General features: G+C 49.9%; 2 protein-coding genes across 3 annotated transcripts in view; one reads left to right on the top strand and one right to left on the bottom strand.

Moving 5' to 3' along the window:
- Positions 1-12,032, top strand: part of tsr2 (TSR2 ribosome maturation factor) — a 16,188-nt gene extending 4,156 nt beyond the window's left edge. The window contains exons 2-5 of the mRNA XM_073028606.1: positions 2,757-2,847; positions 3,899-3,990; positions 5,685-5,876; positions 11,209-12,032. Coding sequence (XP_072884707.1) covers positions 2,757-2,847; positions 3,899-3,990; positions 5,685-5,876; positions 11,209-11,331 — 498 coding nt within the window. The 3' untranslated portion in view covers positions 11,332-12,032. The remainder of the gene's footprint in view (positions 1-2,756; positions 2,848-3,898; positions 3,991-5,684; positions 5,877-11,208) is intronic.
- A 1,358-nt stretch (positions 12,033-13,390) lies between these two features.
- LOC140715597 (uncharacterized) lies at positions 13,391-69,870 on the bottom strand. Of its 2 annotated transcripts, none has more exons than XM_073027963.1 (7): positions 69,366-69,870; positions 32,269-32,385; positions 26,414-26,450; positions 25,650-25,717; positions 22,246-22,298; positions 17,439-17,784; positions 13,391-14,389 (listed from the first exon to the last, which is right to left on the bottom strand). In XM_073027963.1, the coding sequence occupies exons 1-6, from the start codon at positions 69,403-69,405 to the stop codon at positions 17,476-17,478; spliced, it is 624 nt and encodes a 207-aa protein (XP_072884064.1). In that variant the 5' UTR covers positions 69,406-69,870; the 3' UTR covers positions 13,391-14,389; positions 17,439-17,475. The 2 variants fall into 2 exon arrangements, with proteins under 2 accessions (XP_072884064.1, XP_072884065.1); XM_073027964.1 differs by lacking the exon at positions 13,391-14,389 and adding an exon at positions 14,409-14,740.
- Positions 69,871-71,677: the final 1,807 nt, after the last annotated feature.

The following is a 71,677-nucleotide window of genomic DNA, read 5'->3' as shown; positions in this document are numbered from 1 at the left end:
TGTCGCAGGAAAGCAGCATCAGTTGTCAGGGACACTGACCACCCAGGTCGTGCTCTCTTTTCACTGCTGCCATCAGCATGGAGGTGCAGGAGCCTCAGGACTCACACCACCAGGTTCAAGAATGGTTATTACCCCTCAACCATCGAGCTCTTGAAAGCCTGAGGGTTGGGGGTTGAAAGGGTATAACTTCACTGAACATTGAAATGTTCCCAAAATCAATGGACTCACTTTCAAGGACTCTTCATCTCATGTTCTCGATATTTATCATTGTTATTATTTCTTTCTGTTTGTATTTGCACACTGGTTGAACACCCAAGTTAGTGAGTTATTTCATTGATTCTTTTATGTTTACAATCTTAGGGATTTATTGAGCATGCCCACAAGAAAGTGAATCTCAGGGTTGTGTATGGTGACATGTATATACTTTGATAATAAGTTTACTTTGAACTTTGTACAGACACTCCTGTCCCCAGCGTCACTTTATGGACATACATTCAATGTATGTATGTAAGCCAGAGTAACAATTATTTCATTCTGCTTTACACTTGTCTGCTGGAAGTGACATTAAACGATGTTGAATAATAGTACTGTTGTAGAGGAAGTGCAGGCAGACAATAATGTGTAAGGACAAGGTAAATTTAGAGGTCACGGGTCCATCTTGTTGTACAAGAGATCTGTTCAATAGACCTGTAACAATGGGAGAGAAGCCGTATGCCACCCAGAAGGATCGTTCCGTACGTGGGTACATCAAGGTAATATGCTAGAAAAACAAGTTTACAGCTAGGAACTGGAAGAGTTGGCTAGTAGGTTTGCAGTAACATGAAGGTTGGTGGTGGAGCTCTGGATAGTGGAGATGGTTGTCGCAGGTTACAATGGGACAGGATGAGGAGCCAGGCTGAGCGGTGGCAGATGGGAGTTCAACCGGGAAAAATGTGAAGCCATTCACTTTGGAGGTCGAATCCGGAGGCAGAGTGCAGAGTTAGTGGCAGGAACAGAGGGATCTTGGTATTTATGTCCATAGATCCGTCAAAGTTGATGGGGTTGTTAAGAAGGTGTGTTGACCTTTATTAGTCAGGAGATTGAGTTCAAGAGCTCTGTAAAACTGAGCATTAGTGTGGTTAAACCAGTGTTGTGTTCTGGTCGACTCAGAGGGACTTGGAAGGATGTGGAAGCTTTAGAAAGGGTGCAGAGGAGATTTACCTGGATTAGGAAACGTGTCTTATGAGGTGAGGTTGAGTGACCTAGGGCTTCTGTCTTTGGAATGAGGGAGGATGAGAGGTGACTTGATAGAGGTGTACAAGAGGATGATAAGAGGAACAAATCGAGTGGGGACAGCTGAAGACTTTTTCCCCAGGGTGAGAATGGCTAATATGAGGGGTCATAATTTTAAGGTGATTGGAGAAAGGTATAGGGGGATATCAGGTAGGTTTTTTACACAGGGATGGGTGTGTGCACGCTCTGCAGGATGGAGGGGTATATATTAGACACAAGGGATATGTAGAATGGAAGTGTTAGATTAATCTTAAGCAGGTTAAAAGGTTGGCACAATATTGTGGGCTGAAGGGCTTGTACTGTGCTGTAGTGTTCGATGTTCTCAAAGATCCAATTTAATGGCAAAGAAATATATACAATATATCCTGAAATGCTTTTTCTTCACTTTAAAACAATTTTAAACAGAATGCAGAATGTAGTGGAATTGCATTACGTGTACCAAGATAGAATGAAGAGTGCTCTGTGACCCATTGGTGAATCTCAGATATCGATGAGTCAGGAAGGAGAGAGAGAGCTGTGGAACAATGGTGCCATGACAACAGCCTATCTGTCCGTCAGCCAAACACAAGAGCTGGTCACTGATTTTAAGAAGCAGGGTGGTGTACACCACTCCTGTGGTGCCAAGGCAAAGAGCTTCATGCTGTTTACAGAGTTGGCACAGAGACAGGCCCCTCAGTTTGTCTAAACTGTGATGAGCCTAGTCCCATTGACCTCCACACCCCTCCCATCCATGTACTTATCCAAACTTCTCTTAAATGTCGAAATCAAGCCCGCAACCACCACTTCCACTGGCAGTTCGTTTCACACTTGCACCCCCCCCCCCCCCACCACCTCTGTTCTAAAAGGACGTACTACTATTCTGAGGCTGCGCCCTTTTGTCCTAGACTCCCCCACTATAGGAAACATCCTCTATCCATATCCCCTCTGTCTAGGCCTTTCAGTATCCAACAAGTTTCAATGGGATCATCCCCTCCCCCCCCATTGTTCTAAACTCCAGCAAGTACAGGCCCAGAGTCATCAAATGTTCCTCATACATTAACCCTTCATTCCAGGGATCCCTGTCGTGTATCCTTCCTTAATGGTCTTGGTCCATAGCATAAGAAAGGTTGGGAATCCCTGCTCTGGACCTTCTCCAATGCTAATCCCATCTTTTCTTAGATAAAGGGCCCAAAACTGAACATAATACTCCCAAGTGTGGTCTGACTAATGCCTTATAAAGCCTCAGCATTACATCCCAGATTTTATGTTCTAGTCCTCTCAAGCCCAGTCCATCCCAAACACCATCCTCCCTTCTGTGAACTCTGTCCATGCTTCTTACTACCACAGGAAAACAACACACAATCCAGGACCCCTCCCACCCCGTCATTCTCCCTTCCCATCGGGTGGAGCATGCAGAAGCTTGCAAACACGTACCACCAGGTTCAAGAGCAGCTTCTATCCCGTTGCTATAGAACTGAGAGTTTTGTTTTGTTGCCAATCTGCAGGTGGCCTTGGAGAATGGATTCGGGGGAGCTCACAGCCAACAGAAAGCTGCCTGGATGGTGACTGCAGTCGAGCAGTATTTCCATGACAACGGTGAGAGATGTCCACAGTTCCTCGAGAATTTAGAATTCCAGTGGGGCGAAGAATGTGTTTGAGAGGGTCCTAAGGAGGTTCATATGAAAGATCCTAGGAATGAAAAGGTTAACCTATGAGGAGGATGGCTCTGGACCTGTACTCACTAGAATTTAGAAGAATGAGGAGGGATCTCATTGAAATCTATTGAATATTGAAAGGCCCAGATAGAGTGGATTTGGAGAGGATGTTTTTTCTACTGAGAGAGTCTAGGACCAGAGGGCACAGCCTCAGAATAGAAGGATGTTCCTCCTTCTGATTGTCTGTTGAATGTTTAAATTCAAACTTTCTACTTCTCTGGAACTTGTTTCTTTAAGATTAAAGATCTCCTAGCAGCCGCCCATTTTAATTCCACTCCCCATCCCAACATGTCGGTCCATGGCCTCCTCTACTTCCACGATGGGGCCAAACTCAGGTTGGAGGAGCAACACCTCGTATTCTGTCTGGGTGGCCTCCAACCTGATGGCATGTATATCTATTTTTCTAACTTCCAGTAATCCCTCTCCCCCCCGCCCCTCTCTTTTTCCATTACCCATTTTAGCTCCCCTCTCACCCTTTCCCTTCTCCTGGTGTGCCCATTATCTCTGTTTGGTTCCCCTCCTCCTTTCCTTTCTCCCGTGCTCCACTCTCCTGTCCCACCAGATTCCTCTTTACTTCTTACACCTATCACATCCCAGCCTCTTCACCTCACCTGGGCATCGCCTATCACCTGCAGACTTGTACTCTTCCCCACCACCAGGGAATTCTGTCCCCTGCCTCTCCAGTCCTGAAAAAATCAACTGTTTATTCCCCTCCGTAGACACTGCCTGACCTGCTGAACTCCTCCGGAATTTCCAGCATCCAAAGAATCTCTCCTCTATTCAATCTTTAAAAACTGGAAGCTTTCAGGACAGACTTCTTTGGGTAGGTTAGGAGCTAAAATGATGTTAGTTGTCTGCTTTTGAATCAAAGTGTGCTCTCTTCTGTTTTAATTCTCTGTGCTTACTGCTCATCCGTGCTGCCTGCTGCTCAGCTGACCTGGAGAGCGAGGAGGTAGAGGAGCTGCTGGCGGACATTCTGGATAACGAGTTTAACACGGTGGTAGAGGACGGCAGCCTGTCCGAGGTGAGAGGCGCGGGTCGCAGGTGGGAGGGTTACGGGATTCTTTGGCAGGGCTCATCACGGGTTTACACCTCTGGGCCTCTGGTGTCCTCGCCTCGTTCCGACAGGGTCCCCCTGTGTCTGGCCAATGGAATCAGTCCGGTCCAGTCTGTCCCATCACCTATCGAGCACCTACCCCTCTTGCCCCATCTCTGCAGCACTAATCCTTCCCCATCTCTGTGACCCTGGCCCCTCCCTCTCCCACTTCATATTCCAGCTTTTGCCTCCTTCCTTTCCGGTCCTGATGAAGGGTCTCAGCCTGAAGCGTCCTCTCCACAGATGCTGCCTGACCTGCTGAGTTCCTTCAGCATTTTCTGTGTGTTGCTCTGGATTTCCAGCATGTGAGGAATCTCGTGTTCGCTCTTCTGAACTCCCTGTGTCTGAAACCATCCATCTCCTCCCCCAACTACCTCCGCCATCTCTACAGCCTTGTCTACCCCTCCCGATCCCTATGAACCCTTCCCATCTTTCACTGCTGCCCATCCCAGATCTGTTTTACGTCTGTGACTCTCTCCTCTTCTCAAGATGGGGGGAGGCGAGGGAGGGGTTGATGAGGCTGGGTGAGTGCAGGGGCTGGGGGAAGCAGTGAAGGGGATGTAGGAGAGGGATGGGGGTGGTGAAGGGATGGGGATGGCTGCAGGGGCCAGAGGTGGTTGCCGAGTTGGGGGGGGGGGGGTGGTGTCAAAGCCGAAGGGGGCTACAAAAATGAGAAAAATGAGGTGTAGGAGACAATGAGGTTTATGGAGACAAAGGAGGAAGGGATCAAGGGAGGGGTATGGGGGCTGGAAAAGGTCAAAAGGCAGGGATGGAGGGGTTACAGAGATAGGAAGGGGTGTAGGGGAAGGAGGGTCTCATGGAGGCGGGGAGGGGCGTAGGGGACAGAGGGTGTCACAGTGACGGGGAGGAGTGTAGGGGAGGGAGGGGGCTGAGGATGGGGTATGGGGGTGATGTTGATGTTGTGGTTGGGGAGGGGTGGGTGGTCACAGGTGGGTGTGTTGGGTGGAGAGGTTTCAGACCTGAGGGGGGGTGTTACAGATGGAGGGGGTAGGGGGGTTTATACCCACTGGGGGGGTGTTGCAGATGGAGGGGGTGGGGGGTTACTCCCACTGGGGATGTTACAGATGGAGGGGGGTAGGGGGGTTTTACACCCACTGGGGGTGTTACAGATGGGGGGAAGGGGGGGTTTTCACCCACTGGGGGGTGTTACAGATGGTGGGGGTAGGGGGGTTTACACCCACTGGGGGTGTTACAGATGGGGGGGAAGGGGGGTTTACACCCACTGGGGGGTGTTGCAGATGGAGGGGGTGGGGGGTTACTCCCACTGGGGGTGTTACAGATGGAGGGGGGTAGGGGGTTTACACCCACTGGGGGGTGTTACAGATGGAGGGGTTGGGGGGGTGTACACCCACTGGGGGTGTTACAGATGGGGGGAAGGGGGGTTTACACCCACTGGGGGTGTTACAGATGGAGGGGTTGGGGGGGTGTACACCCACTGGGGGTGTTACAGATGGGGGGGAAGGGGGTTTACACCCACTGGGGGGTGTTACAGATGGAGGGGTTGGGGGGGTGTACACCCACTGGGGGTGTTACAGATGGGGGGGAAGGGGGTTTACACCCACTGCTGCACTGGTGTGACTGTTTGCTGCTGTCACCATCAGGTGGCTCACCAGATCTGGAGCACCTTCACCCTGTGCCAGAGGGGTCAGGAGTCGGAGGTGAGGGCTCGCATCCAGCAGCTGGTGGAGAGGAGGGACCGTGTGCGGGTGGAAGTGGTACCGGCCAGAGGGTCCGGAGAGGAAGCCGCTGAAGACGACAGTGATGAGGATGAGGAGGAGGAAGATGGAGCGGAGGTAAGACCCTTTCTGTGTAATGCTGAGGCGTGAGTTGCCCCTGCACACCCAGTGTGGCACCGAAGATCAGCTTCATTTGTCACGTACACTGAAACGTGCTGAGTCAACGACCGACACAGCCAGCACGTATCCCCACTATTCCAGCCCCACCCTCCCCGTTATACTCCTTTGGACTGTGGGAGGAATCCAGAGCACCCGGAGGAAATTCACCCAGTCACGGGGAGAACCTACACACTCCTTCCGGACAGCGGCAGGAGTTGAACCCCGAACGTCTGATCACTTCCAGTATAAAGCGTGGTGCTAACCACTGCGCTACCCTGAGTATGGGTTACAACGTTTGATTTTTTTAAATATATGGTTTCTTTTGGGTCTCGTTGTTTTGTGGCTGCCTGTTGGGAAATGAATCTCAAGGTTGTATAATCTTTGATGATAAACGTACTTTGAACTAAAGAGAGCTTGGACAAACTTGTTTTTTTCTTCCCAGAGCATCTGTCCTAATAAAGTTCTGATAGATATTTTAAAATTTTAGGGGGTGTAGATAGTTAACATTTGGAATCTTTTAAGCTGAGAGGGGGGAGGTGTAAAGGTGACATTAGCAGCTGATTTTTTGATAACGCAGAGAGTGGTAGGTGCGTATAGTCGATTACTGGGGCTGTCAGTGGAATGAGGCAGCTTGATATAAATATGAAAGGAGTGGAGAGATATGGATGTTATAGACAATAGGTGCAGAAGTAGACCATTCGGCCCTTCGAGCCTGCACCGCCATTTTGAGATCATGGCTGATCAACTACTATCAATACCCGGTTCCTGCCTTGTCCCCATATCCCTTGATTCCCCTATCCATAAGATACCTATCCAGCTCCTTCTTGAAAGCATCCAGAGAATTGGCCTCCACTACCTTCCGAGGCAGTGCATTCCAGACCCCCACAACTCTCTGGGAGAAGAAGTTTTTCCTTAACTCTGTCCTAAATGACCTACCCCTTATCCTCAAACCATGCCCTCTGGTACTGGACTCTCCCAGCATCTGGAACATATTTCCTGCCTCTATCTTGTCCAATCCCTTAGTAATCTTATATGTTTCAATCAGATCCCCTCTCAATCTCCTTAATTCCAGCGTGTAAAAGCCCAGTCTCTCTAACCTCTCTGCGTAAGACAGTCCAGACATCCCAGGAATTAACCTTGTGAATCTATGCTGCACTTCCTCTACAGCCAGGATGTCCTTCCTTAACCCTGGAGACCAAAACTGTACACAATACTCCAGGTGTGGTCTCACCAGGGCCCTGTACAAATGCAAGAGGATTTCCTTGCTCTTGTACTCAATTCCCTTTGTAATAAAGGCCAACATTCCATTAGCCTTCTTCACTGCCTGCTGCACTTGCTCATTCACCTTCAGTGACTGATGAACAAGGACTCCTAGATCTCTTTGTATTTCTCCCTTACCTAACTCTACACCGTTCAGATAATAATCTGCCTTCCTGTTCTTACTCCCAAAGTGGATAACCTCACACTTATTCACATTAAACGTCATCTGCCAAGTATCTGCCCACTCACCCAGCCTGTCCAAGTCACCCTGAATTCTCCTAACATCCTCATCACAAGTCACACTGCCACCCAGCTGAGTATCATCAGCAAATTTGCTGATGTTATTTTCAATGCCTTCATCCAAATTGTTGACGTAAATCGTAAACAGCTGTGGTCCCAATACCGAGCCCTGTGGCACCCCACTAGTCACCACCTGCCATTCCGAGGAACACCCATTCACCGCTACCCTTTGCTTTCTATCTGCCAACCAGTTTTCTATCCATGTCAATGTCTTCTCCCCGATGCCCTGAGCTTTGATTTTACCCACCAATCTCCTATGTGGGACCTTATCAAATGCCTTCTGAAAATCGAGGTACACTACATCCACTGGATCTCCCCCATCTAACTTCCAGGTTACATCCTCGAAAAACTCCAACAGATTAGTCAAGCATGACTTACCCTTGGTAAATCCATGCTGGCTCGGCCCAATCCTATCACTGCTATCTAGATATGCCACTATTTCATCCTTAATAATGGACTCTAGCATCTTCCCCACCACCGATGTCAGGCTGACAGGTCGGTAGTTCTCTGTTTTCTCCCTCCCTCCTTTCTTAAAAAGTGGGATAACATTAGCCATTCTCCAATCCTCAGGAACTGATCCTGAATCTAAGGAACATTGGAAAACGATTACCAATGCATCTGTAATCTCCAGGGCCACCTCCTTTAGTACCCTAGGATGCAGACCATCTGGACCTGGGGATTTGTCAGCCTTCAGTCCCATCAGTCTTCTCAACACCGTTTCCTTCCTAATGTCAATCTGTTTCATTTCCTCTGTTACCCTATGTCCTTGGCCCATCCATACATCTGGGAGATTGCTTGTGTCTTCCTTAGTGAAAACAGATCTAAAGTACTCATTAAATTCTTCTGCCATTTCTCTTGTTTCCCATAACAATTTCACCTAATTCATTCTTCAAGGGCCCAACATTGTTCTTAACTATCTTCTTTCTCTTCACATACCTAAAAAAGCTTTTGCTATCTTCCTTTATATTCCTGGCTAGCTTGCGTTCGTACCTCATTTTTTCTCCCCGTATTGTCTTTTTAGTTAACTTCTGTTGTTCCTTAAAAACTTCCCAATCATCTGTCCTCCCACTCACCTTAGCTCTGTCATACTTCCTTTTTTTTTAATGCTATGCAATCCCTGACTTCCTTTGTCAACCACTGTGGCCCCTTCCCCCCCTTGAATCCTTCCTTCTCTGGGGGATGAACTGATTTTGCACCTTGTGCATTATTCCCAAGAATACCTGCCATTGCTGTTCCACTGTCTTTTCTGCTAGGCTATCCGTCCAGTCAACTTTGGCCAGCTCCTCCCTCATGGCTCCATAGTTTCCCCTGTTCAGCTGCAACACTGACACTTCCGAGCTGCCCTTATCCTTCTCAAATTGCAGATAAAAACTTATCATATTATGATCACTACCTCCTAATGGCTCCCTTACTGCAAGATCGCTTATCAAATCCTGTTGATAACACTAAATCCAGAATAGTCTTGTCCCTGGTCGGCTCTCGTACAAGCTGTTACAAGAATGCATCCCGTAGGCACTCTACAATCTCCCTATCCTGTGGTCCAGCACCAACCTGATTCTCCCAGTTCACCTGCATGTTGAAATCCCCCATAACTACTGCGACATTACCTTTGCCACATGCCAATGTTAACTCCCTATTCAACTTGCACCCAATATCCATGCTACTGTTTGGTGGCCTATAGACAACACCCATTTGGGTCCTTTTGCCCTTACTGTTCCTCAATTCTATCCACACAGACTCTACTTCTCTTGACCCTATGTCTCCCCTTGCAAAGGACTGAATCTCATTCCTCACCAACAGGGCCACCCCACCCCCTCTGCCCACATTTCTGTCCCTACAATAGCACGTATACCCTTGAACATTCATTTCCCAGGTCTGATCTCCCTGCAGCCATGTCTCCGTTATCCCAACAACATCATAGTTACCCATTCGCACCTGGGCTTCAAGCTCATCCGCCTTATTTCTGACACTTGGTGCATTCAGATATAGAATTTTTAGCCCATTTCTCCTCTCTCTGTTTAAATCGCTGCCTATTGTGCTTAACCCAGCTCCCCAAACTCCCATCGGGCTATACGCCCCTAGAATTTTGTTGTCCTTCCTAAATTTACTTAATCTTTCAACACATTTAACTCCATGTTCCGTCAGACCATCCCTCTGTACATGTGTCCTCCTTATCACTTGTTCCGCCTCACCTTTCTCTACTACACACTTAATATTCCAGAACCGTGTAGTCCCCACCTGTCCTTTATTCTTCCTCTCGCTATCCTCTCTCACATTCTGGATCCCCGCCCCCTGCAAATTTAGTTTAAACCCCCCCAAGAAGCACTAGCAAACTTCCCTGCAAGAATGTTAGTACCGCTCCAGTTCAGGTGTAAACCGTCCCTTCGGAATAGATCCCACCTTCCCTGGAACAAAGCCCAATTATCTACAAACCTGAAGCCCTCCCTCCTGCACCATCCTCTTGTATTGTGTACAGTTTTGGTCTCCAGGGTTAAGGAAGGACATCCTGGCTATAGAGGAAGTGCAGTGTAGGTTCACGAGGTTAATTCCTGGGATGTCTGGACTGTCTTACGCAGAGAGGTTAGAGAGACTGGGCTTGTACACGCTGGAATTAAGGAGATTGAGAGGGGATCTGATTGAAACATATAAGATTATTAAGGGATTGGACAAGATAGAGGCAGGAAATATGTCCCAGATGCTGGGAGAGTCCAATACCAGAGGGCATGGTTTGAGAATAAGGGGTAGGTCATTTAGGACAGAGTTAAGGAAAAACTTCTTCTCCCAGAGAGTTGTGGAGGTCTGGAATGGACTGCCTTGGAAGGTAGTGGAGGCCAATTCTCTGGATGCTTTCAAGAAGTTGCTAGATAGGTATCTTATGGATAGGGGAATCAAGGGATATGGGGACAAGGCAGGAACCGGGTATTGATAGTAGTTGATCAGCCATGATCTCAAAATGGCGGTGCAGGCTTGAAGGGCCAAATGGTCTACTTCTGCACCTATTGTCTATATGATGCCCCCCGTACCAAATAAAGTGGGCACTGAGTGTATGTTCATGGTCTTCTGCTGTGGCCCATCTGCCTCAAGGTTCAATGTGATATGTACAGAGAGATGCCCCTCTGCACACCACTGTTGTAACATGTTACTAGCCTTCCTGTCAGCTTGAACCAGTCTGGCCATTCTCCTCTGACCTCTGTCCTTAAGGTGTTTTCACCCACGGAACTGCTGCTCACTGGATGTTTTTTTGTTTCTCTCACCATTCTCTGTAAACGTTGGAAACTGGTGTGTGTGAAAATCCCAGGAGATCAGCGTTTTCTGAGATACTCAAACCACCCCATCTGACACCAACAATCATTCCCGGTCAAAGTCACTTAGATCACATTTCTACCCCCTTTCTAATGTTTGGTCTGAACAAGAACTGAACCTCTTGACCACGTCTGCATGCTTTGAGTTGCTGGCACGTGATTGGCTATTTAGATATTTGCGTTAACAAGCTGGTGTACAGGTGTATCAAATAAAGTAGCCGCTCAGTGTACATTACTGAAAGATCAGGAGAACTGACGGTGATGGAGAATGGGTAGAGAGGAGATCAACCACGACCTCGCCGAGCAACGGGTCAGACTCGAGGGGCCGAGGTTGAGACAGGCCGCACTATATAACCATATAACAATTACAGCACTGAAACAGGCCATCTCGGCCCTCCACTAATCCCTCTTCCTCTCCTTGTTGCCAGGCCATGGACTGCGACAGCCAGGCAGCTCCTGAGCCGAGATCCCTCTGCCCAGCGGCAGCTGAGGGGCCGAGCAGAGAAGAAGATCCTGATGGCTGGACTGTGGTGCGGCGGAAAAGGAAGTAGGTGGTGAGTGGAATTTGCTCCCCATGTGCCTCTGTGACTTGGAAAGACTTACCCTCACACCCCTGCCCCCTGCAGTGGGAGTTCCCTGTGATCAACCTGGAAAAGATGGGAGCCAGAGACTCTCACTCGACAGCCTCACAACAGAAGCACTTGCACAGTCGCAGAGCCTGTCACTTCTTCCTGTGTTTAAACACTTCCTCGTTGCAGTAATCAGTCAGTCCGTACCTTGTGGACTGAAGCTCCAGTTCCCAATCCACCACCTTTAACATACTTGGAAACAAATTGCATTTTCCGACTGGCCGTGGTGTCTCAACGGGAGTTCTTCACCAGTGTCGAGCGAGACGCAGCTCCTGAAACGGGCGGAGAGCGAGAGATGGGCAGAACAGATGACGTTCAACCCCTGGACATCAGCACCGACATCCGCCTGTTCCCTGTCCAGTTCTGTCAGCAAAGCAGAGCAGCTGAAGCCAAGCCAACTTTTTATCCCTGATGAACTTGACTGCCACACTTCTGTGTGTCATCCCTGGGAGGCCCAGGTCGAACTTGTAAATAAGAAAGCAAGTTATCAAGAACAATACTAGGGTGATTTGTGTTCCAGTGGGGAATGAGACTCTTCTTTGCAATTAAGTTCTCTGCTGAATAAATTTTGGAATTCATTTTATTGTTAATAAAATAACTTTGGCAATGGTATTGTGAAACAACTAGATTCCAGTAAAATCTTTCTCAAGTTCAAGATCAATTGTATTCAACCATATGCATGTGTAGAGCTAAACAAAACAGTGTTCTTCTGGGGTCAGGGTGCAAAATGAAGTTACACACAGTACACTTACCACATACAGTCTCAAAATAATATTAGCACTGGGCCCTGAGTGTCATGGCCTGAAGGCTGTTGGTGCAACGGATGTCGTCCTGGAGCCATGTTCCTGCAAGAATAAGCACGCAGCAGTTCCTCATCTCCCACGGCTGAAGGCAATCCAGGGAGTGAGTGCACGAGACCAAGGCCACGCAGCTCCCTCTCCGACAGTCTTCCCAATGAGCCGATGAACCAGACTTGCAGAAATTTGTAGTGTCAACGCCCACCAGGTTCTTGCGATCACAAGAGAAGCTGTGTGAGAAATGTTTGCCAGTCCCTATGGATTCCAGAGAGAACACAGAGGCCTCTGCTCTCCTCCACGCCGCCTCTGGTGTCCCCGCTCCCGGGCGGCTGCAACAGATGACACCGTGGCAACAACTGAGGCGGAGCAGCTCCCCGCCGTAGGTCTCGCCAGTGAACCGGACTTGGAGAGTATCCTTGTGATCACAATGAAAACGGCCAAACAATCATTAGTGTCAATTGTTGGACCGCGCAACACCTCGGCACAACGATGGTACACACTGACTCCAGGCGGCAACACGGTACACAGCTCCACCGCTATCGAGCAGCTCGATACCGGGATGGACCTGCAGTATTTGACCCGGAGGGGGCCGCTGCAACCGCGTGCACCGCCATCTTACTGCTAAACGCAGTGAAATGTGTCAACTGCAGCAAATCAAAACAGCGAGGATTGTGCTGGGTCACGCTTCCGGCACCAATATAGCACGCTCGCAGCTCACTCACCCTAGCCTGTGCGTCTTTGGGATGTGGGAGGAAACCCTCGCGGTCACGGGGAGAACGAACAGACTCCTTACAGGCAACAGCAGGAGTTGGAGCCCGATTGGTGATCACTGGCGCTGTAAAGTGACACGCGAGCCTCTAGGCGAAGACTTGCATGGTCACAGAGCAGAAGGTGTAAACTCCACACACACACACACACACACACACACACACACACACACACACACACGCTCACGCTCACGCACATGCTCACGCACACGCACTCACACACACACACTCACACACACACACTCACACTCACACACTCACACACACACACACACACTCACTCACACACTCACTCACACTCACTCACACACTCACTCACTCACACTCACTCACACACACTCACTCACACACACACACTCACACTCACACACACACACGGGTCGTGCGCAGGAGAACGACAGCTTAAAGATTGGTTAATACTTTATTAAAAAATTCTGGGATATAATACACACAAACAATTTATAAGAAATGCCATTCTCCCGGTACAACAGCGGGGAATCTGGCTGATATGAAGTTGTGTAAGGTATTTACATTCTTGCTGATTTGTGGCATTTGGCCTCGGTCACTGCTGAGGCTGCTGCCTGTCTGGGGAGGGTGGAGGGCAAGTTGCAGGATTCGGGCCTGGCGATGGTCAACGTACAGCGACGTCTCTCCAAATGTGGGTGCCTAGTGACTGAGGAGAGCCGGCAGCTGGTGGTGTCTTTCTGTGCCTTCTCTCCTTCGGCTTCCTGCTGGGAGGGTCGGGAGGGAGCGCAGCACCACAGCGGGGCAGTGAGGGAGTGTTACACCTTGGGAGGGGGTAGTGAGGGGACATCGCACCCTGGGAGGGAGCGCCACATTGTCGGACGGGTGCTGAGGCTATCCACGGGTTTAGAAGGTGGAGGGTGCTGCCTGGGCTGACTGCCTGCCCTTTTTTCGAGGATACGTCCGTGCCCGGCTGTCCTTGGAGAGGGAGCACGCGGTCATGGTGGGCACATTGGGGATTTTCAATGAGCAGTGGTCTCCCCGCAGTCTAGACTGTTTTACAGACGGTAGTGACCATATAGTAATTTAAGTGTAACTACTGTCTTGTAAATATTGATTATCTTGTGTGTCTGTATGTTGTAAATAAACTTTTATAGTTTTGATACAAAAAAGGGGTGGTAAGGGAGCACCACTCTACTGGTGGGATGCTGTGGGGAAGTTTTGGTGGGAGTCCTAGGACATCCTAATATTTTGGAAGGTGGACACTGAGGCCCCATCTCCCCTCTGAGGTGTGATGTGCAAGATAATTCGGCAGGAAGGCAAATGGGTAAACTCAGTGATCTTAAGGACCATTACTTATTCCTGAACCAACATCAGTAAACGAGATTATCCATCAGACTGCGGGGAAATTATACCGAAAATGCTGGAAACACCGGGCTGGTTGGGAAGCACCTGTGGAGAGAGGATCGAGTTAATGGTTTGTGACAGCTACAGTGCTATCAGATTGCAGGCAGAGGATAAAACGTGTGCATGAAAACATGAACACACAAAATTAGCCATTTAGCCCTTCGAAACTATTCTGTTTTAACAAGGCTGGGCTGATCTGATTGGAGGCTTTCCTCTGCTTTTCTGTCTCCCTCAGAGTAATCTTCCAAACCGTCACTTCAAAGTCAATTTATTCTTAAGGTACATACACGTCACCAACTACTACACTGGAATTTATTTTCTCGTGGGCATTCATAGGAGAGCAAAGAAATCCAATAAGAATCGGTGAAAAGCTACACACAATGACAAGCAACCAATCTGCAAAAAAAAAACCAAATCCCAATTACAAATAATAAAATACTAAGACCAAAAATATATTTAATCTACACCTAGTGGCCGCTTCATTCAGTACCTCCTGCACCTGATAAAGTGTAAATGAGTGTACATTCCTGGTCTTCTGCTGTAGCCCAACCACTTCAAGGTTCAACGTGTTGTGTGTTCAGAGATGCTCTTCTGCTCATCACTGTTGTAACGTGTGGTTATTTGAGTCACTGTCACTTTCCTGTCAGCTCTGGCCATCCGCTGATCGCCCACTGGATTTTGTTTTTGTTTTTCACACCATTTTCTGTAAACCCTCGAGATTGTTGTGCGTGAAAATCCCAGGATATCAGTTCCTGAGATACTCAAACCACCCCATCTGGCACCAACAATCATTCCACATTCAAAGTCATTTGGATCACATTTCTTATCCATTCTGATGTTTGGTCTGATCAATAACTGAACCTCTTGACTGTGCGTGCTTTTCAGCATTGAGTTACTGCCACATGATTGGCTGATTAGATATTTGTATTAATGAGCAGGTGTACCTAATAAAGTGGCCACTGAATGTATGTCACCATGAGATACATTTACTTGCGGGCATTTGCAGTAGAACAAAGAAATAAAATAGAATCAGTGAAGATCTACAAAGACTGACAAACAGCCAAAATGTGTGAAAAAAGACAAACTGCAAATACAAAAAATAATAATACATAAATTATACAGAGAACATGAAAATATTCAAATTTTTGAACATTATAACATTTAGAATGACGGCATCCACTGACCTTGGAGGAAGACAGGTCCAAAGATGCACAAACTTGTGAGTGAAAAAGTTATTTCCTGTCTCAAATTCCCCCCTATTTTCCAACGGAAGCCCCTCGTTCTCCCCCAAGTGTGAACAGGAGTTCTAAGATCAATTCCTCCTCCTGGGCAGGAGGTGGCAGCAGAGACTAACAGCTCCAGGCACATGGACCCGTGAGGCCACGGCCAGCCCGCACAGAGTCTCTACTGAATACAACACAATCTGGTACTCCCTGTGTATGCAGACACCAGGGAACGCTATGTCTACAGACTCAAGCCGGGGACCCTCTGTAAACGCTGACACACTGCCAGACAACCCATGTAGAAACTGACATACTCTGTAAATACTGAACCCCTTACAGCGACACCCATAAACACTGACAAACTCCCCGAGACTCCTTGTAAACTACTGACACATTCTCCCGGTAAATAATGACTCATTCCCAAGACCCCTGTAAATACTGACACACTCCATTATGTGCCATATCTTATGATGAAGGCAATACCGGTCTTTCCATGACCATGATTGTTCATGGCAAACTTTTCTACAGAAGTGGTTTGCCATTGCCTTCTTCGGGGCAGAGTCTTCACAAGACGGGTGACCCCAGCCATTAGCTCTTCAGAGATCGTCTGCCTGGTATGCAATCACAGAACCAGGACCCCATATAAATACAGACACAATCCTCTATAAATACTGAGACACTCCAGGAGCCCCTTATAGTTACTGACTCATCACCAGGGAACCCTGTAAATAGTTACGCACTCTACAGACACCACCACAAACCATGTAAATACAGACACACTCCTGGTCAACACTTGTAAATACTGACACACACCCCAGAAACCCCTGTAAATACTGACACTCCCCAGGATTCCCTGTAAATATTGACACACACCCCAGAAACCCCTGTAAATACTGACACTCCCCAGGATTCCCTGTAAATACTGACACACACCACAGGAATCCCTGTGAATACTGACACGCCCCGGGACCCCCTGTAAATACTGACACACTCCCCGGGACCCCCTGTAAATACAGACACTCCCCGGGACCCCCTGTAAATACTGATACACTCCCCGGGACCTCCTGTAAATACTGATACACTCCCCGGGACCCCCTGTAAATACTGACACACTCCCCGGGACCCCCTGTAAATACAGACATACTCCCCGGGACCCCCCGTAAATACCGACACTCTCCCTGGGACCCCCTGTAAATTCCAACACTCTCCCTGGGACCCCCTGTAAATACTGACACTCTCCCCGGGACCCCCTGTAAATACTGACACACTCCCCGGGACCCCCTGTAAATACTGACATTCTCCCCGGGACCCCCTGTAAATACTGACACACTCCCCAGGACCCCTGTAAATACTGACACACTCCCCGGGACCCCCTGTAAATACTGACACACTCCCCGGGACCCCCCGTAAATACTGACACACTCCCCGGGATTCCCTGTAAATACAGACACTCCCCGGGACCCCCTGTAAATACTGATACACTCCCCGGGACCCCCTGTAAATACCGACACACTCCCCAGGACCCCCTGTAAATACCGACACACTCCCCGGGACCCCTGTAAATACCGACACACTTCCCGGGACCCCCTGTAAATACTGACACGCTCCCCGGGACCCCCTGTAAATACCGACACTCTCCCCGGGACCCCCTGTAAATACTGACACTCTCCCCGGGACCCCCTGTAAGTACTGACACGCTCCCCGGGACCCCCTGTAAATACTGACACGCTCCCCGGGACCCCCTGTAAATACCGACACTCTCCCCGGGACCCCCTGTAAATACCGACAGCCTCCCCAGGACCCCATGTAAATACCGACACACTCCCCGGGACACAAGAGCTTGCCTCAGATGCCATGCGCTGGTAACTCACCCAAGTGCAGGTCTCTAGTGCCTGCTGCTGACTGTTGCTACTGGGCTTTGAGGGTCTCCTTGTTGGCGTAGTCCTGCCCACAGATTTTCCCCTCCCGCCTCCCCAGGCGCACGGAGGCGTACAGGTCCGATGATCCCAGGTCGAGGAGCTCACTGTTCGAGGTGGGTGACAAGCTGCTGCTCTGGGTGCTATCCTTCCGCGACTCCGAGATGCCGTCTCCCGCCTGATGCTCCTCATGTCCGTGCGTTAATATGTTCAAGATGTCGGTGTATTGTGTCTTGGTCAGCTTACGGCCCTGCTGGTCTCGTGACGCGGGGAGCTCGAGCTTAGCATAGCAGATCTGTCTCTGAGCAAGAGAGGCAAGACAGTACGTTACACACTCAACCCTCTCCACACTGTCCCATCACACACTCCCGGGGTCAGACACAGAGTGAAGCTCCCTCCACACTGTCCCATCACACACTCCCGGGGTCAGACACAGAGTGAAGCTCCCTCCACACCGTCCCATCACACACTCCCGGGGTCAGACACAGAGTGAAACTCCCTCCACACCGTCCCATCACACACTCCCGGGGTCAGACACAGAGTGAATCTCCCTCCACACCGTCCCATCACACACTCCCGGGGTCAGACACAGAGTGAAGCTCCCTCCACACCGTCCCATCACACACTCCCGGGGTCTGACACAGAGTGAAGCTCCCTCCACACCGTCCCATCACACACTCCCGGGGTCTGACACAGAGTGAAGCTCCCTCCTCACCGTCCCATCACACACTCCCGGGGTCAGACACAGAGTGAAGCTCCCTCCACACCGTCCCATCACACACTCCCGGGGTCAGACACAGAGTGAAGCTCCCTCCACACCGTCCCATCACACACTCCCAGGGTCAGACAGAGTGAAGCTCCCTCCACACCGTCCCATCACACACTCCCGGGGTCAGACACAGAGTGAAGCTCCCTCCACACCGTCCCATCACACACTCCCAGGGTCAGACACAGAGTGAATCTCCCTCCACACTGTCCCATCACACTCTCCCGGGGTCAGACACAGAGTGAAGCTCCCTCCACACCGTCCCATCACACACTCCCGGGGTCAGACACAGAGTGAAACTCCCTCCACACTGTCACATCACACACTCCCAGGGTCAGACAGAGTGAATCTCCCTCCACACCGTCCCATCACACACTCCCGGGGTCAGACACAGAGTGAAGCTCCCTCCACACCGTCCCATCACACACTCCCGGGGTCAGACACAGAGTGAATCTCCCTCCACACCGTCCCATCACACACTCCCAGGGTCAGACAGAGTGAATCTCCCTCCACACCGTCCCATCACACACTCCCAGGGTCAGACACAGAGTGAATCTCCCTCCACACCGTCCCATCACACACTCCCAGGGTCAGACAGAGTGAAACTCCCTCCACACCGTCCCATCACACACTCCCAGGGTCAGACACAGAGTGAATCTCCCTCCACACCGTCCCATCACACACTCCCAGGGTCAGACAGAGTGAATCTCCCTCCACACCGTCCCATCACACACTCCCAGGGTCAGATACAGAGTGAAGCTCCCTCCAGACCGTCCCATCACACACTCCCGGGGTCAGACACAGAGTGAAGCTCCCTCCACACTGTCCCGTCACACTCTCCCGGGGTCAGACACAGAGTGAAGCTCCCTCCACACCGTCCCATCACACACTCCCGGGTCAGACACAGAGTGAATCTCCCTCCACACCGTCCCATCACACACTCCCGGGGTCAGACACAGAGTGAAACTCCCTCCACACCGTCCCGTCACACACTCCCGGGGTCAGACACAGAGTGAATCTCCCCCCACTCTGTCCCATCACACACTCCCGGGTCAGACACAGAGTGAAACTCCCTCCACACCGTCCCGTCACACACTCCCGGGGTCAGACACACAGTGAATCTCCCCCCACACCGTCCCATCACACACTCCCGGGGTCAGACACAGAGTGAATCTCCCTCCACACCGTCCCATCACACACTCCCGGGGTCAGACACAGAGTGAAACTCCCTCCACACCGTCCCGTCACACACTCCCGGGGTCAGACACACAGTGAATCTCCCTCCTCACCATCCCATCACAGATTCCTGGGGTCAGACACAGAGTGAATCTCCCTCCACACTGTCCCATCACACACTCCCGGGGTCAGACACACAGTGAATCTCCCTCCTCACCGTCCCATCACACACTCCCGGGGTCAGACACACAGTGAATCTCCTTCCACACCGTCCCATCACACACTCCCGGGGTCAGACACACAGTGAATCTCCCTCCACACCGTCCCATCACACACTCCCAGGGTCAGACAGAGTGAATCTCCCTCCACACCGTCCCATCACACACTCCCAGGGTCAGACACAGAGTGAATCTCCCTCCACACCGTCCCATCACACACTCCCAGGGTCAGACAGAGTGAAACTCCCTCCACACCGTCCCATCACACACTCCCAGGGTCAGACACAGAGTGAATCTCCCTCCACACCGTCCCATCACACACTCCCAGGGTCAGACAGAGTGAATCTCCCTCCACACCGTCCCATCACACACTCCCAGGGTCAGATACAGAGTGAAGCTCCCTCCAGACCGTCCCATCACACACTCCCGGGGTCAGACACAGAGTGAAGCTCCCTCCACACTGTCCCGTCACACTCTCCCGGGGTCAGACACAGAGTGAAGCTCCCTCCACACCGTCCCATCACACACTCCCGGGTCAGACACAGAGTGAATCTCCCTCCACACCGTCCCATCACACACTCCCGGGGTCAGACACAGAGTGAAACTCCCTCCACACCGTCCCGTCACACACTCCCGGGGTCAGACACACAGTGAATCTCCCCCCACTCTGTCCCATCACACACTCCCGGGTCAGACACAGAGTGAAACTCCCTCCACACCGTCCCGTCACACACTCCCGGGGTCAGACACACAGTGAATCTCCCCCCACACCGTCCCATCACACACTCCCGGGGTCAGACACAGAGTGAATCTCCCTCCACACCGTCCCATCACACACTCCCGGGGTCAGACACAGAGTGAAACTCCCTCCACACCGTCCCGTCACACACTCCCGGGGTCAGACACACAGTGAATCTCCCTCCTCACCATCCCATCACAGATTCCTGGGGTCAGACACAGAGTGAATCTCCCTCCACACCGTCCCATCACACACTCCCGGGGTCAGACACACAGTGAATCTCCCTCCTCACCGTCCCATCACACACTCCCGGGGTCAGACACACAGTGAATCTCCTTCCACACCGTCCCATCACACACTCCCGGGGTCAGACACACAGTGAATCTCCCTCCTCACCGTCCCATCACACACTCCCAGGGTCAGACACACAGTGAATCTCCCTCCTCACCGTCCCATCACACACTCCCGGGGTCAGACACACAGTGAATCTCCCTCCTCACCGTCCCATCACAGATTCCTGGGGTCACACACAGATTGAAAACTCCCTCTGCACTGTTCCATCACATCTCCCAGGTCAAGGACTTATCTGGAAGTAAACTTCACCCCCCTCTCACAGTCAACAGCGATGGGACCTTGCTCGCAGTGGCTTTGGAAGGTCCCCAGATTTTGGAAGGTCCTCCACCTCGTGTCGGGTTGAGGGATGGACCAACAACAGAGTTACCGTGACCTCACTGTGCTGCGTTCCTCTCTGCCGGTGAAGAGAATGTGGTGTAGGCTGGAGAACAGGAACTGTGCTCCCACCCATTCCTGATACTCTCGGTTGTCAAGGTCGCACCCTACCGCCCGACCCGTCACCGTGGCAACTTCACAGCTGATTCCTCTGGTTAGGATCAGCTCCCAGGGTGGGGGTGGGGGGGTGTTGTGGTTTCCGCTCTCCTGCAGCCGGGGGGTAAACTGTGCAAACTCTTGTGGTGTGACCGAGAGCTTGCAGCGAAAGCCTCCGGCTTCCTGTCTGCGCAGTTTGTCAGCCATGACACCCTCTGTCCCCATCACCTTCGATCTGCTTCAGGGGCTAGAGAGCAAGAACTCAAGATGGAGGAGCAGGAGCAGGCCATTTGGCCCGTCAAGTCTGCTCTGCCATTCCATCAAGGCTGATTTATTATGCCTCTCAGTATAACCTTTGAAGCCCTCACTGATCACAAACCTTTCAACCTCCACTTTACATATACCCAATGACTTGGCCTCCACAGCCGTCCGTGGCAACGAATTCCACAGATTCACCACCCTCTGGCTGAGGAAATTCCTGCTCACCTCTGCTCTAAAGCCAGCCAGCCTCCATTCTGAGGGTGTGCCCTCTGGTCCTAGACTTCCCCTCTCCATGTCCACTCTGTCTAGGCCTTTCATTATTTGATCGGTGTCAGTGAGATTCTCCCTCATTCTTCTAAACTCCAGCGAGTACAGGCCCAGAGCCGTCAAACGCTGCTCATACGTTAACCCCTGCATTCCAGGAATTCATTCTCGTCTGAACCTTCACCGACGCCAGCATTCCCTTTCATAGATAGGGGGCCGGAAACTGCTGATAAAGACCCTGGTAGTAGGGGGTGAGGGGGAAGGCTCGTCAGCTCACCAGGGGTGATGACAGTGGGGCTTCTGGAGAAAATCGACTCTCTTCTTCCGACTGTCCCTGGATAGAGGGAACTGAGGGATGATCACACTATCAGAGGATATGGCCTTGCCCACCACCCTGCTGGACAGTCAGTGGTGAGGGAGGGGACATCTGCCGTAGTGATCCAGACGAAGGGAATTTTAAAAAGAACATTGCCAGCATCCTATACTTGAACACTTAATCGCCGTTAAACCAACCTTGCGTTCTCTGTCCTTTTCCATGGAGTGTGAAGTGGTAGCTCTCTCCATTCCTGCAGGGAGAATGCGTTCAACGTCATAACTGCTTCCCATACTGCGATGATCTCAGCCTTCAAAGTTTGAGGTGGGCAGGCAGAGCCGGGGCGAGGCACGTCGGGCAAGACCGAGGGCGAGGAAGGACCCGAGGCAGAGCTGGGGCGAGGCACGTCGGGCAAGACCGAGGGCGAGGAAGGACCCGAGGCAGAGCTGGGGCGAGGCACGTCGGGCAAGACTGAGGGCGAGGAAGGGCCCGAGGCGGAGCAGGAGTGAGGCATGTCGGGCAAGACCGAGGGCGAGGAAGGAGTGAGGCAGAGCCGGGGCGAGGCACGTCGGGCAAGACCGAGGGCGAGGAAGGACCGAGGCAGAGCCAGGGCGAGGCACGTCGGGCAAGACCGAGGGCGAGGAAGGACCGAGGCAGAGCCGGGGCGAGGCACGTCGGGCAAGACCGAGGGCGAGGAAGGGCCGAGGCAGAGCAGGAGCGAGGCACATCGGGCAAGACCGAGGGCGAGGAAGGACCGAGGCAGAGCCGGGGCGAGGCACGTCGGGCAAGACCGAGGGCGAGGAAGGGCCGAGGCAGAGCCGGAGTGAGGTACATCGGGCAAGACTGAGGGCGAGGAAGGACCCGAGGCAGAGCAGGAGCGAGGCACGTCGGGCAAGACCGAGGGCGAGGAAGGACCCGAGGCAGAGCCGGGGCGAGGCACGTCGGGCAAGACCGAGGGCGAGGAAGGACCTGAGGCAGAGCCGGGGCGAGGCACGTCGGGCAAGACCGAGGGCGAGGAAGGGCCCGAGGCAGAGCCGGGGCGAGGCACGTCGGGCAAGACCGAGGGCGAGGAAGGACCCGAGGCAGAGCCGGAGCGAGGCATGTCCGGCAAGACCGAGGGCGAGGAAGGACCTGAGGTTTGATCAATCTAAGCGCCAGGACGATTTGGAAAGGCCAGGCACGGGCTAAAACATGGCGGCGGGGTCCAGGCCCAGAGTGTATCAAAGTGATAGGGCCCGGGTCCTAGAGCGAGGATGACTTTGGACGATTTAAACGCTGGGCCAGTTTGAAAAGGCAGGGCATTGCGACCAGAGGGAAGGGTCGGGCCAGTTCTGCTCGCTACCCCATGCATTTACTCGGCTCTGTGCTGAACTGAGGCCACGGGGCCTGGGCCTGGTCTGGGCTTCATGCCTGAGGACTCACTTTCGTTCTGAATACTATTTGCCCACTTTTATTGTTTGCACAGTTTTTTTCCTGCACATTGAGTGTTTGGGGGACTTTATTTTAATGGGTTATTGTGGATTTCGTTGCTTTGTGGCTGTCTGTTAGGAGACGAACTTCAAGGTTTTATAATAAATGTACTCTCAACAGTTGCTACATCAGATAATATAAATAGAGTAAAGTAATTATAAAATATTATAAACTGTAGGTAATATCATGGTGTGTGTCCTTGTTTTGTAACATTGTGTGACATAAACATGGTATCCTTTAAGCTGCGCGGTAACTGAAATGCTCCCGCGCACATCGCCTTCGTTGCTGTGCAGCTAGAATTGGATGCAGGTAAAATAAAAGTTTACGAAAGGTGAAAGATTTTCTCTGTTGTACTGTATTTCAATCTACTCTTCAATTAATAAATAAAATCAAAAGTAGGCGATTTTCCAATTTTCATTCTAAATATTCATGGAATGCTAATTGTAAAAAAACACCACGCGGTTTTCCGGCCGTGCGGCTGTAGAAAAAATCAGAGGGGATTGTTGGATATTAGGGCCCCCGCCATCCAGGTCAAAGTTCAAAGGAAAGTTATTCTCAAAATACACCTCTCACCAGATACTTCCCCGAGATTCATTTTCTTGTGGGCATTCACAGTAGAACAAAGAAGTACAATAGGATCAATTAAAAACTGCGCACAGAGACGGACAAACGACCAGTGTGCAAAAGACAAACTGTGCAAATTTCAATAAGTGAATGAACAGGTGGATAGATACATAGATAGATAAATAGATAGATGGTTAGATAGATTGACAGACAGACAGATAGACAGATGGACAGGCAGATAGACAGACGGACAGACAGACAGACAGATAGATAGATAGATAGACTGATAGACAGATAGATAGGCAGACAGACAGATAGACACGGATAGACAAATAAACGGATAGATAGATAGACAGATAGACAAGTATTCAGACAGATAGACAGACAGACAGACAGATACTTAGAAAGACAGACAGATAGATGAATACAGATAGAGAAGTGGACAGATAGATGGATAGATAGAAAGACACAGATAGACAAATAGACAGACAGATGGATAGATAGATGGATGGGTAGGTAGATTGATGAATAGACAGATATATAGATAAACACACATGTAATTAATGAGTTGTCGAGCCTTGAAAGTGTGTGTGTAGGCTGTGGAATGGGTTCAGTGTTGATGTGAGCGAAGATATCCACACTGATAAAGTGAAGCCCATACTCTCCTCGCTGCTGCCATTGGGAAGGAGGTACAGGAGCCTCAGGTCCCACACCACCAGGTTCAGGAACAGTTATTACCCTTCAACCACCAGGCTCCTGAACCGGCATGGATACCCTTCATTTGTTACGTGATACAACTGTAGTGGTTTGAGTTTATATTAAATGTAATTTTGTAAAGGAAAACGTTTTGGTCATTGTTACGATTTGGTGCATTTTGCTGTGTAATTTGATGTAAAGCTAATCTGTCTTTATGGGACACATCAAAGCTGCAAGACTGTAAGAGCGTGTGTGAGTTAACCTCGGGCTGGACCAGATCATGAAACAAAGGGCCCCAATTAAATTCTCCGACTGTGCCCACGACAAAGCGAGTTCGGCTCCACAAGTGGGATTTCCTGGTGGCCTATCCCCGTTCCTGTTCCCACATGTCGGTCCCCTATTGCCACGAGCCCCCAGTCTCAGGATGGAGGAGCAACACCTCATACCTGTCTGGGTAGCTTCCAACCTGACAGCAGGAACATCGATTTCTCCTTCCAGTTATTTTCTTCCCTCTCCCTTGCCTCTCTCCTTCCCTGCCTATCACCTCCTCCTCCTTTTTCCCCCATCGTCCCCTCTCCTCTCCTTCCTCTCCAGTCCTTTGCCTTTGCTACCCACCTGGCTTCGCCTATCACCCTCCAGCTAGTCCTCTCTCCCCCTAACTTTTTATTCTGGCATCTTCTCCCTTCCTTTCCAGTCCTGAAGATGGGTCTCGGCCGGAAACGTCGACTCTTTATTCATTTCCACAGACGCTGCCTGACCTGCCGAGTTCCTCCAGCGTTTTGTGTTTGCTGTGTCTAGGTTTTGCCCTCGGGGTCTGGAGAATCGTGGTGGGGAGGATGAGGGAGATGGGGGAAGGGGTTGCAGAGTTGCTCACCTGTGTAAAGGTAGTTGATGTTCCCATACACTGGGTTGTCCTCCACTTCTTCGGGCTTGAAGCTGAAACTGTTAACGAGAAAACCGGGCGGCCAAGACTTGATTTTTCTACTGGTGCATTAAACCTCTCCCCCTCACAGTCCCCAGCCCGACTCCAGCCAACCATTCCAAACCCCTCCCGCAGCCCTTGACTATAAGAGCAAGGATGTAAGGTACTGGTCAGGTCGCACTTGGCGTACAGGGCCCCTTATCCACGGGAGGAAGTGCTGGCATTGGAGAGGGTCTGGAGGAAATTGGTCCTAGGAATGAAAGGGTTAATGTACGAGGAGCATTGATGGCTCTGGGCCCGGTTTAGGAAACAATGAGGAGAGGAGGCGATCTCATTGAACCCTACTGAATACTGAAAGGGCCAGAGAGGGTGGACGTGGAGAGGATGTTTCCTATAGTGGGAGAGTCTGGGGACAGAGGGCACTGTCTCAGAATAGAAGGACGTCCCTTTGGAACAGAGGTGAGGATGGCGGGTGATCTGGTTTCCTCCCACAGGTGTTACGGGTTTGGGTTAGGAAGCTGTGGAAGGGTGGCGACACTTGGGGCTGCCCCCGGCACAATCCCTGGACTGTGTTGGTCACCGATGCAAAAACAACGCGTTTCCCTGTGACAAATAAAGCGAATCCCTTCATCCCTTATCTTTCTTTATCCAAGCACCTCCGATGGCGTGAATTAATTCATAAATATGGCCACTTGATGACAAAATGTGGAACTTACCTTCTCCGGAAATGAGGAAGGAACTTGCTCGAGTTGCCTGGAAGAAAGATTGAAGATTCAAGATTGTTTAACGGCATTTCCAGTACACAGGAGTAAAGATGAACAAAGTAGTAGTTACTCCGATGTAACACAAAGAAAACCACAATAAGATGTGCCCCTCCAGGGGGTGGCACAGTAGCACAGTGGTTAGCACAACAGTTTACAGTACAGGTGACCCGGGTTCAATTCCCGCTGCTGCCTGTAAGGGGTTCGTATGTTTTCCCCGTGACCGTGTGGGTTTCCTCCCACAGTCCAGTTGGTAGGTTAATTGGTCTTTGAAGTTGTCCCGGATTAGGCCAGGGTTAAATCGGAGACTGCTGGGAGGCATCGCTCGAAGGCCTATTCCATGACGTTCAATAAATTTAAAAAGATGAGGAACACAGTAATAGTAAAAACAAAAAATATAAACACATATTTATTGATTTAGTGATAGAGTGTGGAGTGGGGATTTCGAAGGGCCAGAAATCCCCAGCAACCCCTGACTATCCGATCCAACCGAAACGAATCACGGGACAATTTACAATGACCTGTCCTCTATGTCTTTGGGCTCTGGGGGTCTGGGGGGGGGGGGGCTCTTCTGCTGGGATGCTGGAGTTCTTGAACAGTGCACACACACAAAATGGTGGAGGAACCCAGCGGGATCTTTGGAGAGGAATAAACAGCTGATGTTTAGGGCCGAGAGAGGAAGCGGGGCGAGAGCGGGTGGAAGGGGAGGAGTACAGGTTGGTGGGCGGTAGGTGAGACCAGGTGAGGGGAGGATGAAGTAAGAAGCTGGGAGATGATAGGTGGCTGAAGGAGAAGGAATCTAATTGGAGAGGAGAGTGGACTATGGAAGGAAGGGAAGGAGGTGGGGCATCGGAGGGAGGTGATGGGCAGCTAAGGGGCAGGGGTAAGGGGATTTTAGCCAGAGTGTGGTGAATCTGTGGAGCTTATTGCCGTGGACAGCTGTGGAGGCCAAATCATTGGGTATATTTAAAGCAGAGGCTGATAGGTTCCCGATTAGTAAAGGTGTCAAAGAAGGCAGAAGAAGAGAGGGAAAATAAATCAGCCATGATGGAATAGCAGAGCAGACTCGATGGGCTGAATGGCCCTTTTCTGCTCTTATGTTTTATGGTCTATGGAAATTTAAAGGATTCTACAACTCATGCTCTCAGTATTATTTATTTATTTTCGCAATTTGACTTCTGCACATCAGTCATTTATGTATATATTTTTTTGTAAGATCTAACGTATTTCTGTTTACTTTCCTGTAAATGACTGCAAGAAAACGAATCTCAAGGTAGTATATGATAATATTTAGGTACTTTAATATCAACATTTTTCTTTGACCCTGACCTCCACACTCTGTGCGAGAACACATCATAAATCTCCACTAGCCCGTCCCTCCCCTCGCCTTCAACCACTGTCCTCTTGGATATTCACGTTTTCACCCTGGGGAGAAAGAGTCTGACTGCCTACACTCTTCAGGCCTCGCACAGTGTTCTACACTTCTGTCAGGTCCCCTCTCAGCCTCCGACGCCCTGGGTAGAACAACCCACAGTTGGCCAATTTTGCTTTTAAGACCGAAGACAAGATGGCGAGATTGGCTTCACAGTCGAGGCATTCAGGGCAAAAGTTAGGACGGCATGTTGAAACTTTTCTTTCTTAACTTGTTATGTTGAAGTTGTGTAAAAGGTTGCTTTGGCCTAATCTGGAGTATTGTGTGCAGTTTCAGTCACCTACCTCCAGGAAAGAGAAAAGTAAGATGAAAGGAGAAAATTCACGAGGGAGTTGCTGGGACTGGAGGACCGGAGTTACAGGGAAAGGTTGAATAGGTTAGGACTTTATTCCTTGGAACATAGAAGATTGAGGGGGTTGGGCTTATCGTGGAGCAAACCCTAGAGATACACTGTTCTGATTGCTTACCGGCCCGGTACAGCAATTTCAATGCACAGGAATGTACGAAGGTGTGGACTTACCCGCGGCATCTTCTCACAGGTACCAGGTACAGACGCCTCGGCCGCGGCTGGTTTATTATCCCTCTCAACCTCACCCCGTAACCATTGACTCCTTTGCTAATCAAAAACCTATCCACCTCCGCTTTAAATATACCCAATGACCTGGCCTCCACAGCCAACTGTGGCAAAGAATTAGTCAAGGAATTAGTTAAAGAAATTCTACATGATATTCCAGCTTGTAACCCTCTCCCAGGATTTGTTATTCAATATATAAACCCCCTGAACCCCTGGATTAGATCTCCTCCTGTAACCCACTCCTGGGGATCTGATATTCTATATATAAACTCCCCGAACCCCTGGGTTAGACCCCAGCCTGTAACCCACTCCTGGGGATCTGATATTCTATATATAAACTCCCCAAACCCCTGGGTTAGACCCCAGCCTATAACCCACTCCTGGGGATCTGATATTCTATATATAAACTCCCCAAACCCCTGGGTTAGACCCCAGCCTATAACCCACTCCTGGGGATCTGATATTCTATATATAAACTCCCCAAACCCCTGGGTTAGACCCCAGCCTATAACCCACTCCTGGGGATCTGATATTCTATATATAAACTCCCCAAACCCCTGGGTTAGACCCCAGCCTATAACCCACTCCTGGGGATCTGATATTCTATATATAAACTCCCCAAACCCCTGGGTTAGACCCCAGCCTATAACCCACTCCTGGGGATCTGATATTCTATATATAAACCCCCTGAACCCCTGGATTAGACCCCAGCCTATAACCCACTCCTGGGGATCTGATATTCTATATATAAACTCCCCAAACCCCTGGGTTAGACCCCAGCCTATATCCCACTCCTGGGGATCTGTTATTCTATTTATAAACTCCCCAAACCCCTGGGTTAGACCCCAGCCTATAACCCACTCCTGGGGATCTGATATTCTATATATAAACTCCCCAAACCCCTGGGTTAGACCCCAGCCTATAACCCACTCCTGGGGATCTGATATTCTATATATAAACCCCCTGAACCCCTGGATTAGACCCCAGCCTATAACCCACTCCTGGGGATCTGATATTCTATATATAAACTCCCCAAACCCCTGGGTTAGACCCCAGCCTATAACCCACTCCTGGGGATCTGTTATTCTATTTATAAACTCCCCAAACCCCTGGGTTAGACCCCAGCCTATAACCCACTCCTGGGGATCTGATATTCTATATATAAACTCCCCAAACCCCTGGGTTAGACCCCAGCCTATAACCCACTCCTGGGGATCTGATATTCTATATATAAACCCCCTGAACCCCTGGATTAGACCCCAGCCTATAACCCACTCCTGGGGATCTGATATTCTATATATAAACCCCCTGAACCCCTGGGTTAGACCCCAGCCTGTAACCCACTCCTGGGGATCTGATATTCTATATATAAACCCCCTGAACCCCTGGATTAGACCCCAGCCTATAACCCACTCCTGGGGATCTGATATTCTATATATAAACCCCCTGAACCCCTGGGTTAGACCCCAGCCTGTAACCCACTCCTGGGGATCTGATATTCTATATATAAACCCCCTGAACCCCTGGATTAGATCCCAGCCTGACAAACATTCTAACAAACTTCCACAGATGTCCTGTTGAAAATGCCCTGACTATTTGCAAGATGCCCTGGGAGGGCAATTTGAGTCTGCAGGGACACTTTGGTCTTTATTTCAGGTTCCCAGTATCTGCAGCTGTCTTTAAAATGTTCATTGACTGTGGTGGACGGGCCCGCCCCTCCCCACCATCGCGAGTATCTACAGGAGACAACGTCCGTCATCAGCAGTCCCCACCATCCGCGTCACGTCATCTTCTTGTACCTCCCATCGGGGCAGGCGCACACCACCACGTTCAGGAACAGCTACCTCCCTCAACCATTCGGTTCTTGAACCAACTGGTACAACCTTAATCACCACCTCATACAGCAATATCTAACTACTATGATCTAACAATTGACTTTGATAATAAAGTTACTCCCACTTTTTCACCTTGATATTGACCAATTGATAACCCCGTGCATCCTCAAATTCCTTATTTGCATAATCAATCACCAATCACACTGTGGTAATACAGTATTAACAGCCAATGGAATCTACACCTTCATCCTCATGTGCCGTGTCACATGACATGGGCGATCATGGTCTTTCCAAGCCTACAATAGCTCCTGGCAAATTTTTCTACAGAAGTGGTTTGCCATTGCCTTCTTCTGGGCAGAGTCTTTAGAAGATGGGTGACCCCAGTCATTATCAATATCCTTCAGAGATTGTCTGCCTGGTGTCAGTGGTCACATAACCAGGACTTGTGATCTGCACCGGCTGCTCATACGACCATCCACCACCTGGTCCCATGGCTTCATGTGACCCTGATCTGGGGGGGTGGGGGTGCTACACCTTGCCCAGGGGTGATCTGCAGGCTAGCGGAGGGAAGAAGTGCCTTACACCTCCTTTGGTAGAGACGTATCTCCGCCCCGACACCTGCCTATTGTACTCGGGAACTATATGCATGTCTTGTACAGGATGGAACACAAACATAGGAACAGAATGTTCCGTGGTAGTGCCAAGCGGTCATACTCTGCTATATCGAGGTGGTGGTTAGGGTTGTACCAGTTGGTTCAGAACTGAACGGTCGAAGGGAAGTACATTGCCATTGGTTCATTATCAAGGTTGTCGAGCACCTCTGCTCCATCCACCAAAGCGGAATTTCCCGCTGCCCAACCATTTTAATTCCTATCCCCATTCCTGTTCCAACATGTCGGCCCACGGCCTCCTCTTGTGGCGAGATGAGGCCATCCTCAGGGTGGAGGAGCATCACCTCATATTCTGTCTGGCTGGCCTCCAACCCGATGGCATGAACTTCAATTTCTCCTTCACAGTTTTTTCCCCCTCCTGCTTCCCTCATCTTCCATTCCCCACTCTGGCCTTCCACCTCTTCTCCTTACCTGCCTATCACCTCCCCTGGGTGCCCTCCTCCTTCCCTTTCTCCTATTGTCCACTCTCCTCTCTTATCAGATTCCTTCCTCTCCAGCCCTTTCCCTTTCCCACCCTCCTGGCCTCACCTATCACCTTCTAGCCATCTTCCTTCCCCTTCCCCCCACCCTTAACTTCTGGCATCTTCCCCCTTCCATTCCAGTCCTGCAGAAGTGTCTCGGCCTGAAACGACAACAGTTTATTCATTTCCATGGACGCTGCCTGACCTGTTGAGTTCCTCCAGCATTTTGTGTGTTGCACTGGATTTCCAGCATCTGCAGAATCTCCTGAGTTTTTGGTTTATTACTGAGATGCAGTGAAAAATCTCGCACAGATCAGATCATTACACAGTGGATTGAGGTAGAACAAGGTAAAACAATAACAGAATGCAGAATAAAGTGTCACAGCTACAGAAAAAGTTCAGTGTAGGTGCAAGATCATAATGAGGTGAACTTTGAGGTCAAGGGTTTTATTGTACGAGAGGTCCATTGGAGTGTGATGGCAGTGGGTTGCAGGCTGGGATCTAGTCCAGGGGTTCGGGAGGTTTATATATAGAATAACAAACTCCTGGGAGTGGGACCCAGGGCCCCTGTACTTCCTGTCTGTTGGCAGCAGCGAGAAGAGAGTGTGGCCTGGGTGGTGGGGGTCCTTGCTGATGGACGCTGCCTTCTTGTGGCAGCCCTCCTTGTGGATTTGCTCAATGGTGGGGAGGACTTCTTCGATGACGGACTGAGAAGCTTCTGCCTTCTCCCGTCTCAAGAAGCGAACCTTCCCGACAGGCTTGTTTGAACCAATGGGGATAACCTCACTCAACCTCGCTCCCCCGCCCCCCCACACACATCACTCCAAGTGCACTTACCGCGCTTGTAGCTCTGTGCGTAGCAGACGATGTTGCAAGACAGCGAGACCAGGAGCAGGACGCTGGTGGCTCCACAGATGACCCACATGAGGGAACTACAGCACAGGTCCTGAAGTCCTGAAAGTGGCCCAAGCAGAATCACGTTCATTATTGACTTCAAATTCAACTTGACGTTCATCAACATTCAACCATGTGCGTGCTTACTGCCAAACGAAACAACGTTCCTCTGGACCAAGGTGCACAACACAGTACGTATAACTCACATACCCTAACCACAAAGTAATATCACCGTAAATAGATTAACAATCAATAGTTCAAAGTTCAAAGTACATACATGCCTCCTTATACAACCCTGAGATTCTTTTTTTATGGTCATACTCAACAAATCTATAGAATAGTGACCGGAGCAGAATCAATGAAAGACCACTCAGCTAGGGTGTTCAACCAACATGCAGAAGACAACAAACTGCGCAAGTACAAAAAGAAGAAATAATAATAATAATAATAAACAAATAAGCAATAAATATTGAGATCATGCGATGAAGAGCCCTTGAAAGTGAGTCACATTTCAGTGATGGGGCAAATGAAGTTATCCCCTTTGGTTCAAACATTAACATATATTCCAGAAGACGGGCATTTAGCATCCATGACACAAGATAGAATAGTAACCAGCCTAATGCTCCTGGCACTTCATGAGTGAAGAGACTTGGGTGTTGGTAGGGAGTCCAGTCAGCTCACGGCCCAAGGGAGGAAGCAGTTTCCCACCCTAACAAGTCAAGTCAACTTTTATTGTCATTTCGACCATAACTGCTGGTACAGTGCATAGTAAAAATGAGACAACGTTTTTCAGGACCATGGTGTTACATGACAAAGTACAAAAACTAGACTAAACTACGTAATAAAAAAAACACAGAGAAAGCTATACTAGACTACAGACCTACACTGGACTGCATAAAGTGCACAAAAACAGTGCAGGCATTACAATAAATAATAAACAGGACAGTAGGGCAAGGTGTCAGTCCAGGCTTCGTGTATTGAGGAGTCTGATAGCTTGGGGGAGGAAACTGTTATATAGTCTGGTCGTGAGAGCCCGAATGCTTCGGAGCCTTTTCCCAGATGGCAGGAGGGAGAAGAGATTGTATGAGGGGTACATGGGGTCCTTCATAATGCTGTTTCCTTTGCGGATGCAGCATGTAGTGTAAATGTCCGTGATGGCGGGAAGAGAGACTCCGATGATCTTCTCAGCTGACCTCACTATCCGCTGCAGGGTGTTACGATCCGAGATGGTGCAATTTCCGAACCAGGCAGTGATACAGCTGCTCAGGATGCTCTCAATACAACCCCTGTAGAATATGATGAGGATGGGGGGTGGGAGATGGACTTTCCTCAGCCTTCGCAGGAAGTAGAGACACTGCTGGGCTTTCTTTGCTATGGAGCTGGTGTTGAGGGACCAGGTGAGATTCTCCGTCAGGTGAACACCAAGAAATTTGGTGCTCTTTATGATCTCTACCGAGGAGCTGTCGATGTTCAGCGGGGAGTGGTCGCTCCGTGTACTCCTGAAGTCAACAACCATCTCTTTTGTTTTGTTCACATTAAGAGACAGGTCATTGGCTCTGCACCAGCCTGTTAGCCACTGCACCTCCTCTCTGTAAACTGACTCGTCGTTCTTGCTGATGAGACCCACCACGGTTGTGTCATCGGCGAACTTGATGATGTGGTTCGAGCTGTGTGTTGCAGCACAGTCGTGGGTCAGCAGAGTGAACAGCAGTGGACTGAGCACATAGCCCTGGGGAGCCCCCGTGCTCAGTGTGATGGTGTTGGAGATGCCGCTCCCGATTCGGACTGACTCAGGTCTCCCAGTCAGGAAGTCTAGGATCCAGTTGCAGAGGGAGGTGTTCAGGCCCAGTAGGCTCAGCTTTCCAATCAGTTTCTGAGGGATGATTGTGTTGAATGCTGAACTAAAGTCTATGAACAGCATCGGAACGTATGTGTCTTTTTTGTCCAGGTGGGTTAGGGCCAGGCGGAGGGTGGTGGCAATCGCGTCATCTGTTGAGCGGTTGGGATGGTACGCAAACTGCAGGGGGTCCAGTGAGGGGGGCAGCAGGGTCTTGATATACCTCATGACAAGCCTCTCGAAACACTTCATGATGATGGATGTAAGTGCAACAGGACGGTAGTCATTTAGGCAGGACACTGAAGGACGATGGTGGCACTGCTCAGGGAGATGTTGAAGATGTCAGTGAGAACATCTGCTAGCTGGTCTGCACATCCTCTGAGCACGCTACCAGGGATGTTGTCTGGTCCAGCAGCCTTCCGTGGGTTGACCCTGCACAGGGTTCTTCTCACGTCAGCCACGGAGAGACACAGCACCTGGTCATTCGCAGGAGGAGTGGGCTTCCTCGCCGCCACATCATTTTTCGCCTCAAACCGGGCGTAGAAGTTATTCAGCGCATTTGGAAGGGAGGCGTCACCTGCACAGTCAGGTGATGTTGTCTTGTAATCAGTGATGTCCTGGATGCCCTTCCACATGCGCCGCGTGTCACCGCTGTCCTGGAAGTGACTGTGGATTCGCTGGGCGTGTGCACGCTTTGCCCCTCTGATGGCTCGGGACAGTTTGGCCCTTGCTGTTGTTAAAGCTGCCTTGTCGCCTGATCTGAAGACGGAGTCGCGGGACATCAGCAGCGCACGCACCTCTGCGGTCATCCATGGCTTCTGGTTGGCACGTATAGTGATGGTCTTGGACAGAGTAACATCATCAATGCACTTGCTGATGTAGCTGGTCACTGATGCCGTGTATCCTTTAAGTTGGTAGCGTCGCCATCGGTTGCAGCCTCCCTGAACATGTGCCAGTCAGTGTGCTCAAAGCAGCCTTGAAGAGCAGAGATGGCTCCTGCTGGCCAGGTTTTCACTGGCTTCTGAACTGGTCTGGAGCGTCTGGCGAGCGGTCTGTATGCTGGAATTAGCATAACAGAGATGTGGTCTGAGTATCCGAGGTGGGGGCAGGGCTCCGTCCGGTACGCGTCGGGAACGTTTGTGTAAACCAGGTCCAATGCGTTCTCCCCCCTCGTTGCAAAGTCCACATACTACATAACAGTCTTTGCCCTAATGCTCCGGTACCTCCTGCCTGGTGGAAGGTGGTCAAAGAGGTCGTGGGATGAATGGGAGGCATCCCTGACAATGCTGAGGGCCCTGCATACACAGCGCTCCTGATAAATGTCTGGGATGGCTGGAAGAGGGGCCCCGATAATCCTGCCAGCAGTCCACGCGATCCTTCGTCACTTGTTGTTTTACAGGAACAGATGAGTCCAAAGACAAAAAATACTATGATTTACAAAATGAATAAATAGTGCAAAAAGGCAAATAATAGAACATTCCAGAACATTACAGGCCCTTCAGCCCACAATGTTGTGCAACCTTTTAAAATACTCTACGATCAATTTAACTCTTCCCTCTTACATTTCCCTCTGATTTTCCATCATTGATGTACCTATCTAAGAGTTTCTTAAATGTCCCTAATGTATCTGCCTCTACCACTACCCCAGGCAGGGCATTTCACTCACTCACCGCTCTCTGAGTAAAGAACCTACCACTGACATCCACTCTGCACTTTCCCCCAGTCACCTGAAAATTATGCCTCCTGGTGCTAGCCATTCCAGCCCTGAGGAAAATGTCTCTGTCTGTCAATTCGATCAATGCCTCTTATCATCTTATACTCCTCTATCAAGTCACCTTGCATCCTCCTTCACTCCAAAGAGAAAAGGCCGAGCTCGTTCAACCCGTCCTTATAAGACGTGCTCTGTAATCCAGGCAGCATCCTGTGATGAGCAAACCAAGCTGAGATGGGGTCCCCTGTGAACTATGCTGCTAATGAGAGAGAGAGGAGAAGAGGGGGGCGTCATCCTACGCAGATGAGAGAGAGAGAGAGAGACATGATCTAATATTATGGCTCCTTGGCTGATTGTTTACCTTTGCTCCAAGGACACTTTCTTTGCCTGCTTGTAAGATTCTGGCAGAGACAGCAGGGCAGGGCCGGTTTGATGGACGGCCGGTGTCCAGCAAGCGATGATTAAAAAGCAGGTCTGCGAAGACACAAGCAGACACACCAGGGGACACTGGAAGAGCGTTGTGCACCCACGTGAAGGTGGGGGTTTGGAGGATCGATTCGGAGAATCGATCAGTGGCGCACAGTGTGTGAAGGTGCGACCGGTGGGGACTTGTTTCTGTGTCCACCCTTGCCTGGGTGACAGGTCAACCACTGAAGAACGGTAGTACGGGGTCATAGTCGGTGACCATAACAGGACAGGAAGACAACGGAAGGTTCGACAGCAATGGCATCATCTCTCTCTCTCTCTCTCTCTCTCTCTCTCTCTCTCTCTCTCTCTCCCCCTCTCGCTCTCTCTCTCACTCTCTCTCTCCAACGGTACACCAGCAAGTACCTCGACCTAAGCTGAACTGAACTGAACTCTTCACCATCGTAAGACTATCCATTTACCCCTAGAGTTTGAAAGAGCTTGGTTTTGATTCCTATTTCCACTCTTCTGCATATATCATTGCTAACCTGTTTCATATATTTGCATTTTATAGTACTGTATTACTTAGTTTAGTAATAAACACTATTAGTTACAGTAATACCAGACTCTAACGTATTCCATTTCTGCTGGTTCAGTAACCCGGTCACGGGGTACGTGACACTCCTCTTCACCCTCTCTGACATCCTTCCTGTAATGAGGGGACCAGAATTGAATACAAAACCCCAAGTGTGGTCTGAACAAGATTTTATAGAGCTGCAATGTTACTTCGAAGCTCTTGAGCTCAGCCCCTGAAGGCCAACACACCAAACTCCTTCTCAACCATCCCATTGAATTGTGCTGTTCAAACACATGGGTGTTGAGGTGGAGATACGTCTCTACCAAAGTACGTGTAAGGTGCGATGTAGCACCTGCTTGGCCTCCAGGTCAGGGTCACGTCAAACCACGGGAGCAGGTGGTGGATGGTCGTACGAGCAGCCGGTGCAGATCACCAGTGGTTATGCGACCACTGATGCCAGGCAGACAATCTCCGAAGAGTATTGATATTGGCCGGGGTCACCCGTCTGGTAAAGACACTAGCCCAGAAGAAGCCAATGGCAAGCCACTTCTGTAGAAAAATTTGCCAGGAGCAATCATGGTCATGGAAGGACCATGATCACCTATATCATACAACAGGGAACATGATGCTGATGTGTAGCCACAAGAAATTCTGCAGATGCTGGAAATCTTGAGCAGCACACACACAGAATGCTGGAGGACTTCAGCAGGTCGGCCAGCATCTATGGAGAGGAGAGCATAGTCGACATTTTGGGCTGAGACCCTTCATCAGGACTGGACAAGAAGCGGGCAGAAGCTAGGATAAGAAGGTAGGGAGGAGGGGAGAGAGTAGAAGGTGATAGGGAAGAGCAGGTGAGGGGGTGTGCGAGGGGGAATGGGGTGGAGTTTAGAAATAACAAGCAGGATAGACAAAGGATGTTGAGATTTTTCAGAAGGCCTTTTCAAAAGGTCCTAGGTGAGAGAGAGAGAGAGAGAGAGAGAGAGAGAGAGAGAGAGAGAGAGAGAGAGAGAGAGAGAGAGAGAGAGAGAGAGAGAGAGAGAGAGGGAGAGAGAGAGGGGGGGAGAGAGAGAGAGAGAGAGAGGGAGAGAGAAAGAGAGAGGGAGAGCGAGAGAGAGGGAGAGCGAGAGAGAGGGAGAGAGAGGGCGAGAGAGAGAGAGGTGTGTGTGTGTGTGTGTGTGTGTGTGTGTGTGTGTGCGTGTGTGTGTGTGTGTGTGCGTGTGTGTGCGTGTGTGTGTGTGTGTGTACACTGGAGGTTGGAGGGCGGAGTTGGCCTGTCCTGTCCTGGTGTTGGATTGTCTGTGTGTGTGAGTGGGTGGGAAGGAGGACCAGGGCCTGTTTGGTTGTTGTTGTTTTGTGAATATGGTGGCATACTCTGTTGGCGCTGGAATGTGTGGCAACACCTTATACCCTAGAGCCTAGATTGTCTGCCTGGCATCAGTGGTCACATAACCAGGACTTGTAACCTGTACCAGCTGCCCATAGGACCATTCACCACCTGCTCCATGTGGCCCTGATCGAGGGGCTAAGCAAGTGCCACACCTTGCCTGGGGCGACCTGCAGGCTAGTGGAGGGAAGGAGCACCTTACACCTCCTTTGGTAGAGACGCATCTCCAGCCCACCACCCCGCTAGTTTAGTATCTTTCCCAAACTCCTATTTTTCACTAATTCAGCAGCAATCTCAATGTTATTCTCTCTACGCTCCCACGAATCCTGTATGATTGTAAAACCTAAAGTCATTGAAAAGGAACCAGGCCATTCGGCCCATCAGTCTGTCTGCCATTCTATCATGGCTAATTTATTTACCCTCTCAATCCCATTCTCCTGCCTTCTCCTCATAACCTTTGATGCCATTACTAATCAAAAACCTATCAACCTGTGCTTTAAATACACCCAATGACTCGGCCTCCACAGCCGTCAGTGGCAACGAATTCCACAGATTCACCACCCTCTGGCTAAAGAAATTCCTCCTCATCTCCGTTCTAAGGGGACGTCCTTCTATTCTGAGGCTGTACCCTCTGCTCCTCGACTCCCCCACTTCTCCACACGCACTCAATTAGGCCTTTCAATATTCGATAGGTTTCAACGCGATCCCCTCATTCTGCTGAACTCCAGCGAGCACACGTCCCAGGGCATGAGAAGCTCCTCATACATTAACCCTGTCATCTCCAGGATCATTTCATAAACTCCTCTGGACCCTCTCAAAAGCCAGAACCTCCTTCCTTACAATACTCCAAGCTCGGTCTGACCAACGCGTTACAAAGTCTCGGCATTACATCCTTGCTTTTGTATTCTGCTCCTCTCGAAATGAATGCCGACGTTCCATTCGCCTTCCTCAGCCTGCAAGTTAGCTTTTCGCGAATGCCGTGCAAGAACCCCCCAGTCCCCTTGCACCTCTTATTGCTGAATCCTTGTTGAGAAAATAGTCCACGCCTTTATTCCTACTGCCAAAGTGCATGGCCAGGCACTTCCCTGGACTATATTCCGTAATGCCCATTCTCCCAGTCTGTCTAATTCCTCCTGAAGACCCCCTCCTTCCTCACTCAGCACTACCTGCCCCTGCAACTATCGCTGTACCGTCCACACCCTTGCCCATCCCGCTGGAGGATGGTGCTGGAGTTTTGGGCCTCGGGCAAGGTTTAATCTACTCGGTTAGTGGACTAGACTCTGTAGTCCATGTTACGATGGGTTCCTCGTTGCCGGTCGCTCCTTTGTCTCGTTACTATTCTGGGGCCGACTGGCTCCGCGGCCTGTAGTCAACAAACAACACAGTGCTTAATTAACTGAACTGAACTGAACCAAGCTGAACGTTCCTAGGCTGTTTCAAGGACTCTGTGGACTGATGTTTTCATATTCTCCAAGAAACACAATAGAATCAATGACAGACCACTCAACTTGGACGTTCAACCATAAACCACCTTGAGGTTCGTGTCCTTGCAGGCATTCACAGTAGAACAAAGAAATAAATGAAAGGAAAACTACACACAAAGACAGCAACAACACTGTGCAGAAGCAGGCAAACTGTGCAAATCCAAAAAAAAACCCCCTAATGATAATAAATAAATGTTACCGAGAGCATGAATTGTTGAGTCCTTGAAAATGAGCCATAAGTTGTGGAATCAGAGGTTCAAAGGTCAAATTTAATGTCGGAGAAATGTATACAATACACATCCTGAAATGCTTTTTCGTCGCAAACATCCACGAACATAGAGGAATGCCCCAAAGAATGAACGACAGTTAAACGTGGGAACCCCAAAGTCCCCCCAGCTCCCCCCTTCCGTGTGTAAGTGGCAGCGGGCAACTATCCCCCTCCCCTCACCAGCAAAAAAATGCCCATTGGTACCATCACCGAGCCCAAGCATGAGCTAAGCAATGGCAAAGACACAGACCAAAGTTGCCCCAAAGGCTTCGCATTTCATCCGAAATTCGAGAAACCACAGGTTCCCTCTCTCCCTGGTAAGGTGTCCCCCATTTTCACAGCGAGCGGGAGACATAACAACAACCCGCTGGATTGCGATGCTAAAAGTCCCTTTCGTTGCTTTCTTCCGAGCTCTGTGTCCGAAGATCGGATTCAGTGTTAAGTTACCCACGCTGGCTCAGGAGCCTGAAGTTTGAAGGTGAGGTCTCGGATGGTTAGAGAGAACCTCTCTCCCCCTCAGAAGGGGTTTGGAATCTGGATCGCTCTGCCTGACGGGACAATGGAGGCAGAGGCTCTCCCAATGTTCAGAATGAGCAATCGAATTTCCAAGGTGTAGGAAGCTGCTGGCCAAATGGGATTAGTGTAGATGGGTTGGCATGGGCATCAGAACCAGGGTCGGTTTCTTACCATTAACGTGTGTCGTGCACTTCGTCGTTTCATTAGGAACGGATGGTGCAATACTCACAAGTTGCTGTTACAATAGGAATTAGCCATGTTATCAGTTACACCTCGTTAATGCAAATACCTGATCAGCCAATCACGTGGCAGCAACTCATGCAGACATAAGGTCATAAGACGCATGAGCAGAACTAGTCCATTCGGCCCATTGAATTCCTCTGCTGTTCCATCATGACTGATTATTTCGCCTCTCAACCTCATTCTCCACGCCTCCCCTCCCGTAACCTTTCACTCCCTTATTAATCAATAACCTATCAATCTCCACTTTAAATATACCCACTGACTTGGCCACTTCAAACATCTGTGGTGTTGAATTCCATAGATTCACCACCCTCTGGCTAAAGAAATTCCTCCTCATCTCTGTGCTAAATGGACGCCCCTCTTGTCTGAGGCTGTGCCCTCTGGTCCTAGACTGCCCCACTACTGGAAACATCCTCCCTACATCCATTCTGTCCAGACCTTTCAATATTCAATAAGTTTCAAATAAGTTTTTCCCCCTCAATCAAACACTCCACATACATTAATCATTTCATTCTCGTGAACCTCCTCTGAAACCCCTCCAACACCAGCACATCCTTTCTTAGATAAAGGACCCAAAACTACTCACAAAACTCAGAGTTTGGTCCGACCAGGGCCTTTAAAGCCTTGGCATTACACCCGTGCTCTTAGATTCTAGTCCTTTCAAAATGAATGCTAACATTGCATTTGCCTTCCTCACCACCAACTCAACCTGCAAATTAACCTTTAGGGCATCCTGCACGAGGACACCCAAGATCCCTTGCACCTCCGATTCTTGAATTTTCTTCCTGTCTACACCTCTATTCTTTCTACCAAAGCGCACGACCATCCATTTCCTGACACTGTATTCCACCTGCCACTTCCTAGTCCATTCTTCCAATCCGTCGAAGTCCTTCTGGACACTTGCTGCTTCCTCAACACTAGATCCCCCTCTACCTACCTTCACATCGTCCGCAAACTTGGCCACAAAGCCATCAGTTCGGTCATCCAAATCATTGACATATAGCGTGAAAAGCAGCGGTCCCAACACCACTAGTCACCGGCAGCCAACTCGAACAGGCCCCCTTTATTCTCACTCTTTGCCCCCTGCCAATCAGCCAATCTTCTATCCAGACTAGTACCTTTCCTGTAATACCATGGGCTCTTCTCACGTTGAACAGCCTGATGCACCATCAATAACTCACGCCGAGACTTAGGAAGTGAGATATCGGCTTTTATTGACTGAAGAACAACACTACATCCTGGGGAAAATGAGGGAGAGCAGCAGGCCACAGTCGCCTTTATACTGGGGTCTGTGGGAGGAGCCACAGGGGTAGTCAGCAGGGTCTTGGGAGGAGCCACAGGAGCAGTCAGACAGGTATATCTAGTTCACCACACAGCCTCATGTGCGGCATCTTGTCAAAGGCCTTTCTGAAAATCCAAATGCAGAACATCTACTCTCTTTTGTCTGTTATTTCCTCTCTTCGACCCTACTGTTTACCTCCTGGCAGTCAGCCAAGCTTCTACCTAGAGCAGATCGGGGGGGGGGGGGGGGGGAGGGGGCATAGGTTAAGGGTGAAAGGTGAAATATTTAAGGGTATGCTGAGGGAGAACTTCTTCACTCAGAGGGTGGTGAGTGTGTGTGTTGAATGAGCTGCCAGAGGAAGGGGTAGGTGCAGATGAATTCCATCATTTAAGAGGAGCTTGGATAAGTGTGGGTGCAGGCGGATGGAATTAGGCAAAGGCCAGGCTGCTACAGCTTAGCTAGGCCCAAAGGCCTGTTTCACCACTGTACTCCTCAATGAATTTTACTTCAGCCTCCCATAATTAGAGACAGGACAGATGGCCAGGGCAGGAGATTCTGGAACTGCAGGGCATAGGTAGAAAGTGAAAGGGGAAATATCTAAAGTGGATCTAGATCAGTGGGTTTTTTATGCCATGAGCCAAAACCATTCAGCAAGGGGCCCTGGGCCCCAGGTCGGACCCTCTGATCTCAAGTGTAAATTTAGTTTTACACAGAGGCTCGTGGGTTTAGGAACGAGCCTCCGGAGGAAGTGGGTTATCAGTGTGAAAAGCACCGAGATGCAGTGGAAAAACTTTCTTTGATGTGCCATCCAGACAGATCATTTCACAACGTCAAGTACGTCGAGGCAGAGCGAAGGGAACAGTAAAAACGGAGTGTAAAGTATGGAGTTCCAGAGAGAGTAGTGAAGGTGGACCAGGGAGATGTGAGGCTCATGACGAGGGAGACTGAGAGATTGAGAGTCCATCTGTCTCCTACAAGAGTCCCGTTGAGGAGTCTGAGAACGGCGAGGGAGAAGCTGTCCCTGAGCCTGGTGGGACGAGCTTTCAGGGTTTTGTACCTTCTGCCCGATGGGCGAGGGGAATTCCAGGGTGGGTCGAGGCTTTGATGACGCTGGCTGCTTTGCATAGGCAGCAGGAAGCGTAGACAGAGTTCACGGAGGGGAGGCTGGTTCTTGTGAAACAGTAACAAGGTTTTTAAAGAATTTATTGAGACACAGGGTGGGATAAGCCCCTCTGGCCCTTCGAGCCACACTGCTCAGCAAACCCCCGATATAATCCGAGCCTAATCACGGGACAATTTACAATGAAATCTACCGTCCGGTCTGTCTTTGGACAGTCGGCGGAAACCGGAGCACCCGGACGAAGCCCACATGGGAGAAGGTACGAACTCCTCACTGGCAGAGGCGGGAATTGAACCCTGATCGTCGGAACTGTGGAGTGTTGTGCTAACCACTGCGCTACGTTTTCAAATACGTTTGGACTAGTATGTGGAAGGGAATGGGATTCGGGCCAGCGACCTGCGTTTAGTTCCACATTCTGTACGTTCTCCCCGTGACCGCGAGGGCTCCATTTTCAGCCCTCATTCCAATACTTCTGGGTTGGTAGGTTATTTGGTCACATGGGTATAAGTGGGCAGCAGGGACTCGATGGGCAGAAGGGCCTGTTACCCGGCTGTTTCTCTAATGATAATAATATTTGATATGGGCCTAATGTGGGCAAGCGTGTTTGGGCTTCACGGTTGGCATGGTAACGAGGGGCCTGGTTCTGTGCCTCACGGTTCTATCGAGGTGTTACTATAAGTCGCGGGGAGGAGAAAGCAAATGGTGGCTCCAGTTCGAATCTAAACATCCGTTTGATGAGTGAAGCATCGCCCGGAAATGTGCAAACTTAGAAAGGGAGCACACCCACTCGAGTTTCAGCAATGTCACCTGCGTTCGGCTTCGCTGGGAACGGCCTGCCCACGCAGCACAAAGCAGTCTGGTGCTGAGTCATGGCCGTAGAAACACGAAACAAAACAAAAAACACCAAACGCAGGGGCACAGAGTCGAAAGTGAAAAGCAAGAAATGTCAGATATACTCCGCCGGTCGGGCAGCATCTGTGGTGGGAGCGCTACAACGTACTACAGTGCGGCACAGGAACAGGGCCTTCTGTCCTCGATGTCTGCACAGAACCCGATCCCAAATTCATCCAAATTCCCTTCTACCCGCTCAGGATCCATATCCCTCCATTCCCGACTCGAACAGCCTCTGAAACACCGACGGCTGTGGAGGACGAGTCACTGGGGAGACAAAGCGGAGGGTGACAGGTTCCTGATTAGTCAGGGTGACAAAGGTTACAGGGAGAAGGCAGGAGAATGGGATTGAAAGGGATAATAAATCAGCCATGATGGACTAGCAGAGTAGAGTCGATGGACTCAGTGGCCTGATTCTGCTCCTAAAATAATGTGAAAATTTCTCTGCTCTACGTTGACAAACACAGTACTGTGCAAAAGTCTTCAGCACCCTATTGATGTATATGTGCCTAAGCCTTTTGACAGTACCGTTGTCTTAAACACCTCGATTTTATCTGCCCCCACCAGCACTCCTGGCAGCCCAATCCAAGCACCCACTGTTCTCTGTGTAAAAACATTCAGCCCATACATCTCCTTTAAACTTTCCTCCTCTCCCCTTAGTGCATGCCGTCCACTTTTTGCCAGGTTGCTGGCACTGAGCATCGGTCTATGGTGCAGAAGGTAATGAGGGAGAAGAGGGGAGTGGTAGTGATTGGGGCCTCAATAGACAGAGGAACAGACAGGAGGTTCTGTGCACATGAACGGGACACCTGGATGGTAAGCTGCCTCCCAGGGACAACTTGGATCGTGCTCACAGTTCTGTTGGAATTCTTTGAGGAGATTACAGGTAGGTGTGATAAAGGGGATGCAGTGGATGTTGTACATTTGGACTTTCAGAAGACCCTTGACAAGGTTCTAACCATGAAGCTTCTTTCCAAATTAAGAGCCCGTGGTGTTACAAGAAAGTTACTAACATGGTTAGAACATTGGCTGATTGGTAGGAGGCAGCGAGTGGGAATGAAAGGATCCTTTTCTGGTTGGCTGCCAGTGGCTCGTGGTGTTCTGCAGTGTTTGGTGTTAGGACCACTTCTTTTTATGCTGTATGTCAATATCAATGATAATATCATGAAATAGATGGCTTTGTTGTCAAGTTTGCAGATGATATGAAGATCGGTGGTGAGCAAGAGTAATGCAGTGTTGGCATTCATTTCAAGAGGTGTAGAATACAAGAGAAGGGATGTGATGCTGAGGCTTTATAAGGCGATGGTGAGGCCTCAGCTTGAGTATTGTCAACAGTTTTGGGCTCTTCACTTTAGAAAAGATTTGCTGGCATTGGAGAGGGTCCAGAGTCAATTCACATGGATGATTCTGGGAATGAAAGAGTTATTATACATGGACTGTACTTGGTGGAATTTAGAAGGATGAGGGGAAAGCTCTTTGAAACCTTTCCAATGTTGAAAGGCCTAGACAGAGTAGACGTAGAAAGGATGCGTCCTGGGCCGGGGGAGTCTCGGACAAGAGGGCACAGCCTCAGGATAGAGAGGCGTCCGTTTAAAAGAGAGATGCGGAGAAATTTCATTCGCCAGAGGGTAGTTAATTTGTGGAATTTGTTACCACAGGCCGGGTCATTGGTTACATTTAAAGAAGTGCTGGATAGGTTCTTGATTGGATTTGGCATCAAAGGTTATGGGGAGAAGGCTGAGGAGGGGAAAAAAAGATTTCAGAGACAGAAATGAGAGAGAAGGAAGAATTTGAAAGAGGCATAATCTCAGGAGAGCGGAATGTCAGAGTAGCAGAATCACTGGATACAACCATTTTGATCCCATGAGCCAAAACCATTCAGCAAGGGGCCCTGGACCCCAGTTCGGACCCTCTGATCTCAAGTGTAAATTTAGTTTTACACAGAGGCTCGTGGGTTTAGGAACGAGCCTCCGGAGGAAGTGGGTTATCAGTGTGAAAAGCACCGAGATGCAGTGGAAAAACTTTCTTTGATGTGCCATCCAGACAGATCATTTCACAACGTCAAGTACGTTGAGGCAGAGCGAAGGGAACAGTAAAAACAGAGAGTAAAGTATGGAGTTCCAGAGAGAGTAGTGAAGGTGGACCGGGGAGATGTGAGGCTCATGACGAGGGAGACTGAGAGATCGAGAGTCCATCTGTCTCCTGCAAGAGTCCCGTTGAGGAGTCTGAGAACGGCGAGGGAGAAGCTGTCCCTGAGCCTGGTGGGACGAGCTTTCAGGGTTTTGTACCTTCTGCCCGATGGGCGAGGGGAATTCCAGGGTGGGTCGGGGCTTTGATGATGCTGGCTGCTTTGCATAGGCAGCAGGAAGCGTAGACAGAGTTTACGGAGGGGAGGCTGGTTCTTGTGAAACAGTAACAAGGTTTTTAAAGAATTTATTGAGACACAGGGTGGGATAAGCCCCTCTGGCCCTTCGAGCCCCACTGCTCAGTAAACCCCCGATATAATCCGAGCCTAATCACGGGACAATTTACAATTAACCTACCGACCGGTCTGTCTTTGGACAGTCGGAGGAAACCAGAGTACCCGGACGAAGCCCACGTGGGCGAAGGTACGAACTCCTCACGGGAAGAGGTGGGAATTGAACCCTGATCGTTGGAACTGTGGAGCGTTGTGCTAACCACTGCGCTACGTTTTCAAATACGTTTGGACTAGTACGTGGAAGAGAACGGGATTCGGGCCAGCGACCTGCGTTTAGTTCCACATTCTGTACGTTCTCCCCGTGACCGCGAGGGCTCCGGTTTCCCCCCTCATTCCAAATACTTCCGGGTTGATAGGTTATTTGGTCACATGGGCAGCAGGGACTCGATGGGCAGAATGGCTTGTTACTCGGCCGTTTCTCTAATGATAATAATATTTGATATGGGCCTAATGTGGGCAAATGTGTTTGGGGTGGGTGGGCTTCACGGTTGGCATGGAAACGATGGGCCTATTTCTGTGCCTCACATTTATATCGAGTTGTTACGGGGAGGAGAAAGCAAATAGTGGCTCCAGTTCGAATCTAAACATCCGTTTGATGAGTGAAGCATCGCCCGGAAATGTGCAAACTTAGAAAGGGAGCACACCCACTCGAGTTTCAGCAATGTCACCTGCGTTCGGCTTCGCTGGGAACGGCCTGCCCACGCAGCACGAAGCAGTCTGGTGCTGAGCCACGGCCGTAGAAACACGAAACAAAACAAAAAACACCAAACGCAGGGGCACAGAGTCGAAAGTGAAAAGCAAGAAATGTCAGATATACTCCGCCGGTCGGGCAGCATCTGTGGTGGGAGTGCTACAACGTACTACAGTGCAGCACAGGAAAAGGGCCTTCTGTCCTCGACGTCTGCACAGAACCCAATCCCAAATTCATCCAAATTCCCTTCTACCCGCTTGGGATCCATATTCCTCCATTTCCTGACTCGAACAGCCTCTGAAACACCGACGGCTGTGGAGGGCGAGTCACTGGGGAGACGAAGCGGAGGGTGACAGGTTCCTGATTAGTCAGGGTGACAAAGGTTACAGGGAGAAGGCAGGAGAATGGGATTGAGAGGGATAATAAATCAGCCACGATGGACTAGCAGAGTAGAATTGATGAACTGAGTGGCCTGATTCTGCTCCTAAAATAATGTGAAGATTTCTTGGATACATATATATATATATGCAAACGTTTGTATAATACTACAAATATATTTAGTTAAAGTGCCTGAGGCTTTTGGTCAGTACTGTGAGTAAATTGATGTATTGCAAAAAAACACATTTCCGGACATATGTGAGTGATGATAAACCTGATTCTGAGATGGGTCTCTATTGTGAAAACTGAGAGTGGGAAGGGGGCAGGGAGAGGGGAGTCATGGTTGGGAAAAGTGGAAGGGTGAATGTTGGGAGTGGGAAGCACCAGAGACGTTCTGTAATGATCAATAAACCAATTGTTTGGAATCAAATGACTTTGCCTGGTGTCTCAGGGCTGGGTGTGTCTGTACCCCCCCGCCCCTGGCACTCCTTCTCTGCCCCCTGTCCCACACCCCTCCCGCAGCGCTCCACCCTCACCATTCCCAACATCCTTTTCTCTCAGCAGATTTACAGACTCACTCTCCGCTCCATGTTGACAAAGACTGTGCAAAAGTTTTCAGTACCCTATTGATATATATGTGCCTAAGCCTTTTGACAGTACCGTTGTCTTAAACACCTCGATTTTATCTGCCCCCACCAGCACTCCTGGCAGCCCAATCCAAGCACCCACTGTTCTCTGTGTAAAAACATTCAGCCCACACATCTCCTTTAAACCTTCCTCCTCTCCCCTTAGTGCATGCCGTCCACTTTTTGCCAGGTTGCTGGCACTGAGCATCGGTCTATGGTGCAGAAGGTAATGAGGGAGAAGAGGGGAGTGGTAGTGATTGGGGCCTCAATAGACAGAGGAACAGACAGGAGGTTCTGTGCACGTGAACGGGACACTCGGATGGTAAGCTGCCTCCCAGGGACAACTTGGGTCGTGCTCACAGCATTTTCAATATGGAGGGAGAACAGTTAGATGTCTGGGTACATATCGGGGCCAATGACGTAGGAAGGAAAAGCAATGAGACCCTGAAGGGAGATAGCTCGGCAGAAAGCCGAGAAGCAGGACCTCCCGGATAGTAATTTCTGGATTGCTGCCTGAACCGTGAGCCAGTGAGGGTCGAGACAGGATGATCTGGCAGATGAGAGCACGGCTGAGATGCTGGCGCAGGGGGCAGGGCTTCAGGTTCTTGGATCATTGGGATCTCTTCCGGGGGAGGGATGAGCTGTTCAAACATTGCACCCGAAGCAGAGGGGAACCGATATTCTTGCGGGCAGGTTTGTTAGAGCTGTAGGGAGGGTTTAAACTAATTTGGTAGGGGGGTGGGAACTGGAATGAAGGGTCTCAGGATAGGATGGATGGTAAAAAGGCAAAGATAGCGTGCAGTCAGACTGTCAGGATGGGCAGGCAGAAGATAGGACAAAATCGCAGCCAGAAGGGTGAGTATCAGCGCATTAGGGATGCAGAATCAAAAAGGATAGCAAACACAGAACTCTAAGTGTTATATCTCAATGCACAGAGTACAAGAAATAAGGTGATGATCTTGTTGCACTTTTACAGATTGTCAGGTATGATGTTGTGGCCATCACGGAGTCGTGGCTGAAGGATGGGTGTAGTTGGGAGCTGAATGTCCGAGGTTACACGTTGTTTCGGAGGGATAGGAAGGTAGGCAGAGGGGGGTGGCATCGCTCAGCTGGTAAAGAATGGCATGAAATCAGGAGAAAGACACGACACAGGGTTGGGAGATGTTGAATCATTCTGGGTTGGGTAAAAGGACCCTGATGGCAGTTCTATACAGACCTCCAGACAGTAGCTGGGATGTGGACCACAGACTACAACAGGAAATAGATGAGGCACGCCAGAAGGAGGAAGGCAGCAGAAAGAAAATTCTAGACCAGTTAGCCTGAGCTCAGTGGTTGGGAAGATGTTCGAGAAAATTGCTAAGGATAAGATGATGGAGTACTTGGTGGCACAGGACAAGATCAGACAAGTCAGCATGGTTTCCTTCAGGGAAAATCTTGCCTGATGAACCTGTTGGAATTCTTTGAGGAGATTACAGGTAGGTGTGATAAAGGGGATGCAGTGGATGTTGTACATTTGGACTTTCAGAAGACCCTTGACAAGGTTCTAACCATGAGGCTTCTTTCCAAATTAAGAGCCCGTGGTGTTACAAGAAAGTTACTAACATGGTTAGAAAATTGGCTGATTGGTAGGAGGCAGCGAGTGGGAATGAAAGGATCCTTTTCTGGTTGGCTGCCAGTGGCTCGTGGTGTTCTGCAGTGTTTGGTGTTAGGACCACTTCTTTTTATGCTGTATGTCAATATCAATGATAATATCACGAAATAGATGGCTTTGTTGTCAAGTTTGCAGATGATATGAAGATCGGTGGTGAGCAAGAGTAATGCAGTGTCGGCATTCATTTCAAGAGGTGTAGAATACAAGAGAAGGGATGTGATGCTGAGGCTTTATAAGGCGATGGTGAGGCCTCAGCTTGAGTATTGTCAACAGTTTTGGGCTCTTCACTTTAGAAAAGATTTGCTGGCATTGGAGAGGGTCCAGAGTCAGTTCACATGGATGATTCTGGGAATGAAAGAGTTATCATACATGGACTGTACTCGGTGGAATTTAGAAGGATGAGGGGAAAGCTCTTTGAAACCTTTCCAATGTTGAAAGGCCTAGACAGAGTAGACGTAGAAAGGATGCGTCCTGTGCTGGGAGAGTCTCGGACAAGAGGGCACAGCCTCAGGATAGAGAGGCGTCCGTTTAAAAGAGAGATGCGGAGAAATTTCATTCGCCAGAGGGTAATTAATTTGTGGAATTTGTTACCACAGGCCGGGTCATTGGTTACATTTAAAGAAGTGCTGGATAGGTTCTTGATTGGATTTGGCATCAAAGGTTACGGGGAGAAGGCTGGGGAGTGGGGCTGAGGAGGGGGGAAAAAGTTTCAGAGACAGAAATGAGAGAGAGGGAAGAATTTGAAAGAGGCATAATCTCAGGAGAGCGGAATGTCAGAGTAGCAGAATCATCGGATACAACCGTTTTGATGCCATGAGCCAAAACCATTCAGCAAGGGGCCCTGGACCCCAGTTCGGACCCTCTGATCTCAAGTGTAAATTTAGTTTTACACAGAGGCTCGTGGGTTTAGGAACGAGCCTCCGGAGGAAGTGGGTTATCAGTGTGACGAGCACCGAGATGCAGTGGAAAAACTTTCTTTGATGTGCCATCCAGACAGATCATTTCACAACGTCAAGTACGTCGAGGCAGAGCGAAGGGAACAGTAAAAACAGAGTGTAAAGTATGGAGTTCCAGAGAGAGTAGTGAAGGTGGACTGGGGAGATGTGAGGCTCATGACGAGGGAGACTGAGAGATCGAGAGTCCATCTGTCTCCTACAAGAGTCCCGTTGAGGAGTCTGAGAACGGCGAGGGAGAAGCTGTCCCTGAGCCTGGTGGGACGAGCTTTCAGGGTTTTGTACCTTCTGCCCGATGGGCGAGGGGAATTCCAGGGTGGGTCGGGGCTTTGATGATGCTGGCTGCTTTGCATAGGCAGCAGGAAGCGTAGACAGAGTTTACGGAGGGGAGGCTGGTTCTTGTGAAACAGTAACAAGGTTTTTAAAGAATTTATTGAGACACAGGGTGGGATAAGCCCCTCTGGCCCTTCGAGCCACACTGCTCAGCAAACCCCCGATATAATCCGAGCCTAATCACGGGACAATTTACAATTAACCTAGCGACCGGTCTGTCTTTGGACAGTCGGCGGAAACCGGAGCACCCGGACGAAGCCCACGTGGGAGAAGGTACGAATTCCTCACTGGCAGAGGCGGGAATTGAACCCTGATCGTCGGAACTGTGGAGTGTTGTGCTAACCACTGCGCTACGTTTTCAAATACATTTGGACTAGTATGTGGAAGGGAACGGGATTCAGGCCAGCGACCTGCGTTTAGTTCCACATTCTGTACGTTCTCCCCGTGACCGCGAGGGCTCCATTTTCAGCCCTCATTCCAATACTTCTGGGTTGGTAGGTTATTTGGTCACATGGGTATAAGTGGGCAGCAGGGACTCAATGGGCAGAAGGGCCTGTTACCCGGCTGTTTCTCTAATGATGATAATATTTGATATGGGCCTAATGTGGGCAAGCGTGTTTGGGCTTCACGGTTGGCATGGTAACGAGGGGCCTGGTTCTGTGCCTCACGGTTCTATCGAGGTGTTACTATAAGTCGCGGGGAGGAGAAAGCAAATGGTGGCTCCAGTTCGAATCTAAACATCCGTTTGATGAGTGAAGCATCGCCCGGAAATGTGCAAACTTAGAAAGGGAGCACACCCACTCGAGTTTCAGCAATGTCACCTGCGTTCGGCTTCGCTGGGAACGGCCTGCCCACGCAGCACGAAGCAGTCTGGTGCTGAGCCACGGCCGTAGAAACACGAAACAAAACAAAAAACACCAAACGCAGGGGCACAGAGTCGAAAGTGAAAAGCAAGAAATGTCAGATATACTCCGCCGGTCGGGCAGCATCTGTGGTGGGAGCGCTACAACGTACTACAGTGCGGCACAGGAACAGGGCCTTCTGTCCTCGATGTCTGCACAGAACCCGATCCCAAATTCATCCAAATTCCCTTCTACCCGCTCAGGGTCCATATCCCTCCATTCCCGACTCGAACAGCCTCTGAAACACCGACGGCTGTGGAGGGCGAGTCACTGGGGAGACGAAGCGGAGGGTGACAGGTTCCTGATTAGTCAGGGTGACAAAGGTTACAGGGAGAAGGCAGGAGAATGGGATTGAGAGGGATAATAAATCAGCCACGATGGACTAGCAGAGTAGAATTGATGAACTGAGTGGCCTGATTCTGCTCCTAAAATAATGTGAAGATTTCTTGGATACATATATATATATATACAAACGTTTGTATAAAACTACAAATATATTTAGTTAAAGTGCCTGAGGCTTTTGGTCAGTACTGTGAGTAAATTGATGTATTGCAAAAAACACATTTCCGGACATATGTGAGTGATGATAAACCTGATTCTGAGATGGGTCTCTATTGTGAAAACTGAGAGTGGGAAGGGGTCAGGGAGAGGGGAGTCATGGTTGGGAAAAGTGGAAGGGTGAGCGTTGGGAGTGGGAAGCACCAGAGACGTTCTGTAATGATCAATAAACCAATTGTTTGGAATCAAATGACTTTGCCTGGTGTCTCAGGGCTGGGTGTATCTGTACCCCCCCGCCCCTGGCACTCCTTCTCTGCCCCCTGTCCCACACCCCTCCTGCAGCTCTCCACCCTCACCATTCCCAAAATCCTTTTCTCTCAGCAGATTTACAGACTCACTCTCCGCTCCATGTTGACAAAGACTGTGCAAAAGTTTTCAGTACCCTATTGATATATATGTGCCTAAGCCTTTTGACAGTACCGTTGTGTTAAACACCTCGATTTTATCTGCCCCCACCAGCACTCCTGGCAGCCCAATCCAAGCACCCACTGTTCTCTGTGTAAAAACATTCAGCCCACACATCTCCTTTAAACCTTCCTCCTCTCCCCTTAGTGCATGCCGTCCACTTTTTGCCAGGTTGCTGGCACTGAGCATCGGTCTATGGTGCAGAAGGTAATGAGGGAGAAGAGGGGAGTGGTAGTGATTGGGGCCTCAATAGACAGAGGAACAGACAGGAGGTTCTGTGCACGTGAACGGGACACCCGGATGGTAAGCTGCCTCCCAGGGACAACTTGGATCGTGCTCACAGCATTTTCAATATGGAGGGAGAACAGTCAGATGTCTGGGTACATATCGGGGCCAATGACGTAGGAAGGAAAAGCAATGAGACCCTGAAGGGAGATAGCTCGGCAGAAAGCCGAGAAGCAGGACCTCCCGGATAGTAATTTCTGGATTGCTGCCTGAACCGTGAGCCAGTGAGGGTTGAGACAGGATGATTTGGCAGATGAGAGCACGGCTGAGACGCTGGCGCAGGGGGCAGGGCTTCAGGTTCTTGGATCATTGGGATCTCTTCCGGGGGAGGGATGAGCTGTTCAAACATTGCACCCGAAGCAGAGGGGAACCGATATTCTTGCGGGCAGGTTTGTTAGAGCTGTAGGGAGGGTTTAAACTAATTTGGTAGGGGGGTGGGAACTGGAATGAAGGGTCTCAGGATAGGATGGATGGTAAAAAGGCAAAGATAGCGTGCAGTCAGACTGTCAGGATGGGCAGGCAGAAGATAGGACAAAATTGCAGCTGGAAGGGTGAGTATCGGTGCATTAGGGATGCAGAATCAAAAAGGATAGCAAACACAGAACTCTAAGTGTTATATCTCAATGCACAGAGTACAAGAAATAAAGTGATGATCTTGTTGCACTTTTACAGATTGTCAGGTATGATGTTGTGGCCATCACGGAGTCGTGGCTGAAGGATGGGTGTAGTTGGGAGCTGAATGTCCGAGGTTACACGTTGTTTCGGAGGGATAGGAAGGTAGGCAGAGGGGGTGGCATCGCTCAGCTGGTAAAGAATGGCATGAAATCAGGAGAAAGACACGACACAGGGTTGGGAGATGTTGAATCATTCTGGGTTGGGTAAAAGGACCCTGATGGCAGTTCTATACAGACCTCCAGACAGTAGCTGGGATGTGGACCACAGACTACAACAGGAAATAGATGAGGCACGCCAGAAGGAGGATGGCAGCAGAAAGGAAATTATAGACCAGTTAGCCTGAGCTCAGTGGTTGGGAAGATGTTCGAGAAAATTGCTAAGGATAAGATGATGGAGTACTTGGTGGCACAGGACAAGATCAGACAAGTCAGCATGGTTTCCTTCAGGGAAAATCTTGCCTGATGAACCTGTTGGAATTCTTTGAGGAGATTACAGGTAGGTGTGATAAAGGGGATGCAGTGGATGTTGTACATTTGGACTCCTCATCTCTGTGCTAAATGGACGCCCCTCTTGTCTGAGGCTGTGCCCTCTGGTCCTAGACTGCCCCACTACTGGAAACATACTCCCTACATCCATTCTGTCCAGACCTTTCAATATTCAATAAGTTTCAAATAAGTTTTCCCCCCTCAATCAAACGCTCCACATACATTAATCATTTCATTCTCGTGAACCTCCTCTGAACCCCCTCCAACACCAGCACATCCTTTCTTAGATAAAGGACCCAAAACTATTCACAAAACTCCGAGTTTGGTCCGACCAGGGCCTTTAAAGCCTTGGCATTACATCCGTGCTCTTAGATTCTAGTCCTTTCAACATGAATGCTAACATTGCATTTGCCTTCCTCACCACCAACTCAACCTGCAAATTAACCTTTAGGGCATCCTGCACGAGGACACCCAAGACCCCTTGCACCTCCGATTCTTGAATTTTCTTCCTGTCTACACCTCTATTCTTTCTACCAAAGCGCACGACCATCCATTTCCTGACACTGTAGTCCACCTGCCAGTTCCTAGTCCATTCTCCCAATCCGTCGAAGTCCTTCTGGACACTTGCTGCTTCCTCAACACTAGATCCCCCTCTACCTACCTTCACATCGTCCGCAAACTTGGCCACAAAGCCATCAGTTCGGTCATCCAAATCATTGACATATAGCGTGAAAAGCAGCGGTCCCAACACCACTAGTCACCGGCAGCCAACTCGAACAGGCCCCCTTTATTCTCACTCTTTGCCCCCTGCCAATCAGCCAATCTTCTATCCAGACTAGTACCTTTCCTGTAATACCATGGGCTCTTCTCACGTTGAACAGCCTCATGTGCGGCATCTTGTCAAAGGCCTTTCTGAAAATCCAAATGCAGAACATCTACTCTCTTTTGTCTGTTATTTCCTCTCTTCGACCCTACTGTTTACCTCCTGGCAGTCAGCCAAGCTTCTACCTAGAGCAGATCGGGGGGGGGGGGGGGGGGAGTGGGCATAGGTTAAGGGTGAAAGGTGAAATATTTAAGGGTAAGTTGAGGGAGAACTTCTTCGCTCAGAGGGTGGTGAGTGTGTGTGTTGAATGAGCTGCCAGAGGAAGGGGTAGGTGCAGATGAATTCAATCATTTAAGAGGAGCTTGGATAAGTGTGGGTGCAGGCGGATGGAATTAGGCAAAGGCCAGGCTGCTACAGCTTAGCTAGGCCCAAAGGCCTGTTTCACCACTGTACTCCTCAATGAATTTTACTTCAGCCTCCCATAATTAGAGACAGGACAGATGGCCAGGGCAGGAGATTCTGGAACTGCAGGGCATAGGTAGAAAGTGAAAGGGGAAATATCTAAAGTGGATCTAGATCAGTGGGTTTTTTATGCCATGAGCCAAAACCATTCAGCAAGGGGTCCTGGACCCCAGGTCGGACCCTCTGATCTCAAGTGTAAATTTAGTTTTACACAGAGGCTCGTGGGTTTAGGAACGAGCCTCCGGAGGAAGTGGGTTATCAGTGTGAAAAGCACCGAGATGCAGTGGAAAAACTTTCTTTGATGTGCCATCCAGACAGATCATTTCACAACGTCAAGTACGTCGAGGCAGAGCGAAGGGAACAGTAAAAACGGAGAGTAAAGTATGGAGTTCCAGAGAGAGTAGTGAAGGTGGACCGGGGAGATGTGAGGCTCATGACGAGGGAGACTGAGAGATCGAGAGTCCATCTGTCTCCTGCAAGAGTCCCGTTGAGGAGTCTGAGAACGGCGAGGGAGAAGCTGTCCCTGAGCCTGGTGGGACGAGCTTTCAGGGTTTTGTACCTTCTGCCCGATGGGCGAGGGGAATTCCAGGGTGGGTCGGGGCTTTGATGACGCTGGCTGCTTTGCATAGGCAGCAGGAAGCGTAGACAGAGTTTACGGAGGGGAGGCTGGTTCTTGTGAAACAGTAACAAGGTTTTTAAAGAATTTATTGAGACACGGGGTGGGATAAGCCCCTCTGGCCCTTCGAACCATGCTGCTCAGCAAACCCCCGATATAATCCGAGCCTAATCATGGGACAATTTACAATTAACCTAGCGACCGGTCTGTCTTTGGACAGTCGGCGGAAACCGGAGCACCCGGACGAAGCCCACGTGGGAGAAGGTACGAATTCCTCACTGGCAGAGGCGGGAATTGAACCCTGATCGTCGGAACTGTGGAGTGTTGTGCTAACCACTGCGCTACGTTTTCAAATACGTTTGGACTAGTATGTGGAAGGGAACGGGATTCAGGCCAGCGACCTGCGTTTAGTTCCACATTCTGTACGTTCTCCCCGTGACCGCGAGGGCTCCATTTTCAGCCCTCATTCCAATACTTCTGGGTTGGTAGGTTATTTGGTCACATGGGTATAAGTGGGCAGCAGGGACTCGATGGGCAGAAGGGCCTGTTACCCGGCTGTTTCTCTAATGATGATAATATTTGATATGGGCCTAATGTGGGCAAGCGTGTTTGGGCTTCACGGTTGGCATGGTAACGAGGGGCCTGGTTCTGTGCCTCACGGTTCTATCGAGGTGTTACGGGGAGGAGAAAGCAAATGGTGGCTCCAGTTCGAATCTAAACATCCGTTTGATGAGTGAAGCATCGCCCGGAAATGTGCAAACTTAGAAAGGGAGCACACCCACTCGAGTTTCAGCAATGTCACCTGCGTTCGGCTTCGCTGGGAACGGCCTGCCCACGCAGCACGAAGCAGTCTGGTGCTGAGTCACGGCCGTAGAAACACGAAACAAAACAAAAAACACCAAACGCAGGGGCACAGAGTCGAAAGTGAAAAGCAAGAAATGTCAGATATACTCCGCCGGTCGGGCAGCATCTGTGGTGGGAGTGCTACAACGTACTACGGTGCAGCACAGGAACAGGGCCTTCTGTCCTCGATGTCTGCACAGAACCCGATCCCAAATTCATCCAAATTCCCTTCTACCTGCTCAGGATCCATATCCCTCCATTCCCGACTCGAACAGCCTCTGAAACACCGACGGCTGTGGAGGGCGAGTCACTGGGGAGACGAAGCGGAGGGTGACAGGTTCCTGATTAGTCAGGGTGACAAAGGTTACAGGGAGAAGGCAGGAGAATGGGATTGAAAGGGATAATAAATCAGCCATGATGGACTAGCAGAGTAGAGTCGATGGACTGAGTGGCCTGATTCTGCTCCTAAAATAATGTGAAAATTTCTCTGCACTACATTGACAAACACAGTACTGTGCAAAAGTATTCAGCACCCTATTGATGTATATGTGCCTAAGCCTTTTGACAGTACCGTTGTCTTAAACACCTCGATTTTATCTGCCCCCACCAGCACTCCTGGCAGCCCAATCCAAGCACCCACTGTTCTCTGTGTAAAATCATTCAGCCCACACATCTCCTTTAAACCTTCCTCCTCTCCCCTTAGTGCATGCCGTCCACTTTTTGCCAGGTTGCTGGCACTGAGCATCGTTCTATGGTGCAGAAGGTAATGAGGGAGAAGAGGGGAGTGGTAGTGATTGGGGCCACAATAGACAGAGGAACAGACAGGAGGTTCTGTGCACATGAACGGGACACCCGGATGGTAAGCTGCCTCCCAGGGACAACTTGGATCGTGCTCACAGTTCTGTTGGAATTCTTTGAGGAGATTACAGGTAGGTGTGATAAAGGGGATGCAGTGGATGTTGTACATTTGGACTTTCAGAAGACCCTTGACAAGGTTCTAACCATGAGGCTTCTTTCCAAATTAAGAGCCCGTGGTGTTACAAGAAAGTTACTAACATGGTTAGAAAATTGGCTGATTGGTAGGAGGCAGCGAGTGGGAATGAAAGGATCCTTTTCTGGTTGGCTGCCAGTGGCTCGTGGTGTTCTGCAGTGTTTGGTGTTAGGACCACTTCTTTTTATGCTGTATGTCAATATCAATGATAATATCATGAAATAGATGGCTTTGTTGTCAAGTTTGCAGATGATATGAAGATTGGTGGTGAGCAAGAGTAATGCAGTGTCGGCTTTCATTTCAAGAGGTGTAGAATACAAGAGAAGGGATGTGATGCTGAGGCTTTGTAAGGCAATGGTGAGGCCTCGGCTTGAGTATTGTCAACAGCTTTGGGCTCTTCACTTTAGAAAAGATTTGCTGGCATTGGAGAGGGTCCAGAGTCAGTTCACATGGATGATTCTGGGAATGGAAGAGTTATCATACATGGACTGTACTCGGTGGAATTTAGAAGGATGAGGGGAAAGCTCTTTGAAACCTTTCCAATGTTGAACGGCCTAGACAGAGTAGACGTAGAAAGGATGCGTCCTGGGCCGGGGGAGTCACGGACAAGAGGGCACAGTCTCAGGATAGAGAGGCGTCCGTTTAAAAGAGAGATGCGGAGAAATTTCATTCGCCAGAGAGTAGTTAATTTGTGGAATTTGTTACCACAGGCCGGGTCATTGGTTACATTTAAAGAAGTGCTGGATAGGTTCTTGATTGGATTTGGCATCAAAGGTTACGGGGAGAAGGCTGGGGAGTGGGGCCGAGGAGGGGAAAAAAAGATTTCAGAGACAGAAATGAGAGAGAGGGAAGAATTTGAAAGAGGCATAATCTCAGGAGAGCGGAATGTCAGAGTAGCAGAATCACCGGATGCAACCATTTTGATGCCATGAGCCAAAACCATTCAGCAAGGGGTCATGGACCCCAGTTCGGACCCTCTGATCTCAAGTGTAAATTTAGTTTTACACAGAGGCTCGTGGGTTTAGGAACGAGCCTCCGGAGGAAGTGGGTTATCAGTGTGAAAAGCACCGAGATGCAGTGGAAAAACTTTCTTTGATGTGCCATCCAGACAGATCATTTCACAACGTCAAGTACGTTGAGGCAGAGCGAAGGGAACAGTAAAAACGGAGTGTAAAGTATGGAGTTCCAGAGAGAGTAGTGAAGGTGGAGCGGGGAGATGTGAGGCTCATGACGAGGGAGACTGAGAGATCGAGAGTCCATCTGTCTCCTGCAAGAGTCCCGTTGAGGAGTCTGAGAACGGCGAGGGAGAAGCTGTCCCTGAGCCTGGTGGGACGAGCTTTCAGGGTTTTGTACCTTCTGCCCGATGGGCGAGGGGAATTCCAGGGTGGGTCGGGGCTTTGATGACGCTGGCTGCTTTGCATAGGCAGCAGGAAGCGTAGACAGAGTTTACGGAGGGGAGGCTGGTTCTTGTGAAACAGTAACAAGGTTTTTAAAGAATTTATTGAGACACAGGGTGGGATAAGCCCCTCTGGCCCTTCGAGCCACACTGCTCAGCAAACCCCCGATATAATCCGAGCCTAATCACGGGACAATTTACAATGAAACCTACCGACCGGTCTGTCTTTGGACAGTCGGAGGAAACAGGAGCACCCGGACGAAGCCCACGTGGGCGAAGGTACGAACTCCTCACGGGAAGAGGTGGGAATTGAACCCTGATCGTTGGAACTGTGGAGCGTTGTGCTAACCACTGCGCTACGTTTTCAAATACGTTTGGACTAGTACGTGGAAGGGAACGGGATTCGGGCCAGCGACCTGCGTTTAGTTCCACATTCTGTATGTTCTTCTCATGACCGCGAGGGCTCCGGTTTCCCCCCTCATTCCAAATACTTCCAGGTTGATAGGTTAATTGGTCACATAGGCAGCAGGGACTTGATGGGCAGAATGGCTTGTTACTCGGCCGTTTCTCTAATGATAATAATATTTGATATGGGCCTAATGTGGGCAAATGTGTTTGGGGTGAATGGGCTTCACGGTTGGCATGGTAACAAGGGGCCTGTTTCTGTGCCTCACGGTTCTATCGAGGTGTTACGGGGAGGAGAAAGCAAACGGTGGCTCCAGTTCGAATCTAAACATCCGTTTGATGAGTGAAGCATCGCCCGGAAATGTGCAAACTTAGAAAGGGAGCACACCCACTCGAGTTTCAGCAATGTCACCTGCGTTCGGCTTCGCTGGGAATGGCCTGCCCACGCAGCACGAATCAGTCTGGTGCTGAGCCACGGCCGTAGAAACACAAAACAAAACAAAAAACACCAAACGCAGGGGCACAGAGTCGAAAGTGAAAAGCAAGAAATGTCAGATATACTCCGCCGGTCGGGCAGCATCTGTGGTGGGAGTGCTACAACGTACTACAGTGCAGCACAGGAACAGGGCCTTCTGTCCTCGACGTCTGCACAGAACCCGATCCCAAATTCATCCAAATTCCCTTCTACCCGCTTGGGATCCATATTCCTCCATTTCCTGACTCGAACAGCCTCTGAAACACCGACGGCTGTGGAGGGCGAGTCACTGGGGAGACGAAGCGGAGGGTGACAGGTTCCTGATTAGTCAGGGTGACAAAGGTTACAGGGAGAAGGCAGGAGAATGGGTTTGAGAGGGATAATAAATCAGCCATGATGGACTAGCAGAGTAGAATTGATGAACTGAGTGGCCTGATTCTGCTCCTAAAATAATGTGAAGATTTCTTGGATACATATATATATATATATACAAACGTTTGTATAAAACTACAAATATATTTAGTTAAAGTGCCTGAGGCTTTTGGTCAGTACTGTGAGTAAATTGATGTATTGCAAAAAACACATTTCCGGACATATGTGAGTGATGATAAACCTGATTCTGAGATGGGTCTCTATTGTGAAAACTGAGAGTGGGAAGGGGTCAGGGAGAGGGGAGTCATGGTTGGGAAAAGTGGAAGGGTGAGCGTTGGGAGTGGGAAGCACCAGAGACGTTCTGTAATGATCAATAAACCAATTGTTTGGAATCAAATGACTTTGCCTGGTGTCTCAGGGCTGGGTGTATCTGTACCCCCCCGCCCCTGGCACTCCTTCTCTGCCCCCTGTCCCACACCCCTCCTGCAGCTCTCCACCCTCACCATTCCCAAAATCCTTTTCTCTCAGCAGATTTACAGACTCACTCTCCGCTCCATGTTGACAAAGACTGTGCAAAAGTTTTCAGTACCCTATTGATATATATGTGCCTAAGCCTTTTGACAGTACCGTTGTGTTAAACACCTCGATTTTATCTGCCCCCACCAGCACTCCTGGCAGCCCAATCCAAGCACCCACTGTTCTCTGTGTAAAAACATTCAGCCCACACATCTCCTTTAAACCTTCCTCCTCTCCCCTTAGTGCATGCCGTCCACTTTTTGCCAGGTTGCTGGCACTGAGCATCGGTCTATGGTGCAGAAGGTAATGAGGGAGAAGAAGGGAGTGGTAGTGATTGGGGCCTCAATAGACAGAGGAACAGACAGGAGGTTCTGTGCACGTGAACGGGACACCCGGATGGTAAGCTGCCTCCCAGGGACAACTTGGATCGTGCTCACAGCATTTTCAATATGGAGGGAGAACAGTTAGATGTCTGGGTACATATCGGGGCCAATGACGTAGGAAGGAAAAGCAATGAGACCCTGAAGGGAGATAGCTCGGCAGAAAGCCGAGAAGCAGGACCTCCCGGATAGTAATTTCTGGATTGCTGCCTGAACCATGTGCCAGTGAGGGTCGAGACAGGATGATCTGGCAGATGAGAGCACGGCTGAGACGCTGGCGCAGGGGGCAGGGCTTCAGGTTCTTGGATCATTGGGATCTCTTCCGGGGGAGGGATGAGCTGTTCAAACATTGCACCCGAAGCAGAGGGGAACCGATATTCTTGCGGGCAGGTTTGTTAGAGCTGTAGGGAGGGTTTAAACTAATTTGGTAGGGGGGTGGGAACTGGAATGAAGGGTCTCAGGATAGGATGGATGGTAAAAAGGCAAAGATAGCGTGCAGTCAGACTGTCAGGATGGGCAGGCAGAAGATAGGACAAAATTGCAGCTGGAAGGGTGAGTATCAGTGCATTAGGGATGCAGAATCAAAAAGGATAGCAAACACAGAACTCTAAGTGTTATATCTCAATGCTCTGAGTACAAGAAATAAGGTGATGATCTTGTTGCACTTTTACAGATTGTCAGGTATGATGTTGTGGCCATCACGGAGTCGTGGCTGAAGGACGGGTGTAGTTGGGAGCTGAATGTCCGAGGTTACACGTTGTTTCGGAGGGATAGGAAGGTAGGCAGATGGGGTGGCATCGCTCAGCTGGTAAAGAATGGCATGAAATCAGGAGAAAGACACGACACAGGGTTGGGAGATGTTGAATCATTCTGGGTTGGGTAAAAGGACCCTGATGGCAGTTCTATACAGACCTCCAGACAGTAGCTGGGATGTGGACCACAGACTACAACAGGAAATAGATGAGGCACGCCAGAAGGAGGAAGGCAGCAGAAAGAAAATTCTAGACCAGTTAGCCTGAGCTCAGTGGTTGGGAAGATGTTCGAGAAAATTGCTAAGGATAAGATGATGGAGTACTTGGTGGCACAGGACAAGATCAGACAAGTCAGCATGGTTTCCTTCAGGGAAAATCTTGCCTGATGAACCTGTTGGAATTCTTTGAGGAGATTACAGGTAGGTGTGATAAAGGGGATGCAGTGGATGTTGTACATTTGGACTTTCAGAAGACCCTTGACAAGGTTCTAACCATGAAGCTTCTTTCCAAATTAAGAGCCCGTGGTGTTACAAGAAAGTTACTAACATGGTTAGAACATTGGCTGATTGGTAGGAGGCAGCGAGTGGGAATGAAAGGATCCTTTTCTGGTTGGCTGCCAGTGGCTCGTGGTGTTCTGCAGTGTTTGGTGTTAGGACCACTTCTTTTTATGCTGTATGTCAATATCAATGATAATATCATGAAATAGATGGCTTTGTTGTCAAGTTTGCAGATGATATGAAGATCGGTGGTGAGCAAGAGTAATGCAGTGTCGGCATTCATTTCAAGAGGTGTAGAATACAAGAGAAGGGATGTGATGCTGAGGCTTTATAAGGCGATGGTGAGGCCTCAGCTTGAGTATTGTCAACAGTTTTGGGCTCTTCACTTTAGAAAAGATTTGCTGGCATTGGAGAGGGTCCAGAGTCAGTTCACATGGATGATTCTGGGAATGAAAGAGTTATCATACATGGACTGTACTCGGTGGAATTTAGAAGGATGAGGGGAAAGCTCTTTGAAACCTTTCCAATGTTGAAAGGCCTAGACAGAGTAGACGTAGAAAGGATGCGTCCTGGGCTGGGAGAGTCTCGGACAAGAGGGCACAGCCTCAGGATAGAGACGCGTCCGTTTAAAAGAGAGATGCGGAGAAATTTCATTCGCCAGAGGGTAATTAATTTGTGGAATTTGTTACCACAGGCCGGGTCATTGGTTACATTTAAAGAAGTGCTGGATAGGTTCTTGATTGGATTTGGCATCAAAGGTTACGGGGAGAAGGCTGGGGAGTGGGGCTGAGGAGGGGAAAAAAAGATTTCAGAGACAGAAATGAGAGAGAGGGAAGAATTTGAAAGAGGCATAATCTCAGGAGAGCGGAATGTCAGAGTAGCAGAATCACCGGATGCAACCGTTTTGATGCCATGAGCCAAAACCATTCAGCAAGGGGCCCTGGACCCCAGTTCGGACCCTCTGATCTCAAGTGTAAATTTAGTTTTACACAGAGGCTCGTGGGTTTAGGAACGAGCCTCCGGAGGAAGTGGGTTATCAGTGTGACGAGCACCGAGATGCAGTGGAAAAACTTTCTTTGATGTGCCATCCAGACAGATCATTTCACAACGTCAAGTACGTCGAGGCAGAGCGAAGGGAACAGTAAAAACAGAGAGTAAAGTATGGAGTTCCAGAGAGAGTAGTGAAGGTGGAGCGGGGAGATGTGAGGCTCATGACGAGGGAGACTGAGAGATCGAGAGTCCATCTGTCTCCTGCAAGAGTCCCGTTGAGGAGTCTGAGAACGGCGAGGGAGAAGCTGTCCCTGAGCCTGGTGGGACGAGCTTTCAGGGTTTTGTACCTTCTGCCCGATGGGCGAGGGGAATTCCAGGGTGGGTCGGGGCTTTGATGACGCTGGCTGCTTTGCATAGGCAGCAGGAAGCGTAGACAGAGTTCACGGAGGGGAGGCTGGTTCTTGTGAAACAGTAACAAGGTTTTTAAAGAATTTATTGAGACACAGGGTGGGATAAGCCCCTCTGGCCCTTCGAACCATGCTGCTCAGCAAACCCCCGATATAATCCGAGCCAAATCATGGGACAATTTACAATTAACCTACCGACCGGTCCGTCTTTGGACAGTCGGTGGAAACTGGAGCACCCAGACGAAGCCCACGTGGGAGAAGGTACAAACTCCTCACGGGCAGAGGCGGGAATTGAACCCTGATCGTCGGAACTGTGGAGTGTTGTGCTAACCACTGCGCTACGTTTTCAAATACATTTGGACAAGTACGTGGAAGGGAACTCGATATGGGCCAGCAACCTGCGTTTAGTTCCACATTCTGTATGTTCTCCCCATGACTGCGCGGGCTCCGGTTTCCCCCCTCATTCCAAGTACTTCCGGGTTGATAGGTTATTTGGTCACATGGGCAGCAGGGACTCGATGGGCAGAAGGGCTTGTTACTCCGCCATTTCTCTAATGATAATAATATTTGATATAGGCCTAATGTGGGCAAATGTGTTTGGGGTGAATAGGCTTCACGGTTGGCATGGTAACGAGGGGCCTGTTTCTGTGCCTCACGGTTCTATCGAGGTGTTACGGGGAGGAGAAAGCAAATGGTGGCTCCAGTTCGAATCTAAACATCCGTTTGATGAGTGAAGCATCGCCCGGAAATGTGCAAACTTAGAAAGGGAGCACACCCACTCGAGTTTCAGCAATGTCACCTGCGTTCGGCTTCGCTGGGAACGGCCTGCCCACGCAGCACGAAGCAGTCTGGCGCTGAGCCACGGCCGTAGAAACACAAAACAAAACAAAAAACACCAAACGCAGGGGCACAGAGTCGAAAGTGAAAAGCAAGAAATGTCAGATATACTCTGCTGGTCGGGCAGCATCTGTGGTGGGAGTGCTACAACGTACTACAGTGCAGCACAGGAACAGGGCCTTCTGTCCTCGACGTCTGCACAGAACCCGATCCCAAATTCATCCAAATTCCCTTCTACCCGCTCAGGGTCCATATCCCTCCGTTCCCGACTCAAACAGCCTCTGAAACACCGACGGCTGTGGAGGACGAGTCACTGGGGAGACGAAGCGGAGGGTGACAGGTTCCTGATCAGTCAGGGTGACAAAGGTTACAGGGAGACCTGAGGCTTTTGGACCGTACTGTGAGTAAATTGATGTATTGGACTGTAATGTTGCTGCAAAAAACACATTTCAGGACATACGTGAGTGATGATGAACCTGATTCTGAGATGGGTCTCTATTGTGGACTGAGAGTGGGAAGAGGGCAGGGAGAGGGGAATCATGGTTGGGAAAAGTGAAAGGGCAAGGGTGAGCGTTGGGGGCGGGAAGCACCAGAGACATTCTGTAATGATCAACAAACCAATTGCTTGGAATCAAATGACCTTGCCTGGTGTCTCAGGGCTGGGTGTGTCTGTACCCCCCCGCCCCTGGCACTCCTTCTCTGCCTCCTGTCCCACACCCCTCCCTCAGCTCTCCACCCGCACCATTCCCAACATCCTTTTCTCCCAGCAGATTTACACGCTCACTCTCCACTCCACATTGACGAATACAGTACTGTGCAAAAGTCTTGGGCACCCTATCGATATACTCTATATGTACCAAAGGCTTTTACACAGTACTGTATACTTTAAACACCTCGGTCGTATCTGCCCCCACCAGCACTCCGGGCAGCCCAATCAAAGCAGCCACCGTTCTGTATGTTAAAACATTCACCCCACTCATCTCCTTTAAACCTTCCTCCTCTCCCCTTAGTGCATGCCCTCTGCTTTTTGACACGATCATCGTGGGGGTGGGGGGGGGATGGTTCTGCCTGTCCCGAAGTTCAACGTTCAACGCAAAGTTGGCAGAATCACGGGGAAAGCAGATCTCACAGGGGCAGAGCGAGAGAGAAGGAAGAATTTCAAGGATGCATAACCTGAGAACTTGTGGGCATACTCCCCGAGTCTACAGAATAATAACCATCGCAGAACCAACGGAAAAGAGCGAGATTACACGCTGCAAATTGCACTGAGGGGAACTCGAACGCAATTTAATCCAAAGTTTTGGCCGCGGCCCACGGAAGGTCGTCGTGGTTCACGGGCACCTTCGTGACCGTGCCTCTGAGCCATGCTGAACTTAAGTCAGGTCTTCCCTGAGCCCCCTCAGGCTGCAGAGAAATCAACCCGACTTCGTCCAGCCTCGCCTCGTCGCCCACGTCCTCTAATCCTGGCAGCATCAAGGTGAACCTCTTCTGCAGCCTTCCTGCAACGCGGCGACCGGAACAACACACAACGGTTTAAGTTTCCGTCACAGGACAGGGAGGATTTGGAAAACAGGGGTTCCCAACTTTTTTTTATTAACCGAGGGGTCCGTGGATACCAGGTTGGGAACCCCCGATGCAGAGGAAGGGCGAGGGACGAAGAAATGGGGACATCTGTGTCAGGTTGAAGTCCAGGATAGACAGGATGACATCAGCTGGTGTTGGCTGAGAAAGGCTGGGAGGAAGGTTCTGAAGGAGGTGTGAACAGAGGAGAGAGGGTAACACATGCACAGAGAGAGAGAGAGAGAGAGAGAGAGAGAGAGAGAAGGAGAGACAGACAGAGATAGAGAGAGAGAGGAGAGAGACAGACAGAGGTAGAGAGAGAGACAGACAGAGATACAGAGGTAGAGAGTGTGAGAGAGAGAAAAGGAGGAGAGAGTGAGAAAGAGAGAAGAGATAAAGAAAATAATCTCAGGAATGAAAGGGTTAATGTATGAGGAGGGTTTGATGACTCTGGGCCTGTTCTCGCTGGAAGTTAGAAGATTAAGGGGGGGATTTCATTAAAACCTATTGAATATTGAAAGGCCTAGAAAGAGTGGATGTATAAAGTCTAGGACCTGAGGAAACATCTCAGAATAGGATGTCCCTTTAGAGCAGGGATGAGGAGGAATTTCTTCAGCCAGAGGGTGGCAAATCTGTGGAATTCATTGCCACAGACGGCTGTGGAGACCGCATCATTGGGTAAATTTAAAATGGAGGTTGACAGGTTCTTGATTAGTAAGGGCATCAAAGGCAGGAGAATGGGGCTGAGAGGGTTAATAAATCAGCCATGATGGAATGACAGGGCAGAGAAGATGGGCTGAATGGAAAGGGGAGATCTGATTGGTTGGGGCTGTTTTGCCTGGAGCGAGGGCAGCTGAGGGATGGCCTGATAGAGATTTATAAGATCAAGAGAGGGATATCTATTTATTTATTATCCTAATTATCCTATTAGCCTAATCACGGGACAATCTACAGCGATCAGTTAACCTGCCAACCAGTAGGTCTTCGGACTGCGGGCGGAAACCGGAGCGCCCGGAGGAAACCCACGCGGTCACGGGGAGAACGTAGAAACTCCTCTCGGATATCGGCGGGAACTGAACCCGGGTTGCTGGTACTGTAAAGCGCTGTGCTAACCACCATACTACCCTAGATAAGGTCGGGGGGGGGGGCCACAGCCCTTTCTTAGGGGAGTCTAAAATAAAGGTCGCAGGGTTTAAGGTGAGTGCGGGAAGATTTAAAGAGGATCTGAGGAGCAACTTTGTTCACACAGAGGGTGCTCGGTTAACATAACAAGCAGCCAGAGGAAGTAGCGGAGAGGGGCATTTGGATGACACTTAACACAGACCATAGAACCATACAGCACCTTCGGCCCACCATGTTTTGACCTTTTAACTCAACCTAAACCTCCCCTCCTACACAAACCGAAATCTTCCCTCCTTCAGGGTAGGATTTACACAGTGAACGGTAGGGCACTGAGGAGTTCGGTAGAACAAGGGGATCTGGGAATACAGGCCCGTAATTCGTTGAAAGTGGCGTCCCAGGTAGATAAGGTTGTAACGAAAGCTTTAGGCACGTTGGCCTTCACAAATCAAAGTACTGATTACAGGAGTTGGGATGTTATGTTGAAGTTGTATAAAACATTGGTGAGGCCTAATTTGGAGTATTGTGAGCAGTCCTAGTCACCTACCTACAGGAAAGATGTAAACGAGGTTGAAAGAGTGCAGGGAAAATTTACAAGGATGTTGTTGGGACTGGAGGACCTTATAGGGAAAGATTGAGTAGGTTAGGACTTTATTCCTTGGAGCATAGAAGATTTAGAAGAGATTTGATAGAACTATACAAAACTATGAGGGGTATAGATAGGGTAAATGCAAGCAGGCTTTTTGCACTGAGGTTGGATGGGACTGTGACCAGAAGTCAGGGGTTAAATGTGAAAGATGAAAAGTTTAAGCAGAACATGGGGGGGGGGGGAGCTTCTTCACAGAGGGTCTTGAGAACGAGCTGCCAGTACGAGCTCGATTTTAACATCCAAGACAAGTCTGGATGCGTACGTGGATGGGAGGGGTATGGTGGACTATGGTTCCCGTGCAGGTCGATGGGAGTAGGCAATTTAAATGGATCAGCATGGACTAGATGGGCTGAAAAGCCTGTTTCTGTACTGTACTTTTCTATGACTCTATAGCTCTCCATTTTTCTATCTAAGAGTCTCTTAAATGTCCCTAATGTATCTGCCTCGACCGCCAACCCTGGCAGGGCGTTGCACACACCTATTTAAAGGTGTGTATTTAAAGGTCTGTATTTAAAAATGGCCTCTAACATCTCCCTTATACTTTATCGCTCTGGGAAAAAAAAGACTCTGGCTGCCCACTCAATTGTTGCCTCTTGTCACCTCTATCACCTCATCCTCCTTCGCTCCGATGGGAAAAGCCCCAGCTCACTCAAGGCAGCATCCTGGTAAATCTTCTCGGCACCCTCTCCAAAGCTCCCGCAGGTTTAGAGGGATGCGAGTCCAGCCCTGGCAACTGGGACCAGCTCGGGCTGGCATGGGCGTGATGGGCCGAAGGAACTTTAGTAAAGATAGATTTCATCTCTCCTCTTACCGTAACAGTCCTGCGTCTGATTATTTCCCGGCGCGCTCATGCCTTTCCGCCTCGTCTCCGTCCTTCCCCGAGCGGACGACAGAGCCCTCTTCCCTCCGAGGTGCCTTTCTGATTTGAGGCTGACTCCACCGGGAGAGGCTGCCCGGTCCGGTTACCACGACACGGGGCCGGCCTCCATCTTGCTGTTGGTGTGGCCCCCTCCTTCCGCCGGACTGACCCTGCTCTAGAGTAGAAAGGCTCCAAAGTTTCCCAAACAGAGCTGGTGTCGCGGAATTTTTACTCACTTCAACTCTGCAATGCAAACTCTCTCCCGCCTCCTCTCTATCTCTATCTACCGGGGTGCCACCCTCCTTGATTGTCTCCTGCGTTGCCGTCAGTGTTTGTGTCGTGGTCTGTCTACCCCAACCCTCCCGGTGCTCATTGGCGCCTGTGTCTATGTCACTCGGAGCGGGTCACGCCGTCCGCATCCAGCGCTGCTCTGCCTCAGCCCCTCTCCCTCGGCGGCCGCGCCCCCCTCTCACTCCGCCTTGCGAGCCCGACTGATCCGCTTAGCTGCGTTTTCAAACGGTTCGCCTCCACCACAAGGGACGGGACAAAGATGAAAGATGACGCGCCGTTTCCTGAGTCAGCTCCTGTCAGAACCCAAACCCTCACCGCGCACCACAGGATAGAAACAGAGATAAAACAACACATGTTCTTCTTGATTTAGTTTCAGAAATGAATTTCAAAAAGAGGTTTTGTAGGCGGCTGGCAATCCGGCCCAGCACAGGAACTCAGCAGGTCAGGCAGCATCTATGGAGAGGAATAAGCAGTCGGCGTTTTGGACTGGAAAGGACGGGGGTAGAAGGCAGAGGGAGGGGAAGCGGGGCAAGGGTGATAGTTGAAGCCAGGTGGGTGGGGGAGGGGGGGATGAAGTAAGAAGCTGGGAGGTGATAGGTAGAAAAGGCACAGGGCTGGAGAAGAAGGAGTTTGATAGGCAAGAAGAGTGAACCATGATTTTAAAAAAAGGTGTAACGTTAAAAAAAATATATGAAAAAGGATGCTTCATCTGGACGAGCATAATCGAGAGTAATCTGCAATGCTGGGGAATGAGATGGCGACAGGAAACTGCAGCCTGTTACAGCGAGAGGTAGCAATTCACGGTCACGTTTGCAGCACCAAGCAAACTTATCTCGGTTTTCCTCTGCACACAGCAGGCTAAAGGGGCCCGGAAGATGCTCTAGCGAAGCCCTCCAAAAGATGCCTCCAGACCCGAATGATACCAGCCGGGGAGGGAGATGCTTAGGCTGTTGATGTGACGGCCAATGCAGGCGTTAGATTGCGACACTGTCCAAGCAGGAGACCGCAGAGGTGTCAGTGTCACCCACATCACAGCCGCGGGGCTGACCACTGGTTTATACAGCTTTCCGCTCCCCCACGAATACGGCCGGCAGAAACCCTGCTGCGAGAAAATCAGCATCCAAGTCCTCGAGGAGCTCGCCAAAGTCCGCGTTCCTCAAACGACCTGTGGGTTCTCGTTCAGCAGCGTGAGGTCCAGCTGCCTGCTGTTCCTAATAAAGTGGCCACTGAGCGCGTGCCCCTGTCTCTCGCTGCTGCAACGCCTCTGCTCCGAGGTTTGACGTGCTGTGCATTCAGAGATGCTCTTCTGCACAGCGCTGTTATAACACGTGCTTATCTGAATTACTGTCACCTTCCTGTCATCTTGAACCAGTCTGGCCATTCTCCTCCGACCTCTCTCACTAACGAGGCCTTTTCGCCCACTGAACTGCCGCACACTGTATGTGTTTTGTTTCTCGCACCATTCTCTGCAAACTCTAGAGATCGTTGTGCGTGAAAATCCCAGGAGGTCAGCAGTTTCTGAGATAATCAAACCACCCCATCTGGCACCAACAATCATTTCCCCGGTCGAAATCACTTAAATCACATTTCTTCTCCAGTCTATTTGCTCTGAACCTCTTGACCATGTCTGCATGCTTTGGTGCATTGAGTTGCTGCCACGTGAGGACATTTGCATTAATGATCAGGTGTACCGTGTACCTAATAAGCTGCCCACTGAGTCTCGTTGGTTGTGCTACCGTGAAAGACGAGGACGACCAGGGAATGGAGAGGTTCATTCATTGCAATGTTTTGTAATGTAATGGTGTGAAATCTGTTGTTCTGTGGCAACAGTAGAGGGCAAAGACGTAAAACGACCATAAGTTACAAGATGGCGTCTGTGTACTGCGCTCCTTCTGTCGACATCTTCTAGACAGATCAAGAAACTATATATTTCACTTTTTGACATCTTTTACGTTTGTTTGTCATCTCGAAAG

The sequence above is a fragment of the Hemitrygon akajei genome, chromosome 24, assembly GCF_048418815.1.
Source record: "Hemitrygon akajei chromosome 24, sHemAka1.3, whole genome shotgun sequence".
In the NCBI taxonomy this organism is placed as follows: domain Eukaryota; kingdom Metazoa; phylum Chordata; class Chondrichthyes; order Myliobatiformes; family Dasyatidae; genus Hemitrygon; species Hemitrygon akajei.
Note: the sequence above shows the minus strand (reverse complement) of the source record. Positions and strands in the feature narration are given on the sequence as shown.

Excerpts from the sequence above, each read along its gene's own strand:
- LOC140715597 (XM_073027963.1), bottom strand. The coding sequence starts at position 69,405 with ATGAGCGCGCCGGGAAATAATCAGACGCAGGACTGTTACG. Across the intron at positions 25,718-26,413 it reads CTTCCTCATTTCCGGAGAAG|TTTCAGCTTCAAGCCCGAAG; the intron begins GTAAGTTCCACA and ends TCTCGTTAACAG. Across the intron at positions 22,299-25,649 it reads CATCAACTACCTTTACACAG|GAATGGAGAGAGCTACCACT; the intron begins GTGAGCAACTCT and ends TTCTCCCTGCAG.